The sequence below is a fragment of the Leptodactylus fuscus genome, chromosome 1 (assembly GCF_031893055.1).
Source record: "Leptodactylus fuscus isolate aLepFus1 chromosome 1, aLepFus1.hap2, whole genome shotgun sequence".
In the NCBI taxonomy this organism is placed as follows: Eukaryota; Metazoa; Chordata; class Amphibia; order Anura; family Leptodactylidae; genus Leptodactylus; species Leptodactylus fuscus.
Window position 1 is genome coordinate 187,456,569 of NC_134265.1, and position 72,089 is coordinate 187,528,657.

At 42.2% G+C, this 72,089-nt stretch overlaps 1 protein-coding gene across 2 annotated transcripts; it reads right to left on the reverse strand.

Annotated features, from left to right (window-relative positions):
- Positions 1-5,531: 5,531 nt before the first annotated feature.
- On the reverse strand, positions 5,532-45,354 carry GNE (glucosamine (UDP-N-acetyl)-2-epimerase/N-acetylmannosamine kinase). 2 transcript variants are annotated; one of them, XM_075280425.1, is made up of 12 exons: positions 45,270-45,354; positions 19,505-19,704; positions 17,592-18,043; positions 15,346-15,498; positions 14,981-15,193; positions 14,053-14,140; positions 13,182-13,392; positions 11,741-11,870; positions 11,426-11,647; positions 8,852-9,034; positions 8,478-8,594; positions 5,532-7,572 (listed from the first exon to the last, which is right to left on the reverse strand). In XM_075280425.1, the coding sequence occupies exons 1-12, from the start codon at positions 45,309-45,311 to the stop codon at positions 7,337-7,339; spliced, it is 2,247 nt and encodes a 748-aa protein (XP_075136526.1). In that variant the 5' UTR covers positions 45,312-45,354; the 3' UTR covers positions 5,532-7,336. The 2 variants fall into 2 exon arrangements, with proteins under 2 accessions (XP_075136526.1, XP_075136527.1); XM_075280426.1 differs by lacking the exon at positions 45,270-45,354 and adding an exon at positions 29,406-29,524.
- Between the last annotated feature and the right edge of the window lie 26,735 nt (positions 45,355-72,089).

Genomic DNA, 72,089 nt, shown 5'->3' on the forward strand with positions numbered 1-72,089 from the left:
TTAGTCTTATGACTTGAATGAAAAAGGGACATGACTTTGTTGGAAAGAAGAATGGTTTAGTAGACGTTGGTGTGCCACGATGGGGTGGAATTCATTAACATTGGTATTCTGTACTTGTTTGCATCATAATGGAAATCTATACCAGTCACAATTTCTGGTGTGATTTATTGTAAATTTGCAGGCCAAGGTATTCTCAGCCTGCTTTGGTCTTTGTCGCACTTTCGAAAAAAAAAGGGGGGGCTAGTGAGTCACAGAAAGAAGAAAGTAAGTATCACATCTTTGTCACAAAATGATCTGTCTACAAAGGTGTGCCACAACTACTCTGCATCTACACCAGGCATATTGCCTTATAGTGAATAGTAATCCGTGTTATGCAGTATACAGGTTTTTCTTTTTGCGGTGGCTCTCTGTATTGGAATGCGCAGGGTATTTCCCTAGTTGTATGCCTAATTAGTTAATGTGAAATACTTATCTTGGATCATTATCTTGTACTGACTTTAAACTTTTAGCTTCAGAGCTGCGATGTCTGTAGCCCCATAGATTTAGAGAGATCACTGGTTAAAGCAGAGGTGCATATACTCACACTTTTGGGTTACTCAGTGTGCAGGAGAACACGAACAGCTGAGAGTGCAGGGAGAAGGGAAAATGAGTTTATTAGTCTCCTGTCACTTAAAGGGGTTGTCCCATCACAAGGATCCTATCTATACTGCTTGTTAATGTGGATTTAAGAGTTTTCCTAAATACACTGCTTCAGTAAAACTGCTTTGTTTGTCCACTATCTTACTTTATTCAATTCATTGTTGACACAGCCCTGACTTATCTGCTCAAAAGTCAAGTGATGTATCTGCCTGAATCTCAGGGGGGAGGATGGAGGGGCTAAGTGCACGGGAGTGAGTCTGTGTTTCTAGCTATTCCAGTGTCTGCACCACATGTGACCTAGCTTGGGGGGGGGGGTATATATGCATATATATATATATATATATATATATATATATATATATATATATATATACGCATATATACCACCCCCCATACAGCGGTCAGCAACTAACGGGGAGATGAGACCCCACGGACTGTTATACTTTATATACATAACGTCTGAGATTTATATTTGGGAAGTATGTGAACGCTGGGGGACTGGTCTCACCATTCAAAGCGCTGTATGTCTGATGCCTAGCTGCATCGGGAGCGCGCACGCAGGGCCAGCGGCATAGAAGCGACGTCATCTCGCCGCTGGCATTGCATATGTAACCCCGCCCACCAATGACGCAAGAAACCAGGAAGAAAGAAGATTTTACAGCAGCGAAGACTGGTGAGTATGCAACGTGGGAATACCCCTTTAAGATAACCCCATGAGAAGGAATACCATGGATATTGGTTCATATAACCCCCCATCCCTTATCAATCAGAAGCATAGTTGCCATTTAACCCTTTTATGCTGAAAACATTGGAAAAATCCTATCACCCATGACAGAACTCAGAGAGGGAGACCTATGGTGCCTGCTTTGGGGCAGGTTTACCTTATGGTATTGAAGAGTTGGTCCTGGTAGGGGTTGCCTCTCTCCTTCCATAGGTAGCTGTCAGCTGGGGCCTAGTCTGGATCAGTGCCACCCCCCAGCTATGCGCCACTGGTGTTTTGAGCGCGCGGTTTCTGATATCCAAGCAGAAGGCGTTGCTTTAGGCCGCAAGAGTTCCAGGCCTGCATGGAAACACCTGGAGGTGCTGGCTTTATCAGAAGGTGTGCCTTCCAGTGGAAAGGCGTGGCTTAAACAACAGAATGCCCACTGAGTAGACTTCTCTACAGTATGGAAGACCAGCAGCCACAGCTGCCGGCAAGAGGAAGACCCCCAAGGAGGGAATGATGAAGGTCCACTGCCACGCTCCTTGGTATTCTAGGGGATGTAAATGACTGAATTACTTAAGAGTAAAAGTGGCCAGAAAGAGACAACCAGTTCCTCTACCAGCGGTAATGACAACTCTTCTGAGGGGGGAAGCCTTTAAGGGCGAAAGTGGAGAATTATCTGATGATGCTTCTTCTTCCATACCTGACTTTGAAGTAGGAGGACAGTCGTTCTTTCTGGAGAGGACACTGACAAATTGCTCAAAACTACTGTATCTGAGCAACGATAGGAATTGAGGACTCTAGACCTTCCCGTTCAATGAATGTTTGGAAGTTAGTCAAAAGGAGACATTTTCCCGTCCATAAAAAAAAATAAAAAATACTACATCGATAATTAAGAGAGAATGGAAAAAGCCAGACAAGAAGGGTTTTATCCCTATTGAAGTTAAGCGTAAGAAACTGTTTGAAGAGGGAACTTGCTCTTGTTGGGATAATGTACGAAAAATTGACTTTGCCATAGCCAGATCCTCCAGGAAGTACTGCTTTTTTGAGGACATGGGTACCCTGAGGGATCCTTTAGACAAGAAAGCAGAAAGCGTCTTAAGATGTTCCAGGGAGTCAGTAAGAGCTTCCCTCAAACCCAATATAGCAGATGCTTGTAATGCAAGATCCCTTATGATCCGGCTAGGGAAACTGGATAGTCAATTAAGGGATAAGGCTATCAGAGAGCAAATTGTGTCTGCTGTGCCGACTATTAGGAAAGCAGCAGATTTTTTGGCAGGTACTTCAGAAGATGCTGTAAGACTAGCAGATCACTCCCATGCCCTGAGCAACTCTGCCTGAAGGGTAATATGGCTGAAGAATTGGACAAGTGAGGTGGTGTCTAAGACCCGATTGTGCAAAAGAGAGGTTTTTCTGTGCCTTCCCTAGTCATACATGGAGGTCCTTTTGAAAGATACAGTAAACAGAGATTTGGCAAGTTCAGAGATAACAGATTGCCGGAAGCCAATAAGAAATCAAAGGGGTTCTTATTTAGCAACTCATTCAGTAATAAAGAGCCAGGTCCCAATAAGCGATTGTGCTACACCGCTTGTAGTGGGGAAGGCTAAGGAATTTCATCCTTGTCTGGAAGAAAATTTCATCAAGCCCTTTCTGGAAATGGTGGGAGTAGGCCTGAAGTTGGAGTTCTCTTCTCAGTCTTCAAATTACCAGAACTCAGACTTCTCTAACCTCTCAACCGGTTCTGGAATTGGCAGTGAAAAGCATGATCTTCAAAGAGGTGCCGTTTCCAGTACCCCAAAAAGAGGAGAGACAGGGGTTTTATTCCCATTTGTTCTTGGTAAGGAAATCCAATGGCTCCTACAGAACCATAATAAATTTAAGGAAGTTAAATCAGTATCTGTCTTACAAGGCATTTCAGATGGAGACAATGCAGTCAGTGAGATTGTTAACCCCCAACTGCTGGATGGCAGTGAGACACTTATTACCATTTTCCAATTTTTCCAGGACACCAGAAGTTCTTCCAAGTAGCAGTAGAGATCGGGGGGTGGGAGAGGACGGGGGGGGGGGGGGGGGGAGGGATGGTTCCACATTAGCAGTAACAGGCCCTACCCTTTGGGATCTCCATGGCTCCAAGAATCTTTACCAAAATCATGGGGGCAGCACATGTAAGAGAGAAAAATATCCTGTGGAAGAAACTGGTTCTCCTATGGAATCTATCAAATTCTATCAAAATCAAAGCGGCAACCTGGTCTTCACCTTGTAGCTTTTTTCAGCATTATAGGCTGGGAGTTGGGGCCTTTGCTGATCTTTCTTTTGGTAGGAAATTTTTACAAGCATTTGTCCCTCCCTATCTTTCTCTCTTTGGTGATGGTCGTTTATTTGACACTGGATGTAGCAAGCGAAGAAAAAAATAAAATAAAATTTGACCATAAAAGGTCATGTGTTACAAGTTAACGTGAGCCTTTATCTCTCTTGCTTCTTCTGAGGAGTAGTAGATGCTCCACCTTTTTATACCATAGATCTCCTTTTTGGAAGCAGTCATAGGTTTCCTTGTTAACCAACAGACACACACAATTTGTGTCAACACATCTGTAACAACCCCTAAAATAAAATGTTATTTATTCTACATTATCAACAGTAATATTTCAGAGGTCAGAATTTGTGTTTTCTGATAATCTTGCCTCTCAAAAACCAAAAAATAATAGAAACTGATCAAATACGGTCTTGTATTGCATTTAAATAAAATGTAAAAAGTATGAAAGCAGGAATGCAGAGAGGGATAAACGGTTAATGGGTTTAAGCCTAAAGTGTTAGGTCACTAAAGGGTTAAAATGCAAACAAGGGAATGAAGTTAAGTACCAGCTATATTTATTTGAGCTATAATTTCTAATATACTATTAATATAATACAAGGTTACCTAACTAAGGGATATGAATACAAGGAAGGATATAGGTAGAGGATAGGGAAGGAAGTGCCTAAATAAACTGTGTAAGTGCAGTCTTCTATACCAGATACACACACACACATATAGTACAAGTGGGAAGACACCAACAAAACTAAAAAAAAAAAGTGTGCTACATTAACAGCATTGACCGCTTTGTAAATAGTATATGACCTGTCCAGTGAGATTTGTAGATATAGGATTGCCATTTTTGGAAATAGCACACTGTCTCTTCAGGTCTGTATTATTCAGTACTCAATAGGCTGCTATATTGTGTCTTTATGGCGTAATGCCTACTGTAGTAGAATACCTCCATACAGGGGCATAACTAGCAAAGACTGGGCCCCATAGCAAACTTTGGACTTGGGGGAATTACAATAGCACCCCCTTTCCCAGCCCTCACACAGTATAACACCCCTTTTACACACCCCATGTCCCAAAGTGGCCTCCAGGCAGTATAATATCCCATAGCGGCCCCTCCACACAGTATAATATCCCATAGTGGCTCCTGCACACAGTATAATGTCTCATAGTGGCTCCTGCACACAGTATAATGTCTCATAGTGGCCCCTGCAAACAGTATAATGTTCTATAGAAGCCTCCATACAGTATAATGTCCCACAATGCGCCCACCCCCTACAGTATTATGTCCCCATGATGTTTGTTGCAAATCTTGCAAAAAGGTGAGGTTCAGCAGTACTCTAGATTTTTGGGGTACATCATCCACAAATTATTATTATACTCTGGGTTTCAGACCCAGGAGAGTTGACAAACAAAAAACAATGGTACTCACCTCTCTTGTGCTCCAGTTGGACCCCCATCATGATTTTAGTCCCTCTTCAAGCAAGCAGCAATTTTTTCTCTGCATGTTTCATGGCGAAACCACACAGTCCCCCATTATAGTCTATGGGGTGCGAGGGTTTCCTTAGGTAGCTGTTTTTTTTTTAATAGGTTTCCTGAACAGAAATCTGAACCTCACAGATTTAAGTATGGTATTAGAAGGGATTGTCCTTCTCTGGACAAATAGGCAAGGGTTTGTGGCTCACTATGATAACCCGAATTATACCCATATTCTGACAGGCGAGTATTGAACAATGATGGTGCATTTCTTAGTATCCCCGATTCAGCCATTTTCATGCAGTATGGTATATGATACAATACTATAACTTTATCAAAAGAATTCAAACACAGTAAACTATATGGTCTCCCAATGGTCTCTTTATTGTCATTTTGTACTATTAAATTATTATGGTTTTACAATTACATAATAAATAAATATGAAATACTAGTTATTGCCTGTGTGTAATGTGTTGTATGACATAAAAAGAAGGAATGAACAGGCTATAAACATTCCATAAAACAATAAAAATACTCAATTTTATCATTCCCAGTCATTACTACAATCGTGAGTTGGTAAAATGTGCTACATTCTGTAACAAATCTTGCATGAAGACACAAAACATAGCAGAAAAATCTAGACAGCAGCTGGAATGTTGAAAAATTAAAGCTATTGAGTGAACATTTGGTAATTACAAAACAGCAGTAAAGCATATCGTATGTATACAATACACGTGAAGCAGAAGTCTGCCGATCACAAGGTTTGACATTTGAAACAAGTTTTACTGCTCCTTTGCAAAACTTTTAATAAATGTACACCGATATGTATCTTGCCATAACCATTTACAGACTACAAACCCCCGTAGCCACACTCCCTTCTACAAGTCTCCTGCACAAATCTGCACAGGCCAAGTAGAAATTCATTTGTATAATATAGACACTTGCATAATTTTAGAGGCATAATATTGGTTGCAAATGTGTAGATATACACATTTATTTATACATATATAAACCTTAACAAACATTTGTACATAATATATTCCAAAACTTGGATATGCTATTAATAATTCCACTAAATTACAACATAAACATAAGAAATTGATTTTACAAACTTCACTTTTTGAATGTTATTCCAGTCTTTACATTCGAGGTAAAAATAGGCTTTTTCTTAAGAAAAACGACAATTCAGATTGTAATACAACTGCAAACCGCTTGTAGTTTTCTAGGCAAAGGCAGAGCTTCCTTATACCCATTTATATAATGAAAAATGGATGATGGAAAAGGTCAGGTTCACAGTCTAACTGGTACAGAATGGGTATGATATATAATGTACCGTTACACCTACAGCAGCGATGTGAAAGATAAGTAAAACCATTTACACCACATCTGTAGTACTCATAGCAATATGATGATTCAAGTGTTGTACCTGCAGATTTAGGAAACTGACAAATTTACAGATATTTACAGTATTATACAAACCCATTGTAATCCTGGTCAACACTTGTAAAATATTTTACTATATACAAATTTATATAGCAAAATTAAATAAATACAGACAAGGAAACTTAAAGGGGTATTCTTGTCTTAAATATTTGTGGTATGTCCTACAGATGCCATGGATGTCTGTTAGATGTGTCTTCCACCGTAGGGGTCCGCACTTATGTCCAGTGGTCTACCCTGGTTCCTGCCTCTTGCCTCTACCAATATGAATGGAGAGGTGATCACACATTTGTGGCCCTCTTCTTTCACTGCTATGGGAATACCATGCACACAAGTTCACTTACTCCTGACATGTGGGATCAGACACAAAACCCTGAACAATATGCACATGGTTTCTGTTTCAATTGAAAAAAAAATAAAAATAAAAACCACATATGCGCCATTTAACATTCATCTGTGCCCTGTTCTTGATCAAAAGTTTCAAAAGCTATTGAATCTTTATAACCCTAAAATGTATGGACCAAGTCGCATTAAGCCACTCTTAAGGATATCTGGTTGTCTTTGATTTCTTCTTTCTGTATAGGTTATGTTCCATTTCCCATTCGATATTAAGCAACCAAGGGCAATATTACATCTAAAATAATAAGGAAGACAACTACAGAAGAAAGTGGTGTACAGTAGAAAAGATAAGCTAGCTTCACTTAGGCACAAACACCTGGCCTTACAGTCTTGATGCTGACTGTGTAACAGGTAAAACCACACAGTCCATGTAAGGTCTAGTAAGTCCTACGGGTGGTATAGTCCAGCACCATGCTCGCTGCTCCCAGGAGCGCAGGATCAGATAAATTGGACACAACAACATTGACATTCTGTACTGAAGCTAAGCCTCTTTGGCGGATCACTTCTTTCACTGGATTTACATACTGGTTTGCCAGGACTCCAGAAAGTATCACCAATGATGGATTGATAGTGTGAAGGATGTTCACAATCCCGATACCAAGAGCTGTCCCAGCTGTTTAGTTAAGCATAAAAATAAATAAATACAGGTTACTATATATACCAGTATATTTAATACAGAAATACATGTTTTTAAATGGTCAATAACTTTTCTACAAATTTTGTATAAAAAAATGCTTCTTTCTCCACATATGACTCTTTTCGCTCGCCCCCTGCCATTTACTCTGTTTCTCCTGAATCAGTCTTGCTTGACTTACAGAGGGAACAGATTATATACGTATAGTGAGGAGAGAAGAGAGCAGGGAGCAACTATCAGTTATTGCTAAGGAACTTGTGGCAGAGAGATGAAGTCTTACTATAGATTCATCAACTTTGTATTTGATACATTTAAACTGGTTGTATGAATTTATACATCAGAGACCCAGCACTAATGCCGGCGATCAGTGCCTGTACTGTTCGCAGACATTAAACCCTTTTCCCAGGCACCTTGGTTAAAGCTGACCGAGGAGCCATTTTGCCAGAGATTGCGGGCATTCGGAGTGAGATACGGGGCCGGTGTCCAATTGGCATGACAGCTGGGAGCCTACTGAAGGCTCCCAGGCTTGTCTGCCATTCATTTGTATGGAAGGCTGCTTGACGCCGTCTACCAAACAAATGCAGATATTTTGTAATGCATTGCATTAGTGATCAGACCTCCTTGGGTTCAAGACCCCTAGAGGGTCTAATAAATGCAATAAACAAATTAAAAATTGAAAGTCACCCCCCCCCTTCCCTAGCACACATATAAAAGTACTTAAAACACTGCGAAACATACACATTAGTTATCCCTGTATCCACTGGGCTACAAAGAAAGCCCCCCTGAAAGTACTCTAGACTTGTACTGGGAGGTGGAGGAATACATGCAAATAAATAAATAAAAAAATAAATAAATCAACAAAATATTTTTAAAGCTAGTAATACCTGTCTTCAAAATATTGAAGGCTTTGGAATTTCCCAGTTTTGCTGCTTGGATAAGATGTACAGCTGTAACACATTCATCATTCTTCAATGACATATCCTCTACCAACAACAAATCCTCTGGACAGCAGGAAACAAGGTGTTGAATGTTAGAATAAAAATCTTATTCATTCGTAAAGACAATCATTAAAATTCTCTAAAAGTACAAATTATATGAGAGACAAACTGCTCTTGCCTAAATATATGTATATACTGTTGTAGGAACTGAAGCAGACTTAGAAAATAACTATGGGAAGGCCAGAGTATTACTGCCACCTAGTGACAAATGTGCATGCAGCAAGGGGACAAAAAAAATAAAAAAAATCATTTGAACTCACCATCATGCAGTTTCTTTGCCTCTCTTTGCAAGGCAATTCCTGAAGCAAATGCTTCTATGCAGCCGTGACTGCCACACATGCACTCTGGACCATCAAAAGACACCATGATATGCCCCAGCTCACCGGCACAAAATGAGCTGCCATGTACAAGTTCATTGTGATGGATAACTCCTCCTCCGATACCTGAAACATCAAATACACTGCTATGAAGGTGAAAAAATTATTATTATTTTTTTTCTTTCTTTTAACGTGAATTTTGTATTTGCATAGTTTTCATGTATACTACAAACAAAGTCCACAGACGAAAACTCCAAGAACTTTCTGTCTAAAGCGCTGCAGGAAGAACCGCAGTGCTTTTTTGCTGCAGGACGTCCCTTAGCCTTAACCCCTTAAGGACCAGGCCATTTTTTGGTTTCGCATTTTCGTTTTACCCTCCTCACATTTCAAGAGCCATAACTTTTTCATTTTTCAGTTCACAGAGTCACATGATGGCTTATTGTTTGCGGGACAAATTGTACTTTGTAATGGCACCATTCAATATGCTGTGCAATGTACTGGGAAGCTGGAAAAAAATTCAGAATGAGGTGCAATTGGAGAAAAAATGCATTTGCGCCATTTAATTTTTACAGCGTTCACTGTTTGGTACAAATGACATGTTACCTGTGTTCTACGTGTCAGTACGAACGCGGTGATACCAAATTTATATAGTATTTGAAATGTTTTGATACTTTTAAAAAAATGATAAACTTTGCAAAATAGAAAAAAAAAATTGTGTCATCATGTTCTAACACCTGTAACTTTTCCATATTTCCATGTATGGAGCTGGTTTTGGTGTCTTTTTATGCGGGACAAGATGACGTTTCTATTGATACCATTTGGGGAAAGATCTGATGGTTTGATCACTTTTTATTCAATTTTTTATAGGAGGCAAAGTGTTGAAAAAAATGCTTTTTGGCTGTTTTTATTTTTTTTGCCGCTACGCCGTTCGCAGTACGGGATAAATGTTTTAATATTCTAATAGTTCAGGCATTTTGGAGCGCGGGGATACCTAATATGTTTATGTTTAATGTTCTTTAATTACTTTTATAGCTAATCTAGGGAAAGGGGGGTGATTTGAACTTTTATATTTTTTTTATTTTTTTAATACTTTTAAAAACTTTTTTTTTTCTTCTGTTACATTTATGATCAGACCCCTTAGGTACCTTGAAACCTAGGGGGTCTGATCGCTCATACTATTCACTGCAATACTACAGTATTGCAGTGAATAGCAAAATCGCAGCACTTCGATTACACGATGCCTCTGGCATCGTCTAATAGATCTTGTGCAGAGACAAGCCTGGAAGCCTTCAATAGGCTTCCGGCTGTCATAGCAACCGATCACCGCCCTCATGTGACGTTCAGGAGGGCGGCGATCGGCAAAACATGGCGGCGCCTGTGCCGCCGTTTACACACTGCGGTCACGTTTGACCGCAGTATGTAAAGGGTTAACAGCAGCGATCGGCTCGGGCACCGACCGCTGCTGTTAGTGGCAGGTCCTGACTGTATTATACAGCCGGCATCTGCCGTGTATGGAGCGAGCTCAGCGTGTGAGCTCGCTCCATACATCCCCATGCGACCCATGATGTACAGTTACGTCAAGGGTCGCTAAGGGGTTAAAACTAAGGCCTCATGTAGGGTAAAGCAGCAAAGAAACACTGGGGGGAAAAAAAACCACGGTGGTGACGTACCACTATTTTTTCCCGCAGCATTTTTCATTGCGTTTTTGCAGTTTTCCTCTGTGGACTCACTGCCCTTATGCCTATATGGAAAATGCCACCATTTCCACAGGTTTAATTGACATTCTGAAATTTTCAAAAATGCAAACATTTTTGAAAATGCAGTTTTTCTGCTACAATTTTTTCCTGCAATGTGTGGATTGGATTAGCTAGAATCACATTCACTTTGCAGGTACTGTAAAATGCAGTGTTTTCGCAACATGGGGTTTCAGCCCCAAGGAACCTTTGGTGCTGTTTGTAAACAAAAAAAACAAACCCACAATGAACATGGAGTGTACCTAAGTTTTTAAACCCTTTCTTTTTCACTTGATATTAGAGATGAGCGAGTACTGTTCGGATCAGCCGATCCGAACAGCACGCTCGCATAGAAATCAATGGACGTAGCCGGCACGCGGGGGGTTAAGCGGCCAGCCGCCGTCAAAGCGGAAGTACCAGGTGCATCCATTCATTTCTATGGAGCGTGCCGTTCGGATCAGCTGATCCAAACAGTACTCGCTCATCTCTACTTGATATATCAATTGGGTGGGTGAAAATGGTAAATTTGTAATTTAGTTTATAAACCAAACATGCCCATTTCTTTTCACTTTTTCCTTCTCTGTGTTTGGACTTGATTTGGGACAGAAGTATTTTCAGCTTTAAGCAGCCGGTTAACAGTATTTTATGGATAGGGGAAAGAGGAGATAGAAACTGCAGAAAGCCTAGATGTCTCGGCACCATGCAGAGCAAAAAATAAAATTATATAAAAATATACTACATGTAGAACATCTACCTTATGTTTCTTAAACTCTATGATACATACCTGTGCCAGTAATAACCGTAACAAAATCTTGTACTCCTTTGCCTTGACCAAACTTCCTCTCAGCTAGGGCAGCGCAATTACCATCATTGTCCACCCATACTGGCAGATGAAGGGTGTCTGATAGAGGAGTTCGAAGGTCCACAGAGCTCCACTCTTGAATCAGCTTTGTAGAATGAAGAACCACACCTTCATGTGGGTTTACACGTCCACCAGTGGAAATACCTGTATGTGAAGAAGTAGTTATTGCGCAAGTTATTCACATTGAAAATTTTTATATACCTATCTAAGGAATTGCAAAAGAGAACAGGTACATACCTACACCAAGTATTCTACAGTTCAGACTGACTGCTTCTGATGCTGCTTCAACACACATCTTCAGAATCAACTCAATTCTATCCTCATATGTTTTAGGATTGGGTTGGGCATACTTCTTTATGATTTCCCCCTAAAAAGAAAGTTTCCATGAAACATATCTACTCAACTAAATCACAAATTGAATTCTTCCTTAAAATACATCGCACACTGTACACTAGATTGATCTTTCAAATGGAAATACTTATATAGGTACTGCCAATATAATTTTAGATCACCCTATTTTTTTCTTATTGGTGAAAGATCATAGTACCATAATGGTTTAGAGAAAAGATGTAAAAGTCTAAAGTCCACACAAATAATGTTAATCACATCATACTAGCATCTGCCCGCGACTTTGTCTGTGGGTTGTTGGAGTGGATGATCCGCCTATAGTCAGCAAATTGCTTCCATCGATGGTTTTCCTGCTCCAGCGTTTTGGCAGCTCTTAAGCTGTCCCGTCGCTGAATTCGTTCCTCGTGCTGTGCTCGCTATTTTTCCGGCATCTCAGCAGCTCGCTGGAAAGCCATATAATGAACGTGTTGTTGGCATTGATGATCCACATGCTCCGCCGTTTTGGCAACTCTCAAGCTGGCCTGCCGCTGAACTCGTTCCTCGCGCTGTGCCTGTGATTGTTGCGTCACCTCAGCAGCTCACTGCAATGCCATATAATGAGCGTGTTGTTGGCGTTGATGATCCGCCAGCTCTGAAGTTGGTCTGGTACTAAAGTTGTTCTTCGCACCGTGTCTGTAATTGTTGCGGCATCTCAGCAGCTCACTGCAACGCCATATAACTCATGTGTTGCTGGCGTACATAATCCCCCTCAGCTCTGCTTGAGGAGAACTCTGTGACTTCTGGCTACCTTCATAGCTCTCGTTGTTTGCGACAAATTAGATTTTCTTTTTCCGGCATGTTTAAAATTGACAAACTGCCAATTTGGATTAAAGGTGTTTGCCCATGTCAGTGTGTCTCCACTGCCTGGAGCAGATCAGATAATATGCAAATGTGTGTACACTCAGGGTTAGCGTGTGTTTACACAGAGAGATAACAGCCCTGGGACCTGAGATAAGCTGCTGCTGGAGCAGTGTAATATAGTATGTGAACATAAATTCATAACAGTCGTGAAGCCATGTCATATACCTGGATAAAAAGTAGCCTACGTTTTAATCGAGGTTACAAACTATCTATGTGCCGAATTTTATCCAAATCCGTACAGGAATTTTAGCGTGATTGAGGAACTGACATCTAAACACACAAACTTATATAATATAAGTATATCAGTGTTAGTATAGTATTAGTAGGATAATATATATTTATATACAGTATATATATATATATATATATATGGATATGTAATATATATATAAATTTCATGAGTGACAAGCTGTACTATGAAATAACCTACCTTCATGCTGACAAGTGCTATCCTAAGATTTGTTCCTCCTAGATCAACAGCCAAAGCACTCAGAGTTTCCAAAATGTGATCAATATCTTGAGAGATACTTTCTTTCACTGGGGGAAAGCAAAACTTCTTTTGAAGAGGTTCTGACAAACTGATTGATTTAAGAAACTTTACAATTCTTGGAACAGAATTGCCATCGCCATAGATTTTTGAGCTGTGAAAGAGAAAATAAATTGTGCTTAGTTGCAAAGTGTAAAGAAAAACCTGCTCCATGAAAAAATAATACTGGAGCATCTTTTTTTCATAATTCATAATGTCATTCCTCTATTATGCTTCCTAAACATTTACAAATAGATTGACAACTGGAGTGTTTCCCATACATAGACTGGCCCTGTCAGCACTGACTGGACACCGAAAGGTGACACATCCCAATCTAGTAACATCAAATTGTTGATGTATTCTTACATTTTAGAAGGAATAATAACAGGAACAGCACAATAAAGAGATACAACAAAAAAAGAAAAGAATGCAGAATTGTTATTTTATAAACAAACTTTTTTCCCCTCCACTAACACAGAGAAGTCTTTATATAAACACAGTGAAGCCATGTTCACATTTGCACCGGTGTCAGTCTAGCCCAAAATCCATCTAAAATCATAGGAGAGAGAAGAAAAAAAAAAAAAAAGTGTACTGCAAGTGGGACTTAAGCATAAAGGAGAAAAACAGATACCTGACAATCTCCATTATAGTCAATAGGGTCTCTCAGGAGCGGTTGTTGTCCATCATTAGACAGACCATCTTTACTGTAATCTGTACTTCTTCTGGTCATTCAATGCACCCTAAAACTTACTTATTCAGGTGGGAATACACTTACCAAGGATAACGTTTTCCAAATTGGAGCTGCAATGCGTGAATTATTTTATTCTCTGTGTCTGCATCACGTACATGAAGCACATTTTCACCTAAATAAAGGTAAAAGAAAAAATTTAAAAATTACATATACATGTGAGACTTACACATGGTTAAAATCTGATTAAAGACTGGCAGTAGGCCATTACTATAACCTATCATAGTGCCCCTCAAAACTCCCCCTCCATTGAGGCTCATTCTCCTCAGTATATAAGTGGCAACTGGTGGTTTAACAATATTTTATAATCATGCTTCCTTTACTATTAAAGACATCAGTTTTCCATTGTTCAATTCAGTTCTCTTACCAATGTATTTCACAAGACTAAAAATGTGCATTCTTTCTTTAGAGACAGACTACTGCACTAATACAATAAAGATGTGTGAGCCATATAAAATACATGTATATTAGAAAAGTGTACAATGTCCTTTTCTCTACACCAATAAATCAAGTCATGAAAATCAGACTGAGGGCTTGTTCACATCTGCGCCCGGTCTCTGTTCTGCAGGTTTCCATTTCCTGCACAAAACTGAGCAGGAGACAGAAACCTGCAGGACTCTTTCATACCCATTCATTTGAATGGGTTTGAAAGATGTCCAGCCGTGAGCGCCGGTGAGTGTTTTATGCTCTCCGCCGCGAAACCGTTTTTTTTTTTTTTTTAAATCGGACATTCAGTACTCTGTGTCCAATTTAAAAAAAACTTTTTCGTGGTGGAGCGCATAAAACGCTCACCGGTGCTCACAGCATGCAGAAGACGGAAAGCTGAGAATGGACTCCGGGCGCTAGTGTGAAACCAACGTCAGTTCTAAAACCATATCAGAAAATAAATGAAGTCCATATGTGTATTAGAGTGTGTGTGTGTGTGTGTGTGTAAATTTCGTTAATCCATCCTCACCTGTTTCTCTTCCAGTTTGTCGTGTTCCCAAATTGATAACGGGTGTTCCAAAAGCTCCTGCCTCGCGCACACCACAGCTGCTGTTACCGATCATACATCCTGCATGTGCAACCAACTGGATGAACTGTTCAAATGGTACATGCTTGACTGCTCTGAAGTTGGGATGGTGCTCCACACCTTTCTTCCTCATCACTCGCACCATTTCTTTACTTCCTGTAACAAGCAAAAATTCATTATTTACCCAGGGAGAAACTTCACGTAGCAAAACTAGACAACACTCAAACTCAGCGACCATGAAAAGGACCACATCAAAAATATGCAAGTGGAAACCAAAAAGGTTCATATGCTTTTCTACAGCATCTCACCTGCATCAATGTTTGGAAACAGCACCAATGTTTTCTTGTTGAATGAAAGGAGAGCATCTAGGGTGAATTCAAACATTTTGACTGAATGTTTAATATCGGTGGTAACTGGGTGCTGCAGAGCTACAATATATTCCCCAGGCTTCACATCATCACCTATGAGGAAAAAAAAAAAAGATAAAACCAAAAGCTCAGTTGCTGTTGTAAAAGACAGACATATGTAAAAAAAAAAAAAAAATTTCTGCTCATCTCACTCCTTTCAAATGGCTGTAGTCACAGAAAATGCTTCTATACACTTTGTAGTGATGGGAGTATTACAACATGATTAGCTAAGGGCAAGGTTTCAATATGGAAAGAACTGTGCAAGGAAAACAGAATTTTTTTTTTTCATTTTAATTAAGTTTCCAGACGGCATCATTTTGTGAGATGACATCAGGGTCCTGCCCAGCTATTAAAATACATTTTACATTTACACAGTTCCTAAACTTTGCTTCATTTTATGGCTGGATTCACATAGGTGCAGCTTTTAGAGAAATAGAGGAGTGGATGTAAAAAGAGAAGAAGTTTTGATACTTTTAGATCCAGTTCTAGGTTTGACTCAAAAACTTCATGCGTGAATCCTGCCTTAGGCATACTTTCTCCTCCACAAACTGATATTTTCAGCAATATACCATAAAAAGGGAACGTCATTTCAGAGTTCAGTCCTGTTTAACCATTGAACCTTTTCCTGTGGTCTGGATGCATAGTAGGCACATGGTCATCCAGTTACTAACCCAAAGTGACAGTATAATGCTATAAGTTTGGGTCAGCAGACCTATGATTAGGCTGGGAAACATGTCCATAATGCAAGTGCAGAAGGCATAATACACTCCTAGGGAGCCTTCACACAGAGTTTACGCTCCGCTCATTCAGACACATAAACACGTGTCAAAAGTGACCACTGTAAAACACAATCCCATATACTTGTGCCAGTCTTACGCGCGCTACACATTGAGATCAATGGGAGGCTTTTAAACCCATTGATTTCAATGTGTAGCGTGCGTAAGGCTGGCACACATTGAAGTCTATGGAATTGTGTTTTACAGCGATCACTTTGACACGTGTCTGAATGAGCGGACCGTAAACTCCGTGTGAAGGCTCCCTTAAGGGCTAGTTCAAACAGGGCTTGTGACCACGTATTTTGTTCCCGATTTTGATGTGGGAAGGCGCGTCAGAATAGGACCAAAATGCGCTTGCTGCTCCGGAGTAGGCCCAAATAAATGGGCCTAGTCTGGAGGGTGCTGTCGCGAGGCGGACGCAGGGGCTGAATCAGCCGTGGAATCCGCCTGAAGAAAGGGCAGCACGCTTCTTTTTTCCGTGAGAGGGAACATAGCGCTCACGGAAAAAAGGAAGCTAGAGGTCTACATAGACCTCTATTGTGAGGGGGCAGATTCTAAGGTGGCGTAAAAATTCACCCCCTCTTACCCCGTGTGAACGGACCCTAATACTAGCCTAAGAAAAAACTGTCATCAGTTTTAGGCTAAGGCCCCACATTGCGGAAAGGCAGCGTTTTTTTGTTGTTGCAGATTTTGCTGCATTTTTTTTGAGCCGAATTCAGAAGTGGATTTAACAGAAGAGAAACATCTAAGATCTTCCTTTATATCTTCCATTCCTTTTCAAGTCACTTGTAACTTAAGCTAAAAAAAACTGCAGCAAAATCTGCACCAAAAATTGCTGTTTCCAGAACGCGGGGCCTTAGCCTTTGAGAAGTATCAAGCTTGGAAAGAGCCAAACAGCGAAAGTCGAACCAATCAATTCAGAGGTACTGCTTCACAATTAAAATACCATGTTGTCTTTGAAGCAGAGTAAAACGTTATAGTTTATTGAACTCCGGCTTCGGGTTTCTAAAGATGGCCATACACAGATTTTCTTGCAATCAGCCATACAGATGCCGCAAATGGTTGTTTGAGTTTGGCTGACAGTAAAGCAGGCTTGGCATGATCAGCAGCGTTTGATCAGTTACCTTGTGAAGTATCTCTGTGCATTTTTTTTTTAACTGTTTTACGACAGTACAATTTAGTTGTCAGTGCTGTTGATGGGATCAATCAGGCAATATAAATCTGATGCATTTCCCTTTAAAGTGATTTTTCGGTAGAGAAAGTCTCAGAGGCTACTCTATAAACAAGGTTACTGTGTTACAGAAATCATATTAAAGAAACTAAACACACAGCAAAGTAAGTGCATGTATTATGCATTACTGTTATACATACCAAGCCATGCTTTGATAACCCCCATGTAGTCCTTGTTTTTCAGATTCAGAAGCTTGTCATAAGAAGGACAACCAGCCAGAAGGATGCGGTCATGGTCTTCACACATAGCAATTAGATGTTGTTCTGCACTTCGGGTACAGCAAACATGGTAATGAGACAGTTTAGTAATGGCATGTCTGATTGAGTCATCAATTGTTCCACTGACTTCACCTCCTTCTATGTGAAGGATTCTTATGTTCATAAGTGCAGCACTTGTAGCCAATGCTAAGGCATCAAATCTATCTCCATGAACAATAATGATGTCTGGCTTTAACCGGTTTAGAACATCTGGCAATTTTACTAAAGCAAGTCCCACAGACTCCACCATAGCTGCTTCATCTTCTCCTCTTACAATTGTATGTAATCTTGCTTGGATGTCAAAGTCATCTTGTTCAATCATGCGATAGGTATTGCTATACATCAAAACAAAAAGGAGAAATCAGGACAAAGCCAGTTAACATCATAAAAATACTTACCTGTGGTATAATTTGACAAGCACACAACAGGATTGAACCATAATATCCAAAAGTCAATTTTGAGTATCAGCAGCGAATGAACATATTGTCCATGATAAAAAATAATAAAATGGCTTAAATTCACACTCTTGCTAATTGCTGCCATCCTAAAAATAACACTCTAAACACTTTATGGCATGTTCACATCTAAAGCCGAGCTTTAGCTTTCTGCCATGAGTTTGCATGAGTGACTAGCCTCAATCAAGTGTGAAGCCTCGCACCATGGTTTCTGCGCAAATCCTTTGATGGTGGCAACACCAAGCAGGACACTTTTTCACTGCGGTTGAAAACAATGGCGGGCAGACTGGAGAAGATTTTTGGCAGAATACCGCTTCAAATACCTCTCCAAGTTCCACTGTGTGAACATATACTTATAGGGACATTGTCTCCTGTATACAGTAAATGTCCTTAAAAAATATAAATAAATAGAAAAAAAAAAGTCACAATTTAAAGATGCCACGTTTTATGGCCTCTAATACTTTATTTGGAGAGGTTGCCCAGGTTTTGATAGCCCAATCAGGTTCACAGAAAATGTATATAGCAGAGACAAGACATGAGAAAATGAGCCAGACTCTTTTCCTTTCCCATACCGTGGTTAAACTTGATGTACATATGCCTTTTTTCAACCGTACTACCATTTGTGGACACATTATATTCAATGCGGCCTCTTACACCACAGGATATTTTAGCCGTGGTGTGCCTGGCCGCAACCGAGGTCCGCACTTTACAGAACATGTCCGTAATTCACGGCACTGCACGGACTCGCCCAGTGCGGCAGGACACGGACGTCTGTGGAGTCTATGTTGCCGATCAGCAACTAGTGTTGCTGATCAGCAACTTGCGGACCGTACATTCAATACGGTTGTTTAAGTCTAGCCTAACTATGTAGCAACACAGGAGGAAGGTGATGCTACAAGGGTTACCCCATTGGTTAAAGACTTGCACAAACATAATTAAAATGCTTAAGATTGGAATCTATTATCTTCTTTACTGGTAGTCTTTACTAGGTCAAGTGGTTAACTTCTCTATATAGCGGCATCTTATAGATGACCTATCATATGGTGATGGGTGCACACAGTGTTGCATTTAAAAAGAGAACAAGGAAACACTCACTGGTAGGAAAAAGGATTGCAGTGGTGTCCAAGTCTGAATCGTCTGTTGAACTCTACAAAACTGGTCAATCTCTCAACTTACAACATTTTTTGAGGCCTAATTATGTAAAAACTGGAGTCAATCTACACTATAGCTTAAAGTTTTACACTCATAGTGTACAGGATCAACACAAAAGATGGGAAATGTCCAAAGAAGTCTAAAAGAAGAAAAGAAAAAAATAAAATAAAAGGAAAATGCACATCTTACCCATAGTCATCAATCAGATGTGATCCAATAACCACTACACTAAGTTCTAAGTTCTCAGATTCGGTCTTGATGCCAAACATAATAGGAGCCAGCTTGGAGTAATCTGCTCTGTTGCACGTTGCCACACATACTCGCAGTTTTCTTTGGTTTATGCTCTTCTCCATGATTTTCCGCCTTGATAAGTTTTCAAAATATTGTGCCTAGAAAACACAGGAAAAAAAAGAGCCTACAATGAATGTATGTACCACATATTTCAACTTGGGCTATAATTGGTATTTTATTAGTTTTTTTTTTTATTAGCTTTTGACAAAGTTATGTTATAGAATTAAATGCAGCAGCACAAGTCATAAGTATAAAATAAAACCGTCAGACGTTAGTTCACAGTTCCCCAATAAAATCATCACTTGTGACTAGATTCTGCCCTCTATCTTTCATGCATTTGGCATGAAGGCTATAAAATGAGCCCAGTCCAGAGAGAATGAATCTTGGTCACAATGCAAATAGTTACTGGTAGAAGTATCAAGACATAGATGTTTCTAAATAAACGTAGAATGTACTATGTGCCTTGTAACTGTTCTCATACCAAAACCAATCAAATAGGTTTAGGCCTGTTCACACATTGGATAGAAGAGGAATTTGTTGCTGACACCCGCCTCAGATTCCTCTTCATTTTTTGGTCCTTGGCTCCTTGCAGCAGAATGGGCCTAATCAGTAGGGAGTTTTAAGATATGGAATCTGCAGCAGAATCAAGGCAGAAACTACCTCAAAATCAGCTGTAAATTCCAATTCCAAGGCCTTGCTAAGCAAAATATGTTAAATTTCTGGAATAATTTATGTTTATAAAAACAAAGACAGTCCAATATGATTTGCCACAAATTTATAAAGTGTTTTTAACACTTTTTGGACACACTTAATACCACAAAAAAGGGGTGAAGCTGTTCAAAACATGGCTATGGTCTAATTTGCAACACTATTTACAGAAAAAAAAATATGTAACGAGATTTTAGCCCATATTTGTTGTAATCTATGCCAAGTCTAAAAGTATGCCAAAATTTATCAAACAGCATTAGACACATTGATAGATATGGCATTGAGAAATCTATCTGCCTTGGCAGTGTGTGTACTTACCTTATTTCCTCATAAGACCTTTTCAGTTTATATTGCAGTAGTGACTCACACCATTAAAACCAGTAACAGTCAAGAATGAAAGTTTGTACTTCACAATCCACACCCAAGATTAAATGTTTATACAAGGTTTTGCAATGGAACCACAAAAGCCATATTCTCAGTGTTGCTTACCATTTTAATACGATAATAATGAAGTAGTAAGTATTTAATGCATGAGACAGACATGACATTACAACCCAGACAAAAGGATAAGAGAATACAACCGGTTGTGACTTCCTATAGTTCATTGGTAGGCATGTCTGCTGGTGCTGCCACACAATGCAAGTTCACCTGCACACTGGAACATTTATTACTTACTGAGAAACAGCATGGCCGATAAGAACTTTGCTGCCATTATTTTACGGTGTTTGGAACACACATTACTTCTGTCATTTTTTAATTCATATATTATAAAATGCCAAACCCAGAGGATACTGCAGCTTGAAGAAAACTCACTAAGATGCTTTGAATATAGACTTTCCAATTATATGCTAAAAGTAATATCTTCACTTACATGCTGAGCATACCCATAGTATGGAGGATGGAGCAGCTCTGTTAAGGCAGCTAGACAAAAATGCCCCCCAAAAGGTACAGTAGTCTACACTTTTATCTACATCTGTATCCAGTAAAGAAAAAAAACAACAACCTTAGAGCCTATGGGTTAGCAGTGCCACTGTATGGATCTATAACACGCTGCCAACAATATACATCAAGCTTTACGAACAAGGCTTGAAAGTTTCAAGCTATCACAGCAGATATAACTAGATCATATACAGGCACAAGCTAGTTTCCCCTGTCTGAAGGACCAACCGCTGTGTTTACCAGACCTTTTCTGCTAAATAGTTAATGTAACAAATGGAGCATTCACTCCCCACATCAAAGGCTGGCTAACTGACCAAACATACAGGGCCAATACAAACAGCAAGGTTTCTAGATGGAAAATTGATACGTTTATAGCTGGTGTACATTTCCCACATCATTTATGCCAGATTTCTGCTGGTGGGGCCAGTGGCCCTGCCCCCCAAATGCCTTCACCCCCTTTTTTGGCAAAGTGGTGAGGGCAGCGCAGCAATGCTTTTACAATAGAAATGTATTACAATTACTTCTCTCACTTGGGTGGTGCTAACCGGCGTTTCCGTAGATATAATTGACATGCTACAATGTCCAAAACCATGCAGATTTTGGAAATCACAGCATGTCTGCGCTACATTTTTTTTTACCAAATAGGGGGCATGGGATTCGTAAGCGGCTTTTCCGGCTTGTAAAAGTATTTTAGTAGCACCCAATAAAACCAAAAGTGAAAAATGAAAAATAAACATGTTTTCCCTCCTATTTTTTTTTTTTTATATTTTCCTGTATATTAAAAAATAAAATAAAACTATGCAAAGATAAAAACAACATAACTAAAGCCCTATATGTTACCGAAAAAAAGATGCAAAAAATTTGTGGAATAACCCAAATGATAAAAAGTGTTATAGCATTCAAAACCACACATACAACCCTCCCCCCAAAAAACAAAAACAAACAAAAAAACGTGTCTGATTCTGAAAAAGTGCAATTGACCCTGAAGTGGTTAAGTAGACGAGTAATTTTACAAACCATTGCATATTTCAGAGAATTTATTCTGCGTATCTGCAGCATGAAATGTCATACTTGAAAAGTTTTGTTCTATGGACAGTTTCCCTCTGCTTCTCCCTGCTTTGACTCCTATGATAGTCATCTCTCTTCTCATCTAACACAGTGAGCGCTCACAAAGCAATGAAGGAATGTTTTTCCTCCAAAAATACAAAGCTGGACCCTGACTGATTGCTATAGGAAATGTTTTCTTGCATTTTTAACTAAGGCTGAGAAGTCTACTTCTGCCACAGAGATTAGTCAGACCCTATACATACAGCAGAGGATGCACATAGAGGCAATCCTATCCTATTAATATTATCCTACTAATATTATAAATGTGAAAGTTTGTGGGTTTGGATGTTTGTGGGTTTGGATGTTTGTGGGTTTGGATGTTTGTTCCTCAATCATGCCAAAACAACTGAACCGATTTGCATGAAATTTCACACATATCTGCAATGGCACCCAGATTAGAACATAGGCTGGTTAGAATCACCGTCAAGGACTGGGTATCCCCACCGTGAGCGCTGAAATTATGTTGGTTGTACGATAGAGGACCCAAGATGACGTCATCTCAGGTCCTCAAACAGTTGTCCGATAGGACCGCGGACTGCAGTGGGCCGCGCTACACAGGAAGAAGCCGGGTGCCGAGAGAAGTGAATTAACATGGCACTCAGCTGCGGCCCAGACAGAAGCAGGCATGGCACCTTGGGAAGTAGGAAGGTGGGCCATGGACGCACAGGGAGCCCAGGGGCACGCGATGAAGAAGGGGGCCTGTAGGCGCAGGTGGGGGAAAGGGCCATGCGGGAATGGGCACGGGAGGCCGGGGGCGCACAGGGGGTTGGGGGAAAGGGGCCTAGGCGAAAGAGGGCTGGGGTGCGGGCGGAAGGCGAGGGGGAGAAGGGGGCCTGTGGGCAAGAGGTAGGTGGCGTTGTGCAGGTGGACGGTGCGGGGGCGCACGGCGCCGATCACACACAGCAGCACTTGGCTCACTATGTGCGGTTCAGCACCAACGCCAACCCGCAGACAAAATTGCGGGCAGGTGCTAGTAAGCAATACATCTAGGGGAAATTATCGGAATTGACAAGGCATCCACCGAAACTTTGCTTCTTAAACTGTGAGGAGGGCACTTTCCCCAGTTGTAGGTGAGCCAGAAAGGGAGGCAGTTTTTTTATAGACACAATAAGCTTTGTAATAGAATAGAAATGTCAGCTTTTACACTTATATTGTAATGTATTGTGTTCAGAAGACAAATGGAATTTTTTTTTATTTTTTCATACTCAACTATGGGTTTTAAAGTCCAAATTTCACAAATATTTTTGTTAGTAAGTCATCAAAAGACTATAAAAAAAACCCACACACAAATACAAACCTGAGAAGCCCTGCATTGCTCTATGAAGAATTTGTGTGTTAAATGGAGACATAGAAATCTACAGTAGAGATCCTAAAAGGGGCCCACTATGACCAAATGGAATTGTTTCTGCCATATGCTTGAGGCCCAATAAGAACAAGGTGCCTAGAATTTGCCATCTACGTCTCTCGAAATTCCCCACATGGGAACTTCCCTCCTGAGTCTAAGAGAAATTTGTTCAAATACTCAGACACTAGGTAGTACTGATCTAAACTTTTTTCCCACAAGGTCTGTCAATAATGACAGAAACCCTGTGACTTGAAAAAGTGGGCAAACAAGGACTTGTGAAAAAAATAACTTAAAAATGACCCCACCATGGAAATACACAGCTATCATCAGGCCTTTTACTAGCAGTTACATGAAACAGAGTAGGATTACATAGGGTCAAGGAAAATAACAGGGATGTCAACAACCACACAAGCCTTACACTATCAAAAGAAAGCCAACAAGTGAGGAAGCATGCTTAGCAGTTTTCAGAACTCCCACAGAAGTGAATGGAGTGTAGCAAGCATGTGTGATCAGCCTACTATTCACAGCAGTCACAACACCAGGAAGGACAGGCGAAGAAAGTGGAAAACAGAGGGTCTTTTTCTAGGGAAAGGTGTTGGTTTCACCTACGGAGCCATAAATGGCTGAAAAGGGCTATAGAGGCAGAGACGGTGGCATGAGAGGACATGTCCCTTTATAGCCAATTTGATAAATGTAAACAACTGATTTTCATAAAAATGGAGCTGCAATGTAGAGTAAGAAATTATATCTTAAAGGGATTCTATCATTACAATCGCATTTTTTAAGACTAACACGTAGGAATGGCCTTAAGAAAGGTTATTCTCCACGCCACCGTTCCGTAGATATTCCATTTTTCTTTGGTATGCAAATGAGTTTTCTCGGAGCACTGGGGGCGTCTCCAGTGGTGAGACAAAACTCTCCAGCGACGGCCTCTGTCTTCTTCTGGCACGCCTCTCCGTGATGTCTTCTTCCGATGGTTTCTTCTGGATTTAAATGTCACGCATGTGCAGTCGGCTCTGCCATGGAGCACAGCCGACTGTGCATGTCTGCAGCCATTTTCTTGTGGCCGCTTACATGAGCATACTGTGTATGAGTGTTCGATGAATGGATGTCATGTGACCTCCGCAGAGTTGTACAGAGCTGTCAACGGTCTACTGTGGGTCAAATCACCGCCAATTTGAATGTGGAACGGCAGAACCCCGTTTCCACCAGGACTGTACGCCGAGACCTGCACCGCATAGGATTCAACAGTCAACACCTGACCAGTGTCCCTTTGCTGATGCTGCAACTAAGCGCTCAAAGACTGGCATGGCCCCGCAACCATCGTCATTGGACCATGGAACAGTGGCAGCATGTGTTATGGTCTGATGAAACATGGTTCCAGTTGTAACAGAGCTGATGGGCGTGTAAGAGTGTGGCCTATGTCCCATGAAGCCATGGATCCTGCATGCCAATAGGGACGTGTCCAGGCGGGAGGTGGCTCCGTCATGGTCTGGGCTGTGTTCACATGGTCGCAATTGGGCCCCATTGTCTGGGTGCAGGAATCAATGATCGGTGCGCGATATGGGCAACTTATGGCAGACCATCTGCACCCCTTTCTGGTGTTGGGAGTTCCCTAATGGGGATGCTGTGTACCAACAGAACAATGCAACATGTCATCGCTTGTTGGTGGCACAGGATTGACTTAATGAACACACCAGTGACCTCATGACCCTCGACTGGCCTGCCCACTCACCCAACCTCAACCCCATAGAGCATATATGGGATGCTGTGGATACCAGCGTCTGCTCCATGGACCCAGGGCCAAACCCACTGGGCCTAATTGTGGGCTGCAGTGCAGACTGCGTGGATCAATATCCCTCCAGAACTCTTCTAACGCCTCGTGGTGTCCATGCCTCGTCTTCTTGCTGAAGTTATAAGGGCTTGTCTAGGGGCGACCCACTATTAACAGCGCATCTGGTACTTTCCCATGACTTTTGGCCACTCATTGTATTTCCCTTCTGTTAAGTCCACTTCTGGCTAATGAGTTCAGAAAGAGGTATTTTTCTCTGATAAGAAATTGTATAAGTTTTTAAAATTTGCCTGTACTATTTATTTGCGCAAATTCTGTTGAAAAGTTATGCCTAGTAACAGATGCTATTTAGGATAATGACTGTACCTCAGTCACCATTAGGTTACATTCACCTGCAGCAAACCTGTGCAATTGAAAATCTGTTCCATTCTTCTATAACGTGGAGTTCTACAACAGCAAATCAAATGATTAGGAAAGTCAAAGAAATTACTGCAACAAGTGGTAGAATTCAGTCACATACAACAGGCATATGGCCAATTCTTTTTGGACAGTGTAAAGGGTCAAGGTCTAAGTGGGTTGCTCATCATTTAAAAATATTTCCATTCTTGTGAAAGATACATATTGACAAGTAAAATGTCAATAGCCATCATAAGGTCACTAAATCATTTGATACGTTTTACGTTCTAGCACAAATGAGAACATTTCTGTGTACTATTGATCTCTGTACCCAGTCTTTCTACAGTGTATTTTCAATAGTTTGCTCTGTTTCATTACTTTTACCCTTCAACACTAACCATGAAAATCTGACTTTAATCAGGATCACATATAAGTTATACTACCATGTGCACAACTGGGGCCATTGACTGGCTGCAGCAGTAATGCATTGTCGAGGTGATAGCCCCAATGCAGTAAAGTAAACTAACATTTGCAGCAGAGACCAGAGTGGCATTACATTTATCTTATGGCATCCATTCCCTGGCCACTGATGCTGTCAGTGCTCTATAATTGAAAGCACTGACTAATTTAAGCTGAATTTAATTACTGGCAGTGCAGTTTTGCTGTTACCGGATAAGTATGAATTAGAAGGCTTGGGACTGGAGACGACTATTGGTGCATCCGGGTACACCTCTAGTCAGCACACTTATGGTAGACATCTGATCTTGGCATCAAAACTGTGACGTTTAAACCCCTTCTGACATCTGTCCTAATAGTACAGCAGATGTCAAAACTTTAAAAAGGACCTTCACAATCTCCACCAACTCCAGTTCTTAGCATCTGTTAATATCTCCACTCCACTGTTTCCAGCACAGTTGGAATTTTTTTCTCTAGCCCCCAATGTTCCCGAACAATCTATGCAGTTAGTTTTGGTACCTAATATGCTGCTTAGGTTCTGTACTGTCAGGTGGGCAATGTCAGGCAGCAGCAGGCAAAGTGGCATGATTCAATGCTCCAAGGGGACAGTTTGAGACCTCACAACTACACTTCCTTACCTGCTACTGCCTTACATGGAACAATGCTGCAACGTCTATACTCGCTGCTATAGTTTGTATGCCAAGTGAGCAGTGCGGCTTGCAGCATGTAAACATTGCTGAGAACTGGTACAGATGATCTGTGGGAATCCTGGAAGTCAATATTAGAAACTGGATAGCGTGTTTAAAACTGCCGTCTCATACGACAGACTTAAAGAGGACCTTTCACCACTTTTGGGCACATGCAGTGTTATATACTGCTGGAAAGCTGACAGTGCGCTGAGTTCAGCGCACTGTCGGCTTTCCCGATCTGTGCCCGGTGTAAAGAGCTTACGATGCCGGTACCGTAGTGCTCTATGGTCAGAAGGGCGTTTCTGACCATTAGCCAGAGACGTCCTTCTGCCTCGTGGCGCCTATCGCGCTGTGCTGTGGAGCGAGGACGAACTCCCCACTCCCGCTCCTGATAATGCTTGACTATGGACGAGCGGTGTGAGCAGAGGGAGGGGGCGTTCCTCCCCGCTCCACAGTACAGCGCGATAGGCGCCGCGAGGCAGAAGGACGTCTCTGGCTAATGGTCAGAAACGCCCTTCTGACCATAGAGCACTACGGTACCGGCACCGTAAGCTCTTTACACCGGGCACAGATCGGGAAAGCCGACAGTGCGCTGAACTCAGCGCACTGTCGGCTTTCTGGCAGTATATAACACTGCATGTGCCCAAAAGTGGTGAAAGGTCCTCTTTAATAAAGGGCCTGATGGGCACAAGGTATGCAGATTTATCAAGAGCTGGCTTAGATTTCCTCTATAAGGGTGCATTCAGACTACGTAACGCCGGGCGTGTATGAGAGCCGTACACGCCGGCATTACGGCAGACTGCCGAACACTTCCCATTCACTTCAATGGGAGCGCTCGTAAACGCCGCTGTTACGAGCGCTCCCATTGAAGTGAATGGGAAGTGTTCGGCAGTCTGCCGTAATGCCGGCGTGTACGGCTCTCATACACGCCCGGCGTTACGTAGTCTGAATGCACCCTTACTCAGATAACTTGTGAGCAAGGTACAGAATGGAGGATGTGTCACATCTCTGGTGCATGACAGGGCCTTACACAAAGATGCGCGTCGATGAATTCCACGTGCCATTTTACCACGGAAGTCAAAATCTCTCCCAGTGTAGAGAGGAAAGAATTAATCAAAACTGTTGCACCACAAAATTGACGATTGTGACTATTTAACATCATGTGCGATTAAAATAGTCACAAGTGGCATTTCTTGACCGACCTCATCCAAAAGATGGTGTGGTCGGGGAGAGGCATGGCCAACATCCACAACATATTCATTATTAGTTATGACACAAAGCTGGAGCTGCTGTATATTTGTGCCTAGGAACAAGGGAGTCTGGAAGATCCTTCCAATTCATGATGAGGTTCAGCATCATCATAAATTAAGTACTCCCAGCGCTGGCATGAGGGACGTCAATACTGGCGTAAATTACACAGATATTGATGAAGTGTTTACCTGTTTATAGATGCATAGTCCACAATAAAAGAAGTTATTGACTACTGAGGAAAGTGACATCAGACTAGCCTGAAAAATGGTTTTAAAGGAGAAGACATCACTGTGAGAAGGTTACAGAGAAGTGGTTTTGCTAGTGGAACTAGTTTTCTCCTGTAGATAACCTTTATGCCACACAAAGGTACCTTGTCGGTGACCTGTAACAGTGGCGCAGGACCCTGGGAGGAGATTTTTTTCTTTCAGATAAGGACAGGGGTTATGTTCCCACGTAACCTCAGACCTCATAGATCTACCCCACAAAACATATCCATGTAATAAATGTTTGTGCAGTAGGGTCACGACTAGAGACAATCGCAAAGTCATATCCATGATCCTAATTCACTGCAGTGGTGAGTAGTGTGGACTGAAAGCCACGTGTGGGCAGAAAATGTCTAATGGGCATGCTGGGCACAAACTGCGCTCAGTCCCATACACTGATGTACGGTACTGTAGAGAAAGCTGCCATTATACCTGACAGAAGGAATGCCAGTCTTTATATTGGCCTAACCTCCCTCTGCCACCCAACAAGAATGACTAGACTACCACATAGCAGATGGCACACCCTGCTATACAAGTCCTAAAGACATGGCACTTTTTAACCTACGCTCTTGTATTACCTGAGGGAAAAGGAGAATGAGGTTTTGTTAGGTTTCTATTCCGAGCCATTATGTTAGGTTTTTATTCATAGCCACTCTCTGAATTTACTACAATGAGTCGAGCTGTAAACACATTACAAAGAAGACAATGTAAAACATCAATGCAGGGCATAAGCAGTACAGTGCGGGGAGGGCTGACCGTAAATAAACAGAAGTATACCGGCAGACGACTCCCCCCTCCCCAGTGGTTCTGCCACACGTACACATCACAGCCGGGTCTCCTCACTGTTAGTTACCTGGGGGTGTTAAGCAGCCGGTCAACACACACCACACTGATAAAGCGCGGTCACGAAGCAGGCTGCGTCAAAGAAACGGGATCGAGACTCTGCGGAACGACGCGAACTGGGGGGGGGGGGGAATGCAAGGGGAAGTGGGCGGAGTATCCACTCACAACGCTAGATGACTCCATCAACGTAAAGGGCGGAGCCATGAGCTTCTCCGGGAAGGCGTGGTTACTAGAGGCCTAGTCTGGTGAAGAGAGCGCGCCCGTGGGCGTGGTTACAACGTGTCAGGATGGCAGGAATGTGCCGCGTGTTCTGTGCTTCGCCTCAGATACCAGGCTGCCCTGCGCTCATATGTACGCCTGCATTACCTCTGCTCTACAGTCACCTTGGGTGGCATCAGCTTTAACCCTTTCATTGTTGCGATGTATTCCCTTATGAAATCCCCCAGACTGGCAGATGAGAACAAGGTCATCCGTGGGATCTCTCATCTGCAAGATGGCAGCCTGAAGTGTCAGACAATAAATATCTTCTGTCTGTGCAGGCTTCCCCAACAAATCATGCTGGGGAAAGGAAGGCTTGTGCATGGTGAACTGTATCACATCGGATCTTTTGTTCTCCTCTGCTGATGTTATATGGGGACCTTAAAGGGATCCTATCACTCACACACAACTTTTCCTAGGTACCACGTCGGAATAAGAAAGGCTATTCGTCTCCTACCTTTGGTTGTCTTCTCTGCGCCACCGTTCGCCTACTATCCCGGATTTTCTCGTTATGAAAATTAGCTTTTTTACAGCAGTGGGGGCGGGACCCAGTGCTCAAACAGCACTGGGGGCGTCCGCAATGCTGTGAGAGAACTCTCCAGCGCCACTTCCATCTTCGTCAGCAGCGTCATCTTCAGCCTCTTTTTCTGGCGGTGGCTTGTAACTTCTAGGCCTTGGACAGAGCAGACTGAGCATGCCCACAGGCCACGAGAAAATGGCCGCTTACAATACTGTACAAGCGCTCTGAGCACCCCCGCATCATACATGTCCACTGCCCCTTTCATGCTTGTGCACCGTCCACCCTTGTATGCTCAGTTCTCCAGAGAACTATACAAGTGTACTGCACAGGTGCTGTACACTCATATAGAAGAAAATGGCCGCTCAGGCATGCGCAGTCGGCTCTGCCTGAAATCGCAGTGGCAGAGCCGATTGCGCCTGCCCAAGATTTTAAATAGGTACTGTGCGGCGTCAGAGGCCTGTGCAAGCCACAAGTTCCGGAGGAGGGGACAAAGTACAAGCATGAAAGGGGCGGTGGACATTTATGATGCGTGGAGTGCTCGAAGCGCTGGCGGAATGCTCTCCGTGCTCTGTAATCCTCATTAGAAACCGAATTTTGAAGAAAAGGTGGGGAGAATCAAAGAAGTAAAGGTAGGAGTAGAATAGCCTTTTTAAAGGGATTCTACCATTAAAAAACTTTTTTTTCTAGGTAACATGTCGGAATAGCCTTCAGAAAGGCTATTCGTCTCCTACCTTTGGAAGTGATCTCCACCGCGCCGTTCGTTCAAAATACCAGTTTGTAACGGTATGCTAATTAGTTCTCTCGCAGCGATGGGGGCGTCCCCCAGCGCAGGAGATGCTATGGGGGAGTCCCCATTGCTGCTCGAAAACCGACTCCAGCACCGAACGTACTGTGCATGCGCGAAATTGCGGTGTCGGCACTATGTCCACGGGCATGCGCAGTACGTTCGGCGAAGTTCGCCGAACAGAGCGTACTGCGCAGGTGTCCGACGTCAAGCCGAAGAAGGAAGGGGCGGATGCAGAAGAAGACAGAGGCGGCGCTGGAGTCTGTTTTCGAGCAGCAATGGGGACGCCCCCATCGCATCTCCTGCGCTGGGGGACGCCCCCATCGCATCTCCTGCGCTGGGGGACGCCCCCATCGCTGCGAGAGAACTAATTAGCATACCGGTACAAACCGGTATTTTGAACAAATGGCGCGGCGGACATCACTTCCAAAGGTAGGAGACGAATAGCCTTACTAAAGGCTATTCCAACGTGTTACCTAGAAAAAAAAGTTTTTTGTAATGGTAGAATCCCTTTAAAGGGTATTCTAACGTGCCTTCAGTTGAAAATGAGTTCTTCAAGTGATAGACTCACCACCTCCACTAATTCCAGTTCTTTGCATCAGTTAATAGGGGCTACTCCACTGGTTCTAGTACAGTTGTAATTTCTCCCTAGCCCCCCACCATTCCCAGCAACAAGCACATTTAGTTTTGGTGCCTGATGTGTTATTAAAAGCATAACTAAACTTTCAGACAACTTTTGATTTATACCAACATTTTGTCATAAATTTTGCAATATAACATTAAAGGGATTCTACCACTAAAACACTTTTTTTTCTAGTTACCACGTCGGAATAGCCTTTAAAAAGGCTATTTGTCTCTTACCTGTGGAAGTGCTCTCCGCCGCGCCGTTCGTTCAAAATACCGGTTTGTACCGGTATGCTAATTAGTTCTCTCGCAGCGATGGGGGCGTCCCCATCGCAGGAGCAGCGATGGGGGCGTCCCCATTGCAGCTCGAAAACCGACCGCAGCGCCGCCTCTCTGGTCTTCGGTGTCCTCCCCTTGCTTCTTCAGCGTACTGTCGGATGCCTGCGCAGTACGCTCTGTTCGGCGAAGATTGCCGAACGTACTGCGCATGCGCAAAATTGCGGTCCCAGCCATAGTGCGGGCACCGCACTTTCGCGCATGCGCAGTACGTTCGGCAAGCTTCGCCGAACAGAGAGCATACTGCGCAGGCGTCCGACAGACGCTGAAGAGGCAAGGGGAGGATACAGAAGACCATAGAGGCGGCGCTGCGGTCGGTTTTCGAGCTGCAATGGGGACGCCCCCATCGCTGCTCCTGCGATGGGGACGCCCCCATCGCTGCGAGAGAACTAATTAGCATACCGGTACAAACCAGTATTTTGAACGAACGGCGCGGCGGAGAGCACTTCCACAGGTAAGAGACGAATAGCCTTTTTAAAGGCTATTCCGACGTGGTAACTAGAAAAAAAAGTGTTTTAGTGGTAGAATCCCTTTAACACATTTTGGATCCTTTCTGTGAAATCCTGCATTTTACACTCTTCTACCTAGCTTCTGTATTGAGAGCTGTTTCTGCCTCTCACTCAGTGTTACTTTGTTGGAGGACTTGTTCCGCAACCTGGCCATGCTTTTTGGCTGCAGCCCGCTACATGGGGCCTTAGCCTAAGGCTGAAGCCAAACATTGCGGAAACACAGTTTTTTTTTGTGGCAGATTATGTTGTGGTTTTTTTGAGCCATAGTAAGGAGTAGATTGAGCAGAAAGAGAAGTATAACAACTTCCTAGATATTTCCCATTCCTTTTGTAGACATTTTTGGCTCAAAAAAAAAAAAAACACAGAAAAATCTGCAACAAAAAAAGCTGCGTTTCCACAACATGGGCCCGAGCCTAAAACAAGCGGGAATAAAACACAAATAAACAAAAGAAATTGTAAAAAGGCAATCAAAACACTAAGCAACACTGACACCAGTCTATCTAAAATCTATATTTCAGTCATAATTTACACCAGAATACTGAGATAGATTGTAAACTCTTGCGAGCAGGGCCCTCAGTCCCATTGTGTGAAATGACGTTCTTTGTTATGTGTCTGTCTGTATTTGAACCCTACAAATTGTACAGCGCTGCGGAATATGTTGGGCTATATAAATAAAATTTATTATTATTACTGAGATAAATGATGATACATCTCATGGGGCCGCTGAGGCGCTAGGGTTTCTGCTCGATAGGGTCTGCTTGGGGACCCTCTGAACGGAAACCTAATCTGCATAAAAAAGCAGTTACCTTAGGAAACCTGTAGACTATAATGGGGTCCGTGTGATTTCCGCCGGAAAAGGGCAAAAAATGCGGAGAGGGGAATGCAATCTCCGTACGGAGTACAAGCGCAGATGTGAACCGAGCCTAAGGCCTCATGTAGTGCTGCAGAAAAGACAGGGCGGAAACGCATCATGTTTTTTATCTGCAGGGCTTATCACAGAAAGTCTGATGAGTTTTTCTCTGCAGATTATCTATCCCTATTATACATGAACAGAAAACAACATGCTACGATTTACAAAAATGCAAAGTGTTTTGAAATCGCAGCATTTCTGCTACAGATATTTGTTATGTATGGATGGGATTAGCTAAAATCAGGGGGGGACATGATACTGGGGGCAGAGATGGTGGGGGAGGGGACATGAAACTGAGGGCAGAGATGGAGGGGGGGAACATGAAACGGGCAGAGATAGAGGGGGCATCAAACTGTGGGCAGAGAGGGAGGGAGGGACATGAAACTCGGGCAGAGATGGAGGGAGGGCATCAAACTGAGGGCAGAGATGGAGGGGGGACATGAAACTGGGGGAAAATGGAAGGGGGACTTGAAACTATGGGCAGAGATGGGGGGGACATAAAACTGGGGGTAGAGATGTAGGGGGCATGAAACTGGGGGTAGAGATGGAGGGGGGGACATGAAACTGGGCAGAGATGGAGGGGGGCATGAAACTGGGGGTAGAGATGGAGGGGGTACATGAAACTGTGGGCAGAGATGGAGGGGGGCATGAAACTGGGGGTAGAGATGGAGGAGGTACATGAAACTGTGGGCAGAGATGGAGGGGGGCATGAAACTGGGGGTAGAGATGGAGGAGGTACATGAAACTGGGCAGAGATGGAGGGGGACATGAAACTGGAGCAGATGGAGGGAGGATATGAAACTGGGGGAGAGATGGAGGGGGGATATATAATTTACGAGTGACTGTAGGAGGATTAAACTGTGTGGGGGCACATGAAACACGAATGAGACTGGGAGGAGTCAACATAAAAGTGTGCGGAGCTAAATTTGCCACGGCGTGCTCCGCGTGCTGCACATTTTGTCCGTCTTTCTGTTCTTTGTGTAGGTCGCACCCTTTTTTTTGACGTGGGCAAGCCAATGTGCTGGGCATGCCACTTTTTTATAACATCACTAGCACATAAAGTGCCCACATCATGTATAAAATGACAGGAAGCTTATTGGTCACCTCCTAGAACCTTCCATGATTCCAGGAAGTGACTTCTTTATTCGGGATCCTCCAGACTAGTTGATAAGTATGTACAAAGGTTATTCTGATATTGACAGAATTTCAGTGTCAACTCTTGGTGAACCCCTACACAGTTTGTCTTTTTGTAGGTTTCACTCTTGCCTTTGGCTTACAGATACTTATGCTAAATAATGACTAGCTTATGTTTGGAAACATACATGCAGTATTTTTGTGTAATCTTCAAGAAAAATGTATTCAAAATGAAGGAAAAGTCATCCGTATGAAACCACTTCTGTCTTTGGCTCAAAAAACTCACAAAATTACTACATTTACAAAAACCATTGAGGGATATATATGAAGACTGGCATATACTATTGATATGGTCTTTATGTAAAGTATGATGATAAGGCATACACCTCGTCATGCGTTTGTCACATGTTCCTCTGGCAGAACCTGTGCCTAGACTAATCTATAGCAGCGTGAATCATTTATGACTGAATACTGTTGTAAATGATGAAAATCTGGTAGGGCTACTGACCTACTGACCCCACCCACAGCACGCCCTCGCTATGCTTCCTTTTCTGAAAGTGACAAGGGTGACATCTGAGCACTATTCTAATAGAAGCTAAGCTGCGTTTTCTTTCCTATCAGATTTGAAAATAAGCAGGACACATTACATGAATGCAATTATACTACTTAGTGCCATAATTACACTTAATTAAAATAGTTCTTTATCCAACACCTTCTTAATTGATCATAATATACATATTACTTTAAAGAATGCTACATAATTCATGAGTAAGGAAATACTGTATGAGTATGTGAATAGGTTACAGGGCAATACTATACTTACATAGCTCTTTACTATTAATCTGTTCCTGACTCGGCCAACTTTATTTTTTTTTCTCTTTTGTTTAATCAACCATGACCATATGAAAGTTTATTTTTTGTGGTACGAGTTGTATTTATAATGCCACCATGTAATGATTCATATAATGTATTTAATTAATTAATCTTACTTTATTCTGTACTGTTTTAAACCGGAGCCCCACCTAACATTAATGTTGAGGCAAAAACTAAGGCGTTTTACAGTTACTGCAAAGTGGATGTGATTCTGGTTAATCCCATCCACACACTGCAGAAAACAATCTGCAGCCTTGCAGCACTGGGGTCTTGGTGTTCAAATTCCGCCAAGGGCAAAAAACCATCTGCAAGGAGTTTGTATGTTCTCCCCGTGTTTGCGTGGATTTCCATCCCATATTCCAAAGACATACTGATAGGGAGAAAAGCACATTGTGAACTCTATGTGGGGCTCACAATCTACAATAAAAGAAAAAGAAATGCTGTGATTTCTAAAACCGTAGCATTTTTGGAAATTGCAGCATGCTAATGATGCCTACGGAAACGTTAGCCGTTTCCCTAAAGGAGAAAGTTGGAATCTCTGCAGACTTTCTGTGAAAAGCACTACAGTACGGTAAAAACCATGATGTATTTCAGCCACTGTTTTTCCCACAGTGCTTTTTGGCTGCGGCCTGGTACGTGGGACTTTAGACTCCTGTGGGGCCCTGGCCTAAAAAAAACTATTCTTCTCCTGCCTTTGTTATTTTGATCTGCGCTGCTATTTCTGAGAAATTTCTTATTTCTTTCTTTTGTAAATGAGTCTTCAGAAAGCACAGGGGGTGTTCCACCTGTGCTAAAAAAGCACAGGGGTGTCGCTTGTGCCCCCCCGAAGACTCTCCAGCGACACCTCTGTCTTGTTCCACTGCCGTGTCATCATATGCGTCATCAGCTGGCAGAGCCGACTGCACATGTCAGTTTGGCCATTTTCCTGTAACTGAACCAACGCTCATGTAAGAGGCCACGGTAAAATGGCCGAACGGACATGCGCAGTCGGCTCTGCCAGTTGATGACTTGTGTGAGGACGCGACGGAGAGGCATCGGCGGAACAATTCAAGAGGCGTTACTGGAGAGTCTTCAGGGAGCACAGGGCTGTGATTTCTGAAGACTCATTGCATAAAGAGAAAATAAGAAATTTCTCAGGAACGGCGGCGCGGATCAGAATAACAAAGGTAGGAGAAGAATAGCCTTTATAAAGGCTACTCCAATGTGGTCTTTGTAAAAAAAAAAAAAAAAAAGGATTCTAATGATAGAATCCCTTTAAAGAGGACCTTTCATGTCTTTGGTCACATGTGGTTTCATATACTGTTAGAAAGCGGTTTCTGACAGTCTGTGAGGAACGCCCCTCCTGACAGTAGAGTCCATAGCACTGTACTGTTAGAAGGGGTGTTCCTTACTGCCCAGCGATGAGCGTTGAGCAGTGAGGAATGCTCCTTCCCCCTCCTGACAGTATTCGTTCATAGACTAGTACTGGGGGGGGGGGGGGGGAGGGACATGAAAGGTCCTCTTTAAACAAATTAGATTTTTTTGTTGTCATATTCTAACATCAATAACCTTTTTAGATTTCCATCTACAGAACTGTGTTTTAAGTTATTTTTTGATGGTGAGTTGTTTTTATTGGTACAATTTTGCTGTACATAGAACTTTTTATAAATTTTTTGGGAAGGCAAAAAAAAACAACAGTTCTGACATTGTTCCCTCCCCATTGGACAGTGTTCACGTTTTCAGATACTGTAAAATCAATTAAGTTTACCATTTTTAACATGTTAACCTGGAAAAGGGGTTGATTTAAAGTTGTTTAATGTTTTTGTCTTTTCTTCGTATATGTGAAAACTTTCACTTTTATTTTTAGGACCTTGAGGACTAGAACATGTGATCACTTCTGTACAGTCTAAATATTAAACTCTGTCTGTGGCAGAGTGCAATAGGTGTATCATGATGGAAGCCTGGGGGTCTCACAACTGCTCAGCACCCCATGATTGCATTGCAGAGGGTGGGGGATAGGGGGACAGAGGGAGGGCCCCCATTTTTTGTAACTGTTCAGCCAATTCTGATGCAAGAAGCTGTTAGTGGGTATCAGTTCCTGAGCCTGCTCTGTACGCCTCTCCCAACATTATGATGTACAGTTGCGTCAATGTAATTATGGTAAATTACCCATTTTGTTTGTGTGTGTATAGTACAAAAAACTCCTGGGGTTTTAAATAGAGTCATGTAATTCTGACAGCTATACACCTAGTAGTGCCGATGAGCGCACCTCTAAGGCTCTTCATCCAGCACTTGCATCTTTTTTAATAAATCCAGGGATTAAACTAGTGCAAACATTTAATCTCCACTTTCTCTTACAATAAGAGCCCAACCTTAAAGCCCCTGCCAAAAACTGGAATTATCTCCCTAACAGGATGTTCAGCTACATTTTCATTTCATAGCAAATACACAAATCACGTCACACTATTTGGTTAACAGCTAAACATTCTGGCTTTGTGAAACACATTTCACAATAATAAAAGTATATTACCGTATATACTCGAGTATAAGCCGACCTGAATATCAGCCGACCCCTATAATTTTACCACAAAAACTGGGAAAACTTATTGACTCGAGTAGAAAGCCCGGGGGGGGGGGGGGGGGGGTATGGGGAATGCAGCAGCTACTGGAAAATTTCAAAAATTCAAATGGTTTTTGGGTGCAGTAGTTGCTGGGGAAGGGGAGGGGGTGTTTTGGTTGTCTGTCTGCCCCTTCCCCGAGCTTGAGGACTGGGTTTTTTTTTCTCCCCCATTTGGAATTCAGCCTGGCTGAATATAGGGTATCTGCAGTGCTCCTATTAACCCCTTCCCAACGGAACAGGAGCACTGCAGATACCCTATATTCAGTAGACCGGGCACTTTCACACACAGGGTCACCTAATGTGTATGTGTTTCACAGTAATGAGTGATTTAGACGTTTTATTTATTTTATTTTTTATTATATTTTTTTTAAAGCTTCTTTTTTTCCCCACTAATTTATGGGAGATTCTATACAGTACTATTGCGGCTGGTCATAGACCACCCCATCGAGTGTAAGCCGAGGGGGGGCTTTTTCAGCACAAATACTGTGCTTAAAATTCAACTTATACTCAAGTATATACGTTATATGTTACTTAATTTTTCCAGATCAAGTAGAGGGAACAAAATTAAAAAATTACACAATGTTGTGGAAAATTTATGGAATCCTCAACATAAAAATCCCATTTAGTACTTGGCCTGAATTCTTTGAGACATGGCGTAATAATAAACAATATTCTATGTCAAACTATTTCCAATTTTGTTCAAGATGGGTTTACAGATCAGTTTTGCAGGATGGAGCCTTGTCATGGATCAAAATTTGACATTTTCTCACCATAAATTTTCAATCTGATAGAGATCCAGTTTCATGTCCATATCTTTGAGTTGATATGCGTTCCCTGAAAAAGTGTTAACTGATGCCGTGTAAAGCTAGTTTCACACCATAGTCTATGGGGTCCACGGATGCTTTTTTTAAGCGGACCCCCGAACGGAAACCTGGGCCAACTCATAGAATCTCATGGCTTTCAGTACCACTGTTATGCCGATGACACCCAAATCTACATCTCTGGACCAGACATTACCTCCCTGCTGGCCAGAATTCCAGATTGTTTAGCGTCCGTAGCCTCCTTCCTCTCCTCCCGCTTTCTCAAACTCAACATGGAGAAAACAGAGTTTATCATCTTCAGGCCATAATGTATGGCCCCTCCACCTGACCCATCTATCAAAGTTAATGGAACCACAATTACCCCTGTCCCACAGGCCTAATGCCTTGGTGTAACCCTGGACTCTGACCTATCCTTCAAGCCACATATTCAAGCCCTCAACACCTCCTGCCGCCTCCAGCTCAAGAACATCCACCGAATTCGCCCCTTCCTCACCCAGGAAACTACCAAGATGCTCATCCAGGCCCTCATAATCTCCCGCCTAGACTACTGCAACACCCTTCTTAATGGCCTCCCAGCCAACACCCTCGCCCCCCTCCAGTCCACCTTAAACTGCGTTGCTCGCTTAATCCACCTCACCCCCTGATCCTCATCGGCTGCTCCCCTCTGCCAGTCCCTCCACTGGCTACCTATAGCCCAGCGAATTGAGTTCAAGCTACTAACGCTAACATACAAAGCCATCCACAATCTGTCCCCTCCATATATCTCTGAACTAATCTCCCGCTACCTGCCCACACGTAACCTCAGATCCTCCAATGACCTCCTACTCCGCTCTGCTCTCATCCGCTCCTCACACAACCGTCTCCAAGATTTCTTTCGTGCATCCCCCATACTCTGGAACTCCTTACCACGACACGTAAGACTGACCCCCACAATCACAGGCTTCAAGAAGGCCCTGAAGACTCACCTATTCATGAAGGCCTACAACCTCTGATAACACTATCACCACACCACCATCTGTACAGTCTCCCCCTCTCCTTCTGTCTCTACCCCCCTCCCCTCATAGATTGTAAGCCCTCGTGGGCAGAGCCCTCTACCCCACTGAGCCAGTCGGTCATTGTTAGTATTATATCTACCTGTATATTCTGTGTATTGTATGTAACCCCCAAATTGTATGTAACCCCCAAATGTAAAGCACCATGGAATTAATGGTGCTATATAAATAAATAATAATAATAAAAACCTGAATGCAGGTGTGAAGCTAGCGTATGAAACAGCACAAATACAAAATGATGCCATAGATTGTAAGTCCACTGCATCCGAAACCACTGATTCTTTGTAAATATGGGTCTTTCAAATGAGTATAAGGCAAAATGTACTGTTAAAATAGCTCCACAGACCTACATTTATACTATGCATATTAAAGTGACAGATTCACTTTTAAAGGGGTTGTACAAGACAAAGATTGGAATCTGCAGGAAACTACTAACCAATATAGTTATATTAAAAATTCTGCTAGAAACCTGAGGGCCCTTTCTGACAAATCTTAATGCAGACAACATAACATCATGTCATGAGTTTCCTGAATGTTGCCAAGGCACGACAAGCTATAATCCTGACTATCAGATGAGAACCTAGTTTTCTGCATCTTCATGTGACCATCACATGAGACAAGGCAAAGCAATCATGGATCTTCTGTTGCATCTAGTTTTTACAGCAACTGTCTTTAAAAAGTAGGTCACTCTATGCCAGAGACTCATGGCTGCTTAAATTAACACTTTTCTTTTAAGGAAATACTTTTGAAATCTGAACAATTTTTTGTCCACGTGAATTTTCTGTTGTAAGTGTAGTGCTAAAATAATAATTGTTTAATAAAAGTAGATCACACAGAGCAGGAAGTCTGTAAGGGAGCGTTCACACTACCGTCGGTGTCCGACATGTAGTGTCCGCTCCTAGTGTCCGCTCAAAATCTGTCACGGACACTAGGAGCGGACACTAGATGTGTCCGTGACACCTGTCATTCACTTGAATGGGCATCGGGTGCGTTCTTTTGCACTCCGTGCCCGTCCTTCTCTGTCCGCAAGAGAAGATGTCCGACTTCTCAAGCGGACAGAGGAACCCTGCATGCAGGGTTCCTCTGTCCGCTTGAGAAGTCGGACATCTTCTCTTGCGGACAGAGAAGGACGGGCACGGAGTGCAAAAGAACGCACCCGATGCCCATTCAAGTGAATGACAGGTGTCACGGACACATCTAGTGTCCGCTCCTAGTGTCCGTGACAGATTTTGAGCGGACACTAGGAGCGGACACTACATGTCGGACACCGACGGTAGTGTGAACGCCCCCTTACAGTCTGGATCTGCTTGAGAAACAATGCTAAGAATTAGACTGATTCCCGTTTTCAATGCAACAGACTTAAAGGGGTTCTCCAGGGTGAAAAATAAACCATGTCAGTATAACTAAATTCATAAATACCTTTATTTCCCAACTATACCTTTTTTCTCAGAGACCACCTTTAAAGCACACCTAAATTTTAAAACAGCTTTTAATTTTCTGACAGCATTTGTGTCATTAACAGATTTTGGCTCCTTTCCATGAAATCGTTTGATGAAATCCACTTTCTGTCACCTCTGTATTATTTCCCATGTTAGTGGAAGCAGACATCCTCATTGCTGGTGACTGAGTATGAAGGAATAAAGGTGTAATACATAGAAACTGAGATTGGAGGAGAGGATAATGTGAGGGACATGATGGGGTTAACTACTATTACTATGAGGCACATGGAGTTACTAAGCTGTAATACACATGACCAGACTTTTTATCTGCAATGGTGGATAAAATTATGGACTATTATATTTCAGTGGGCATGTTCACAAAGATGCCTTTGCTTTTGCGGCCGTGTGTCTGGGCCAAATTGAAGATCTGTAACTTATGACTAGGCTTATACTCAAGTCAATAAGTTTTCCCAGTTTTTTTGTGGTAAAATTAGGGGCCTCGGCTTATATATATTCGGGTCGGCTTATACTCGAGTACATACGGTAATAAAGCTAGAACTGCAACCTCAGTGTCATATGAAAGATGAGTATTCTAAGTTTTGAAATTGCCATGGTAAAAGTGTTTAAAATACACCTCCCTGCCCAGCCTCAGCTTCCCTGCATTATACATAGTCCAGTGAGCAGTGAAAAACAGAAAGTGGATTTCAGTGCAAAAATTCACAGAAAGAAGCCAAATCCATTAATCAAGTATGTTACAATATTATTAATGACACAAATGTTGGCAGAAAATTAATCATTGTTTGAATGTTTAGGTAGACCAAGCTCCACGTGCAATTAAAATAGCCATTAGACAAATGTTCACTTGGCTGACAGCTACTCCTCCTGACTCCTCTGTACACATGAACACTCAGCTTGATGAAGCATGCTAGCATGGGCACCGTGGAGGTCTATTTATGTTTCAGTGCACGTATTCCGAATGTGTTTATAGACTCTTAGAGGTTTGACAGATGCTAATGTTTGAAAAAACTTATGCCAAGATTTTTGCACTAAAAAATAGACACGTCTTGTATGCCAGAAAACTGGCTTAGGCTGGGGCCCCACGTGGCTTGAATGGCGCAATTTGCCCGCAGCCGAAATGTCACAGGAAAAACTGCAGCGCTGTACAGTCTGGGCAAAGTGGATGAGATTCTAGCAAATCCCATGCCCACTTTGCCACGGACACGCCATGATTTATAAAACCACGGTTTTGGAAATCACAGCATGTGAATTTGTCATGTCAATAATCCATAGGTGTAATTGAAACAGAAAGTCCACAGAGAAAACCTCAGCAAACTTTCGGTCTAAAGGACAGTGGAAGAACCGCAATGCGTTGCAGCTGCGTTTTTTTCCAGCAGCACTTAATTGTTACGGGATGCCACATAGGACCTTAGCCTAACAAGGCATAATAAATTTGGACCATTTTCTCCGTTAGTATTTTTCTTTTTCACATTGTTGTTATTTTACAAGACAATACACATTTTCTGGGGACTACCAAATACAAACAGACAATGTGACACCAAGGTGACCAGCATCTCTGTTATTCTACTAATATTATAAGTGTGAAAGTTTGTGTGTTTAGATGTTTGTTGCTCAATCACGCAAAAACGGCTGCACGGATAACAACACCAACAACACGCTCATTACATAGCTTCCTAGTGAGCTGCTGAGATGCCAGAACAATCACAGGCATGGCGTGAGGAACAAGTTCAGCAGCAGGACAGCTTAAGCGCTGTTGAAACGCCGGAGCAGGCAAATCATCGACGGCAGCAATTTGCTCAATATAGGCAGATCATCAACGTCAACAACATGAAGACGAAGTCGCGGGCAGAGGCTAGTGTTTTATATAATATGATACTAGATACCTTGCTGCAGCAGATGTAGTAACTAAGTCTCCGGACTCCAATGCAAATTCTGTAATAGGGTCCCCAAATCCAATGTAAGGTTTATAATAATGGTGTCTTATATGACAGCAGAGGTATTTAGGGTTTCTCAAGCACCAGGTGAGGTGCAAATGCTGCCTCAGCACCCTCTATAGCTGTGCCCCAGGCTGTCAAAGTTGCATATCTTGTTGTTTACAACTCTGCTTTTCTGTAAGAAAGTTAAGACATCAACTGGGACAGAAAATAGAAAGAAATCAATGGGGCCACACGGTGGCTCAGTGGTTAGCATTGCAGCCTTGCAGCGCTGGAGTCCTGGTGTTCAAATCCCGCCAAGGGCAAAAAACCATCTGCAAGGAGTTTGTATGTTCTCCCCGTGTTTGCGTGGATTTCCATCCCATATTCCAAAGACATACTGATAGGGAAAAATGTAGATTGTGAGCTCTATGTGGGGCTCACAATCTACATTTAAAAAAAAAAAAGAAAATAGAAAGAAATCCAGAGACGTATCCATATAATGGGGAACATTAACAATAGCCCATTAACTATAATGGGGTACTTCAGGTTTCTGTTACTGCCTGCCATTTTTCCAGACATTTTATTTATTTATTTTAAATCTCCTATGGAATCTTCAAAAGTTTGGCCCACGTTTTAATGTAACCCCCTATCCAAGATAGCAGGGTGACGAACTGATGGGACCCCCACTGATCATGAGAGTGGAGTCTGTCTCCCCATCTGAACGAAGTGTAAGGACGAGTCTTTTTATGCACCGTCTATAGATCTAGCAGAGATAACCAAGTCCAGTGCTTAGTTATTTCCAGCAGGGTCATCATACAGGAATCTCTATTAAAATTATAGCCTGGAAAATAGATAAATAGATATCACTACAAAAATATGGTGAGAAAAACCTGAGCGGATTACATCATAAAAGCAACGTTTCAGCTTGTATACGAAAGCCTTTCTCAAGTATACGTGCTGAAATGTTGCTGTTATTAGGTAATAAAGTGTAGATTTAAAATAGGAAAGGATGAATAATACTGAAACTGCATGGTAAAATATCAAAAACCATAATAACTAACTAAAACAAAAAACCCCTTGGGTGGAGAGCTGACACAGCGTTATACTAGGACCTCCTTTACTGGGAGGCACGCTGTATAAATACTCAATAAATATGATAGTCTTTATAGATAAGACTGCACATGTGCAAACGTCACCTGTCTATTGTATCAGATCTGTCACTGAGAACCTAACTATACTAAGATGTAGTGATGAGTGAACTTTGCTCCTAAAACTGCCATATACATGTCCTTAGGCTAGTCCTCGGCACTCATAAACCATGATGATCATACAGTAAAGCACGTAAAGAGATCTGCGGTTATAATATACAAATTCATATCTACATTTATATGCAACAGCACAGACCTAGGGAGACTTGGTTGCAATTCACACCTGGTCAGCCACAGTTTGTGCGAAGCACTGCAAACACATCACACATAGCGATTTCCTTTTACTTATAAAGCAGGCAACATCTGGACCCCATTACATGAGACTTCTAAGAATGGAGAAGTCTGTCTGACCGTACATGTCAAAGGGACACGTTCCTTCCAAAAACACGCCAGGTGTATAAAGAACATATGACTTTACACGGTACCATTCACACTGGACCCACAATCTCTTATAGTACAACCTGTGGAAGACAAACCCAGGTCAGGAGTCCCACTAGATCCACCGTTCTGATATATACTAGAGTCTATATATACATACGCACAGGTATATAGGACAATAGACTGTAACATATATATATATATATATATATATATATATATATATATATATTTGTATATTTCCTATATTTTGGGATGGTCATTGGATTTCACATGGCAGCACTAGAAGGAAATGGCTAGCACGGAGACAAAAGATGGATCAGCCCCGTTCCTGGCAGCGCTGTCAGCCAGCTGAGCATTGCCTGTGTCCTCAGCACAGCAGGGACGTGGCTGTATTACTACTACACCCCTAGATCCATCCCCATGTCCAGCACACACAACAGGCCTGTGCAGCAGGGTGTCTAGTGACAATAGAGGCCAGAACATTGAACTTACATGAGGACCCCGCATACGGGGTGAATGACCGTTACTCTCCATCCCGATGAGCTGATGTGTGCAGTGCTGTGAGCTGCTGATTCTCCGGATCTGCCTTACTGGCTGTACAGTACTAGTCCATTGATTGGCGTCTGCGCTCCATTCTTAGCGGAGGGGAAGCCACGCCCATTATGGAAATGAGCCCGTGACTTCACAGCGCTCGTCCGGTGAGGAGAAGGTTTCCACATCCTCCGCACACATAGTGCTCTGCGTGTCCGGACGTTACGGCTCGTCTGAAGAATCTTCTCCCCACATCTTGTTTCTGTTAGCACCATACGTTAGCCACCATGATGTTGCTTTACGGAGGTTCCGTATATGTGTGTGCCTTTTCTTTGCCAGTTACAGTGCCGTGTTAACCCTTACGTAAGGCAGACGTATCATTTTTGTGTTTCCCTGCATTCCTAAAGCCAGAACTCTCATTTATCCATTTACGTAGTCATATATGGAATAGGCCAAATGAATGGGCCTATTCCAGAGGGATTGTCTTGACACGGACGCCATGGTGGTTTCCGCCATGGAATCCGCGTCAAGATAGTGCAGGTCTCTTCTTTTTTCCGCGAGGAAGTGACTGGCTTCAATTGAAGGAAATGACCAGCTCCCATTGAATTCAATTGGAGGCGGTTTTTTTACGCGGATTCCGCTTAATGTTCTCGTCACAAGTTTTACTGCAAAATGGTACCATTTATTATACTGTATAATGTACTGGAAAGCAAGAAACAAAATCAGAATGAGGTGGAATTGCAAACACTACTGCCATGTTCTTACAGGTTTTGTTTTTACGGCTTCCACTGTGTGGTAAGAATGTCAGCTTTATTCTCTGGGTTCGTACAATCACGGTAACACCAAATTTAGGGTGCATTCACACTACGTTATCGCCTGCTTATTCTGAACGTAAAACACGTTCAGAATAAGCGGCGTATAAAGCAGTTCCATTAATTTCTATGGGAGCCGGCATACGAGCGCTCCCCATAGAAATGAATGGGCTGCTTTTTTCACTACGAGCACTCCCATTGAAGTGAATGGGAAGTGCCGGCGTATACGACTCGGCATGAGCAGAGCTTACCGTACACACCAGCACATCCCATTCACTTCAATGGGACTGCTTGTAGTGAAAAAAGCAGCCCATTCATTTCTATGGGGAGCGCTCGTATGCCGGCTCCCATAGAAATTAATGGGAACTGCTTTATACACCGCTTATTCTGAACGTGTTTTACATTCAGAATAAGCTGGCGATTACGTAGTGTGAATATGCACCCTTATATAGGATTTTTCATGTTTTAAAACTTTATAAAATTTTGAAGAATAAAAACATTCCTTTGAATCACCATATTCTGACACCGGTAACGCTAGGTTCACATTAGCATTTGGGAACTCTATCCCAGATTCTCTTCGGTGAAGACAAAAGTATTGCAAGCAGGACTCAAAGGGGTTGTCAGGATAACGTGGAATTCCTACACTAATTTAATCACTCTCCCCCCAGTCTACTTTCTAAATTACATAATTTAGCAAAAATGTATATTTACCCATATCACTGTGGCAGTCATGTTGATAAGGTCAGAGTCACGTTTATGACTAACTAGCTGGTACCCGCGACTTCGTCTGCGGTGATTGTAGCAGTGGGTATATACAGGTGCGGGTAAGGTTTTCGTACTGTGTATAAGGTATGGGATATGAAATGTAACTTTGTATCTTGTTTTTGCTGTAATTCAGAGAATACGTGAGACTTTTGTGTTGAAGTTAATTTGTATTTGAGCTGCTATATGGTGTTGTGAGAAACTGTACATAGTGACTTTGGGACAGAAGTATTTGAAGTTAACCCTTTCCCGCCGATAGCATTTTATGATTTTCGTTTTTGACTCCCCTCCTTCAAAACCCCATAACTTTTTTATTTCTCCGCTCCCAGAGCCATATGAGGTCTTAATTTTTCCTGGGACAAATTTTTCTTCATGATGCCACCATTATTTATTCTATATAATGTACTGGGAAGTTGGAAAAAATTCAGAATGGGGTGGATTTGAAGAAAAAATGCATTTCTGCGACTTTCTTACGGGCTTTGGTTTTACGGCGTTCACTGTGCAACCAAAATGACATGTCACCTGTACTCTGTGTTTCCTTACAATTCTGGGGATACCAAATTTATATGGTTTTATTTACATTTTGACCCCTTAAAAAAATCCAAAACTGTGTTTAAAAATTTTTTTTTTTTGAAAAGTCGCCATATTCCGACAGCCGTAACTTTTTTATACGTGCGTTTACGGGGATGTATAGGGCGTCTTTTTTTGCGGGACCGGGTGTACTTTGTAGTTCTACCATTTTTGGGAAATGTTATTGCTTTGATCACTTTTTATTCAAATTTTTATCCGAATCAAAACAGTGAAAAAACAGCGGTTTGGCACTTTTGACCATTTTTCCCGCTACAGCGTTTACCAAACAGGAAAAATATTTGTATAGCTTTGTAGAGAGGGCAATTTCGGACGTGGGGATACCTAATATGTATGTGTTTCACAGTTTTTAAGTACTTTTATATGTGTTCTAGGGAAAAGGGGGTGATTTGAATTTTTAATCCTTTTTATTTATTTTTTTATATTTTTTTTACTTTTTTTATTTTTTTTTTCTTTGCATTTATTAGACCGCCTAGGGGTATTGACATGGGTGGGGGGTGTCGCGGATTGTCAGAGCGGTGGGGGTCGGCAAACATGGCTGCTCCGGAGCGTTAAAGAGAGCCTCCTGGAGTATCGTTAAGGTGAGGGGCAAAGTGGTAAAGTATATGTATATGTGATTGTGTGGGGTTAGGGGTGAGGCTGTAGAGGGCAATATGAATTTTGTGGCTTGCTATGGTCCAAAGTGTGTGAGATTGCAGAGATGGTGGTGTGAGTTTGGGGTTTGTGGGGGTCCTGGCACAAACGTATGTGCGCTATTGTGACGAAAAGTAGCCTATTGTTTAATCGAGTATATTAACTATGTTTGTGGAAAATTTCAGCCGAATCGGTCGAGCGGTTTTTCCGTGATTGAGGAACAAACATCCGAACATGCAAACATCCAAACACACAGACCCACAAACTCACAAACTTTCACATTTATAATATTAATAGGATTGACCAATAATCCCGGGTAACTGTCGTCCTGATTAATTAGGCTGATTGCCAGGCGGTAAAGAAGTCACACCACTCTGTGTTGATATTCGTTCTTTTCTCAGCTAAAGAATGTGTGCTGACGCACTTTTTTTTAAAATTAAAGCACGGGGGTTAAATAGTAACAGAGAAAGGAAGTGATATAACAACAACGTAAGTTTTCATATTCATTCCTGATTGGTATGGTACATCTTAATCAAACAGAAAAAGTTTAAGCAGTGCCATATATAGCCAGCTACTCCCGGTCCTGTGTGGTACCCTTGGGGAGCTGTCTTCTGGCAGCAAGACAAGCATTTGTTTTTCTTGCACCCATCCTGGATACAGACGCCATCTTAAACCAGTTTTAAGCTTAGGTAACTATATCTAGCATCCAACTTTTAAGGATAACAATTTTTTTCATACATTACATGATTATAAACTTCACAATGTGACCACCCCAGACACATTTTCCAGTTATTTCCCAATTTCTTGAAACAGAACGTCACTATTACTCTACCCACCTTCACCCCATTGTACTTGCCTGTCTTACTTCCTAACTTCTTTTTGCAGGATGGGCTACTCCTCTTCCGTGTCGTCTGCCGACACCTGCACAGGCCAGAGGAGCCTCCCACGCCTGCGCAGTAGAGGTGGATTGCCAGCTGCACTGCAGTGCCATTGATATGGTGCATGTTCTGGCAGAGTCAAAGAAGAGGAGGAGCCGTCCCACAGAAGGAAGTCTGGAAGGAAGACAGGTAAGTATGATTGGGTACAGGGTCGGACTGGGGTGTCTAGGGCCCACCAGTGGAATTGTTTCTAGGGGCCCACCGCCAGGACCCTGCTGATCAGCGGTACCAAGACACGACGGCTAAAGGTAATAACATGTCGGGAGCCATGCTGCTCACCCACTATACCATATGCACTACCTAAATGTATTGCTACACCTTGTATGGCAAGTGAACTGCGCGGCTCCTAGAAATGCTACTATTCCCTGTAGCTGCTTGGTCCTGGAAAAGGCTGATCTGCAGAGGTCCTGGCTGTTGTTTCATCGCAGATGTAATATTGATGCCTTATCCTAAGGACAGACCATCAATATTAGAAAGATGAATAAATCCTTTAGGGCTAGTTCACACGGAGATACATGAACTCTGCGTGTGATCATTCTGTCGCAGATGCCAGGCATCCCGTCGTGGCATTCCGCTCCGGATTAGGCACAAATGAATGGGCCGGAGCCTCGCGCTGCAGATGCTGAGACTGATTCAGCCGCAGAATCTGCGGCAAGATAGGGCAGCTCGCTTCGTTTTTCCGCTACTAGCTAGCGAGCAGCTCCCATTGAAGTCATTGGAAGCCATTTTTGGCAGCAAATTTTGAGGCGGATTCCTTGGAGCAACTCATGTCCCGGGTGGGAAGTGTAAAATGAAAACCAAATAAATAAAAAAGCATACTCTCCTGTCCCCGGCGCTCCATTGTGCGCTGCCAGTGTCCATTCGGTCTCGTGTTGGCATCTACTTGCTGGGAGTGCTGCACCTCATGTGATCGCTGAGACTAGTTAGGTAAAGAATTTCCAGAAATGAGACCGAACAGACAAAGGCGGGGGACAACGGGGTGCTGGAGACAGGTGAGTATACTTTTTTTGTTTTTTTATTTTTACACCTCCCTGGCCGCCACCACAGTGATCACTCCAGTTTATAGACAACCTCTTTTAAGGGGATGTCTGGGCCAAATTTTTTATGGCCACTTCACTGGTCTCCCCCAATACAGTGGTCTCTTCACTGGTCCCCCATAATGTATGGGGTACAGTGATGGGGCCATTATATTGTGTGGGAGCAGTGATGGGGTAACATCCTGTGCAGAACGGGGATGTTAAAATGTGTGGGGCATATTAAAGGGATTGTGCAGGGTTAATTTTTTTATGGCCTATGCTCAGTATAGGCCATAAATACCCCAAACCTCACATTGCAGAAACGCGTCTTTTGCTACTATAGAAAAAAAAATTATGCGTTTTACAAAACCAGCAAAGTGAATGAAATGTAGTCAGATTTACCTCATCTGCACACTGCAGGAAAAAGATGTGGAACAGCCACAACCTCTAAAATGCGTGCGCTTTTAAAAACATGGCCGGTTACTCTCAGCTGCGCAATCGGGAGAAAGTATCGTGAAAATGCATCAAAAGCGCAATAAAAACGCTGTGGAAAAAATACATTGAGATTCGCCGCTATTTATTCCACAGGGTTTTTGAGCTGCGTCTCGTTGTTGGACCTCATCCTGATCATCTCAATATACTGTGTACTAGGGGCAACGTGGTGGCTCAGTGGTTAGCACTGTATCCTTGCAGTGCTGGAGTCCTGGGTTCGAATCCTGCCAGGAACAACATCTGTAAGGAGTTTGTATGTTTTCCCCGTGTTTGCGTGGATTTCCTCCCATATTCCAAAAAGACATACTGATAGGGGGAAAAATGTACATTGTGAGCCCTATGTGGGGCTCACAATCTATGTTAAAAAAAAATATATATATACTGTGCACTACACTATAAGGCTAAGGCCCCATGTAGCATCCCGCAGAAACAAGTGCTGTGGAAAAACCCCGGTGGCAACGCATCAGTTTTTCCCACAGCACTTATTGCAGAAACTCCGCAGAGGTTTTCTCTGAGGACTTTCTGCTTCCATTATACCTATAGGGAAACCGCCGGTGTTTCTGTAGGTATAAGTGACATGCTGCAATTTCCAAAACCACAACAGTTTTGGAAATTGCAGTGTGTCTACTGTGTGTATTTTTCTGCAATGTGTGGATAGGATTGCACTCACTATATACCTACACACTCATGCCTGGTTCACATCTGCGTTCAGTAATCCATTTGGGGAGTCCGCATGGTGACCCCCCGAACAGACTACTGAACGCATTAGCAAGCCGTGTGCAGTGAAAGCACATTGACCCCATAGATTATAATGGAGTCCGTGTGCTTTCCGTGCAGTGTCCACACGGAACATGCGGACAGAAAATTACTTCATGATCTACTTTCCTGTCCACATGTTCCGTACAGAGACTGCGCAGAAAGCACACGGACTCCATTATAATCTATGGGGTCCATGTGCTTTCACTGCACACCGCTTGCTAATGCTTTCGTAGTACATTTGGGGCGGGCCCCCATGCGGACTCCCCGAACGGATTATCAAACGCAGATGTGAACCAGGCCTTATACATATACCATACTAGCATCTGCATGTGACTTCATCTGCGGGTTGGTGTTGGCGCTGATATTTAGCCAATTGCTGTTGTGGATGATCCACCTGCTCCCACGTCTCGGCTCTGCTACATCGCTGCATATGCGCAGCATACTCAGTTGTATGTACATCTCTGTATATGGAGAGCGTACTCAGCTGTGCTACAGATCAGCCTGCTCCTGCGTTTCCGCTCTGCTACATTGCTGCATATGCATAGGATACCCAGCTGTATGTACATGTTTGCATATGGAGAGCCTACAGAGGTGTGCTACAGTGCTGCCTAAACTCTGCTGCATTGAGCAATTGTGATTACTGGGGTTTGGTTCTGTAACTGTCTGAGCAGCTTCTGTGTTACAAAGGGCTGAACGGATGTTGCTGAAATGTGCCAAAGTTCTCCCCCATCAGAGGCAGAACAACACATTCCCTGTAGTACTCACTGAAACTCTACACCCGATATACTCCTCTTGCTCACACACAGCCTGCATGTTCTGTAGTCTCCTGATCTTCCCTGAGACTCCATTTTCTTCAGCTTTCACACTGTCCAGCTTCATCCTATATAGCTCCGCCCACAAAATAGTGTGTAGCTCTGCCCACTGCCTAGCATGATCCTATCCTAGAATGGCTCAAGGACCTGTGATGATGTCATCACAAGTCCTTTAGTGTTGTGTGAACCTAAATTCCTTCACTGAGGTTGTGTAGTGACGTCATTTACCGGGATAAAAAGTAGCCTATGTTTCAATCGGGGTTCCTATCTATGTATGTGGCAAATTTCATGCAAATCCATTCAGCCGTTTTTGCGTGATTGAGGAACAAACATCCATTCATATACCATATATGTCATATATATACTTATATGAATGTATGAATACTATATATACTCACATATATATATATAGGACACTCACTCCTACACATTATTATAGTATACATACCTGTATACAGTATACATACCTGTATACATACCTGTATACAAACATACAGTACTCACACAATATACAAGACACATACAGTAAACAAATGTACAGATATATACATATTAAATAGACAGATTTTACCAAAATGATATACTTACATCTTCCAGAAGAGCATAGCATTGCAGCAGACGGCTCCTGTCTTCCCCACACGCTCCGATGTGAGAGACAACTCACTGTGAGGGGGAGGGAGGAAGGAAGTCCGGGCAGCACAGCAGGTCCTCACAGGAAAGCAGCAGGTCAGTGAGAGGATTAGGAGCGGCCATTATAGCTGATGCTGAAGCTGCACATACTGTCCTCCAATATATACTTTCCCTACATACCGGGAATACAGCATGTAGAGCTTCAGCATCAGTTAATGGAGGCCCGTGTGTGCTGAGGCAAATGCAGATGCATTGGTCAGGTGCTCCATTGGGGGCCCCAACCAGTGTATCTGCATTAGTAAAATGAGGATTTAACAGTCGGGGCTCGGGGCCTCCCGGGGGGTTCCCCGGCGGGCCAGCCCGGCCCTGATTGGGTGGGTTGGTGGCCTGAGTTAGTTGGGAATGGATTTTGGTGGGCAGGATAGCTAGGGAGACGGAGGGGGAGGAAGTAAGTGGGAGGTAGTGTAAGTGAGCCTACTACTACAATTACCATGATGCATTTCATGAGTCAAGACATCAGGAATCTGCACCACGTAAACAAATGCAGAAGATTCCAGGAACTCCCAAAGAAACCCAGAAATTACTCAATATACTGTTAAAGGAATTTGGATGCATTTAATAGCACTAACTGACTTTTTTTTAAAAAAAGATTTTTTTCTTCTCCCTGTTGTTTCTGATAAAATCCCTTTCTTCTGTTATGCAAATTACGATCACAGAGAACAGAGAGCATTCCCCCTGTGCTACGACACCCCCCCCCCCCCGCATCATAAACTTCCACCACCCCCTTAGCTGATTGTGTTCACTCTCCTCTTTCTCTTTTCTGTATCTTCTACCTTTCACAGGCATCGGTATGCTCAGTATGCACAGTTCTTCAGAGAACTACACAAGTGCAGTGCGCAGATGCAGTACGCTCGAGTAGCAGACCACCACAAAATGGAGGCCCGGGCATGCGCTGTTGGCACTGCTAGAAACCCGAAGTGGCAGATGCACTTGCGCATGCGTGAGATGTTATATCCATACAGCACTGCGTCTGATGCCTGTGTCTGTGCCAGACTTTATATTGGCAATAGAAAATCTGGTCCATTTAACAAATAATCAAATGCTCTTTGGTGGTTTAGAAGTCATCTATTTTTGTGGAGGCTTAAAGGGGTTGTCCGGGATAACTGGAAATACCTACACTAATGTAAACACCCTCCCACTCCTACTATCTAAATTACATAATTAATCAAAAATATACAGTATATTTACCCATAACCCTGGGGCCGTCATGTGACTGCCCCGGGGACATTTTTTGATTATCCGGTGACGATCCGTTTCCCCATTTCCAGAAATAGATTGCCACTACTACTTCCCCATCCACCCCATTATAATTACACCTTTTTTTATGTAGATTGTGAGCCCCACATTTTTCCCTATCAGTGTGTCTTTGGAATATGGGATGGAAATCCACGCAAACACGGGGAGAACATGCAAACTCCTTGCAGATGGTTTTTTGCCCTTGGCAGGATTTGAATCCAGGACAGTATTAACCACTGAGCCACCGTGTAGCCCCTCCCATTATAATTACCCTCTGACGCTTCTGCAGACAATCTTCTGGTGCCCAATGTAAATGTCTCCCGTTTTAGCCTGATAAATATATTTTTATTATTAAATTGACTATGTTGATCCAAAACAGCAGCTAACTTCTTCTTAAGTGCATATAAGAAAATTTAAATTGGCACAGGAATATTTAATAAAACTTCAATACTTTATTGCGATCCTTTAGAAACATATATATAGTGATTACACACGTGAAAAAGGTAACTCCTCCTGATAATTAGCCTCAGTTTAAACTGAATGTCAGTCTGAGAGTGGAGGAATTAATGTAACAAACTATATCCCATGTGACTTATTATAGCCACACAGAATCTTGATATAGAAACACTCAATTATAAGCATTAAAATGTTGAGCATCCGTTAGCAACCCATATTCGAGCTACAATCAGCCCACTCATATTGAGACTGTGGTATCAATAATGTAGGAGGGACCCAAGCTTGAGGTTACAAAATATAGAGCCGGGTTAACCCACACTCCCACACCCTTTCAAACCCAGCTCAATACTCAGATTAAAAGGTTGCTTTATAGGTAGATACAATCAATCCTAATAGAGTACATGAACATAGTATCTATGATAACTACCTAAATCACTCATATTGATGCTCCAAAGGTCATAACAACACCACAACTAACAACCGTGGCTTTCTGTTATGGCCCACTAATTATAACGTATGATCAGGGGTCAGGTAGACACACAATCTTTCATTCTACGTCTCTATCCTTCTACTTCAAACTAACCGGGTGTGCCCTGCTATGATACGCTTGCATTAGTCAGATAAACTGCAGCCCGATAAAGCTAGCACATCACCCGTTGATTTGTTCCTATATTCTTTCTCTCTACGCATTTCTTCTAGCATACCCTACATGCTAGAGTCATCAGGAGAGTATTTGATATAGTAGGTAATTAATTTCAGACCCCAAGATTAGAGGATGCGATTAAAACCGCAGTTCTCGGCGCCCTGATGGGAAGTGTTCGGCAGTCTGCCGTAACGCCGGCGTGTACGACTGTGATACACGCCCGGCGTTACTCCGTGTGAATGCCCCCTAAATCAGTGGTCCCCAACCTTTTTTGCACCAGGGACCATCTTCAAGCATGACCATTTTTACATGGCCCGGCAGGGGGTGGGACAGGGGCAGGCTTTGGTCATATTGAAGCAGGGTTATTGAGGGGGTTGGATTTTAGTGCATACTTATTTAATTATGACATTAATATTGTGAATGTGACTCAACTCACTACAGGTTCAGAATGAGTAGGAGCTCTGGACTTGTTTCCCTGGATCAGTAGGAGCACTGGGCTTGTTTTCCTGCAACAAGACAGTCCCATCTAGGGGTGATGGTAGACAGTGACATCTGAAGTTTGTTACTTTTGCCCAGTCTATTCCGTAATCTTGTTTTTGCTGTTGCCATCGCAGAAAACCGAGTTTCACAAAGATAAGATGTTGGAAATGGAAGCAGAGTTTTCAGTGCTTTTGTGGTAATCTCAGAATATTCTGTCTTGACTTTAATCAAGAACATTGGAAGATCTGAAGTCTCAAACATACTTTTAAGACATCCATAATTTGCAGTCTCAAGAAGTTGGTCTTCAAGGTTGATTCACCTGGCTTGTTCACAAATGGATTGTGAATCCATTCCTACCTACTTTGTGGGTCTTTTATGGATGGAAAGTAATGCTCAAACTCTACAGAAAGCTGAGATGGGTGATCACGCACCAGCTGGGAGAATGAAGGCTCAGGGTCGATCTCTTCCAGAATCCCTGCTAATGTTTGAAACATGCCAAACATCCCTGTTCTCACTCGCCCTCCCCACACTTCCAGTTTGGCTTTGAATTCAGCAATTTTATCTGCCAACTTGAAAGCATTTGTCTTTCTCCCCTGAAGTGACAGATTAAGTTGGTTCAATAAGTTGAATGTATATGTATGAATAAGTAAGCAAGTTTTGTGACCCATTCCATACTACTGAAATGTGCTGCAAGTTGCGATTCTTTTTCTAAAAGAAATCTCTGAAGCGGTTCTCATAACTCAAAAACTCTGGCCAGTGCTCTCTCTTTAGAAAGCCATCTGACTTCTGTGTGTAAGGGTCAGTTCACACGTGAAAACCACCTAGCTTATTTGTGCGAGGTAAAAAACCTCGAGGAGTTTTTTTGACGCTGTTTTTTGCATTCCACGCGGTTTTTGACGAGGTTTTTGACGCGGTTTTCGCTAGCGGTTTTCGCTAGGGTTTTTTTTCCTATATGTGCTATAGAAACTGCAGGCGAAAACCGCGCGGTTTTTTACCGCGCGGTTTTCGCCTCCCGTTCACTTCTATGCAATTCTTCAGGCGTTTTCCGCCTGAAGAAAGGTCATGTCGCTTCTTCAGGCGGAAAACGCTAGGAGGAAAAAAAAAGCTAGTGGTCTACATAGACCACCATGTTAAAGGAGAGGTTTTTGAAGCGAATTCCGCTGTCAAAAACCTCCCCTTTGCCCACGTGTGAACTAGCCCTAAGAGAACACGTTCGTGCTCCGCATCGATCTCCTCACAGAGCTGCTGGAACAGACATGAGTTAAGGGCGTGTGCTTTGATGTGATTAATAACATTAATCACATCTTTCAAAATCCTGTTAAATTCAGATTAAATTTTTCGGCTTGTATTTCTCTATGGATGATGACACAGTGCGTAAACTCTCATTCAGACGCAACCTCTTTGACTCAAAGTAGCTAAACCAGAAAGCTGTCCAGTCATGGCAGCTTTTCCGTTCGTGCATATGCCAACAGAAAATGAACAGTTTAATTTTCATGCACATCATCCTGAAGACTATATCTCACATACTGTAAACAAGCATCATTGCCCTGTTCTCAACATCAATTGACTCGTCAACTTGGATACCATGGCGACGCATTAATTCTTTCTAACAATTGTACATCAATGTCTTCTAATTTGTCTAGTGCTTTCTGAAAGAGGAACCTGTGCCACCTTTTTAACTGCAACCTCTCCTAAAAGTTCATGGCAAATGTCCTTAGTTGCAAGCAAGATCAATTCTTTACCAATAGTGAAGGGCTTCTTAGCCTTGGCAATACAGTTAGCAACTAAGAATGATGATCTCAGTGCAGAAGACACATTTGTTGATGTGGTGGCCTTTAGTAATGGCTTCTGTCCTTCGTGTTAACACCAAAGGCTTTTCTTTTGATGCAGGGTGATTGGTCTATAAGTGGCAAACCAGTTTTGAAGGCTTCATGGCCTCATTGGATTACCAGTTGCCACATATGAGACAGAGTGGACTTGGGGCCTGTGACTCGCCTGTTGCAATGAACCCATAATTTTAAGTAGGACTCATTGTGTATTCTTTTAAATGCAGCTTCATTTTTTTAGCCATCATGGATTCTTCATCTATCTCATCATTGGGTCTTTATCCCTTTTCAAAGAAGCTCTCCAGCAATATTTGTTTTTTTATTTGTTTTACAAGGGTTTAAGGCAGAGGCGCTGAAAGATGGCTACTGCTACTGACAATGGGCACTGCTGAAGATGATGACTGCTAATACTGCTACTGGACATGGCCACTGCTGCTATTAAGGATGGCTGCTGTGATTTTTAACTGTTTTTTTTTCTACTTATTTAACCAGCAAATTAACTGCTGGGCTGCAACACAGCTACAGGTGTCACACGGGTGGGAGAACTGACGTTATATCTAGCTGCCCATGAGCACTCAGAGCTCCTTCTCCTCTAACTCATAGAACATATATCTAACAGGAGAGGAAAGAGGGCTGGACACATACAAATACAAATTCTGCAAGTAGAGTAGCAGCACTGTACGTTGACCCTCAGTGTACAGCACTACTACCTAGCAGCGCTAAGCACCAAACAACGCTATAGACTGAAGCGGGGGTTGGGGGGGGGTGCTGATGGGACCTTGTCAAACATCACATCAATAATAGGAAGGCTGCACGTCCTTCCTCGTTGTCTCCCTCTAATATCCTCAGTTATCCTCTTCTTTCCTCCATTGACACATCTTCCTGCAACACTGCCAACTGCAGAGAGGACTGCTAGCAAGTTCTGTGATCATGTCTGGCCTGACAATTCCATGCCCCTGCTGACTCAGAGAATGGGGACGTTTCTTCAGTGTTCTTTTGTTCTAAATAGCGCTAATTAAATGACAAGGGAAATTGATAAGTAAATTACAGTCATCATGTCTGAATCCTTACCATAAGAGAAAACTAAGTGAAAAAAGAGTGACATGTGAGACTAAAAAGGAAAAAGTGGAAAAATAGAGAATGAGGAAAAGATAACAATGATTGCTGAGAAAATTACATTATAAAGAAACAAACATGGATCATATTAACCGCTTAACGCTGCATTGTACTATTATGTCACGCTAAGTGTAATAGTATGGCGCTGTAATGCCCTCATAAAGAATAAGCTGTCACAAAGCTAATACGTAGAAAAAGAGGATGAGGATGGCACTGCTAACTCTCTATAGAGTCCATCAAAGCATTCCTCCTGCTATTCAGCAGGTACATTGGTCAACAGAAAACGACCATGGTTTTAGAGAAAGGGTGGTGCTCAACATCGTAATGATTAAGCCTTTGAAGAATATAAGAAAAAAGTAGGAAGGGCACTCACCACTAGTAGAGTTCTTCTAAAACATCATCCTTTATACATTGGATACAATCACCAAGGCTTGAGGAAGCGTTCAGGGGAACGCGAAACGGCTGTTGCCTTTTTCTACACGCCTGTAATGCTGTACCTCCCTCCCTAAGGTTGTTATTAGTGTACCTTAATAAAGGATGATGTTTTAGAACAGGGATAGGGAACGTACGGATCTCCAGCTGTTGCAAAACTACAACTCCCAGCATGCATACTTGCTCTGCTGTTCTTGGAACTCCCATGGAAGTGAATGGAGCATGCTGGGAGTTGTAGTTTCACAGCAGCTGGAGAGCTGAAGGTTCCCTACTGTGGTTTTAGAATAACTCTACTAGTGGTGAGTGCCCTTCCTACTTTTTCTTATATGTCACAAAGCTATGTCGACAAAAAAATATGAAAAAAGTCGCCAAGCATTAATGTACAAACTACCTTGTGTCTTTAAAGGGTTAATGGAGGGACTTCTAAATTTTTGACCTGGTAAGCAAGTCATTCGAGACTAATCAGGTTCTCCATAATTTGTTCAATATCAATATAAATATGGTTGGATGGCAGTCAACAAAGATAGGATTCTACTTCATTAATTCCCATGAGCCACAAATCATTAACTCCAATAGCAGTTTTCTGATATAATATAATGTAAACTTTATTGGTATACTTTATTAATGTAATCCACAAAAAATATGGGGACGTTTCAGTCCTAATGCTAAGGCCCCACATTCTGCATACGCAAAGGGGAAAAAATCTGCATATTATACAGTACAGCAAAGTTTGGTTAATCTCATCTACATATTGCTGAGGCCCCACATTACAGAAATGCAGCTTTTTTTGTTGTTGCATATTCCTCTTCAGTGACTTATATTTATCACAAGCAAGTGCATTTTTAGCTGTGGAATTACAAGCTTTTTTTCCATATAGCTTCAATAAGGGAAGGAAAATAAAGAAAAACACAATAAAAACTCAGTGAAAAATGTTGGGGAAAAAAATCTATTTAACAAATGGTTGACCTTTATCAAACCATTGGAATTGTCTTAGTGAGTGGAGGCAGTATGCCGCTCATTGCTGCTATTTAACCTTCATACTGGCTTGCTCAACACACTAAGGTAATTCTCAAGGTTTGATATAGGTCCAGAGGTCCTCTTTTAGCACTGAGGTTTCATTCGCATCTGTGTCGGAGTCTCTGTACGACACTCTGTTGCGGATTCTGCCGAAAATTGGCGGAGAGAAACATCTTGCAAAGAGGTTTTATACTGAAACACGCCACACACCTGGCAGACATCATTATAGTCTATGGGGTCTGCAGGTAACCGACGTTTTGGTGGGCGGGCTGCAAGTATGAAGCTAGCCTGAAATACCATCTTTTTTTTTACAGTGGCTTGGATACCATTAAAAATATATATTGGTTTGGAAACAACTATTGAAGTACCAGATTTTCCTTTGTCATTGTCTCCTGCAACCATTTTTTCTATCGTCATGTGGTTTCAGATTTCCATTTGTTAAAGGGGCTCTATCAGCAAAATTATGCTGATAGAGCCCCACATATGCGTAAATAGCCTTTAAAAAGGCTATTCAGGCACCGTTAAAGTTATATTAAACTACCCCCCAGTTTTAAAATAAAACCCTAAGGGTGCATGCACACTACGTAACGCCGGGCGTGTATGAGAGCCGTACACGCCGGCATTACGGCAGACTGCCGAACACTTCCCATTCACTTCAATGGGAGCGCTCGTAACAGCGGCGTTTACGAGCGCTCCCATTGAAGTGAATGGGAAGTGTTCGGCAGCCCCGCTGTAACGCCGGCGTGTACGGCTCTCATACACGCCCGGCGTTACGTAGTGTGCATGCACCCTAAAACAGAATATGATCAACTTACCCATCATGCACGGTGGGCGGGCATTCAGGGTCCGCCGTCTTCTTCAGCCATGCCTCCTCTTCCAGCGATGTCCTCGGGTCCCGTCTAACTAGCTAACTGACATTGTTAAAAAATGGCGCGGGTGCATGCGCAGTAGCATGCTGCTTCTACTACGGCTACTGCGCATGCGGTCATGCCATTTTTTATCAATGTCAGTTCGCGAGTTAGACAGGACCCGAGGACATCGCTGGAAGAGGAGGCCTGGATGAAGAAGACAGCGGACCGTGAATGCCCACCCACCGTGCACGATGGGTAAGTTGATCATATTCTGTTTTAGGGTTTTATTTTAAAACTGGGGGGTAGTTTAATATAACTTTAGCGGTGCCTGAATAGCCTTTTTAAAGGCTATTCACGCATATGTGGGGCTCTATCAGCATGATTTTGCTGATAGAGCCCCTTTAACAGAGGTGAAGCTTGTTGATTTGCAAACTCTATCCCTAATCTGAGTCAAAACATGACATAGAAAACCTCCATTGGTGACAAATTTGGTCCAGGAAGAGCAAAGAGGAGAGTTAATTGAGACTGCATCCCAGTAAGCCTATGTAGCATGTGCATTTCTACCAAATGCGAAGGACAGATCCATTAGCAACTTCATAGCCAATATGGTCCTGATTCAGAAGAAAACATTTTTTGCAGCACAAGAGGTACTATTTAGACAAGGTTTTATAGTTTTTTTCTCTTGTACTTTGGCATTTTGTCAGTGGAATTATCTTATTTGCATGAAAGTAGAATTCATTATGTCCATCTCCTGTTTCCAAGATCTGATAAAATATGGAAGTTTTTGTAAGGAGTGTGGAGCATGTGTAAAGTGAATGGAAACTGACTTTGATTTGTAATAAAATATTTCAAGTGGGGAAGATAGAACCAAAGATTCCTTGAGGCTAAAGCCCCACATAGCGAGCTGCAGCAGAAAAACACTGTGGGAAAAACGTGGCAGAGACACATCACAGTTTTTCCCACAGGGCTTTTCACAGTTTTCCTCTGTAGACTTTCTGCTTCAATTATACCAGTGGTTCTTAACCGGGGTTCGATCAAACCCTAGGCCCTATGCACTGTTCATTTTGTGTACCAGTAAAAAAACATATACCTATGTCTTGAATTTGGAAAAAATCATATTTTTTGACCCTAAAGAAGGGTTCGGTAAATGTTCATATGAAACTGGTGGATTCGGTACCTCAAACCATTGGCGTTGTCTGCTGTTGGTCTCCTTTCCACTGGGGTTGCAGTGCAGGGTGCTGTGAGGCTCACGTGATCTCTGAGACCAATCAGTGGCCTTAGCAGTTTCTGGTAAAGAGCTGATAAACTGTTAGTGACATCATCAGTCCATCTTTTAATCAAACTAAAATATTTATTTTCACTATTACTCTTAGAATTCTCCCAGACCACTAAAACTAGGAAAGAACTATCTATGCCTTACTCCTTTTTACCCACTTATCTGACTTCTTATCCAGACCTCATTGTAAACTTTTAGTCTGACCCTTCATTCACATCTGTGTTTGGTAATCCATTCGGGGAGTCCAAACGCATTTGCAAGCGGTGTGCAGTGAAAATACATGGACCCCAAAGACTATAATGGGGTCCGTGTACTTGCCACGAGATCTCCGCACGGAACATGCGGACATGAAAGTAGATTGAGAAGTACTTTCCTGTCCACATGTTCCGTGCGGAGATCTTGGTACTAATCTGAAAAATCTGCTTCTTAGGCTAAGGCCCCACGGGCCGTATCCACAGCACTAAAGCGCTGCGGGAAGAACTGCTACGTGAACGCATTGCGGTTCTTTTCGCAGCGCTTTTAAGAGAAAGTTTGCAGAGTTTTCCTTTGCAGACTTTCTCTTAACATTATATCTACGGGAAAGCCGCCGGTGTTTCCATAGATATAATTGGCATGCTGCGATTTGCAAAGCTGCAACGCCTTTGCAAATTGCAGTGTGTCCGCGCTGCAATCTTTTCCGCAAAGTGGGGATGGGATTCGCATGAATCCCATCCACTTTGCCTGCACTGTACAACGCCGCGATTTTTCCCGCAGCGTCTCCACTGCGGGCAAATTGCAGCGTTTCCGGTCCATGGGGCCCCCGCCTTAAGGGTTTTTTTTTTTTGCTCACCCAATAAACAGTGTGGCACGTATGAAATATCTCTGTATGTAAAGAGTTCTTGTCTGTTACTTAATAAACATACAAACTGTCAATATTATAACAGCAAAAAAAGCAAGTTGACTGATGCAGTTCTTGATTTATACCAGCTTACCAGGTCACCTTTTTAGTGCCATGCTATTTTTTCTTGAAATATTTTTTATTTTTTTTGGCAAAAAAACAAAATGAAAGTCATATACAATTACACACAGTGTTAAAAGTGTTGCAGAATGGTTGAGGAGGTCCACTTCTGGTTTAGGTGGCATTGTTGTACTAAGAATTATCATCTCTTTTGGCTTGGTCTGTGACATTATTACATGCTGTCACCACTTCCATCACTCAGCTAGATATATCCTGCAGTCTGTTCCATCATATTAATCCATACAACACCATCTGTTGGTGCCACAATTCTTCATCAGTTTTCAACTAGGCACACATGCATATATTTGTAACCCATGTAACAAGCATGTAGAAGTTACAAGTCATCAAAATAGGCTATTTTTTCAGCTTTTTTCAATATGACCTCCATATGTGTCTAGAGAAACACCTTTCCCCCCAAAAAAGGGTAATTTTTGGAGTGTTTTAAATGTTAAAATGCGTAAAAGCTAGTGGCAGCACAGTGTATGGTTACACTCAGAGTTTGTATCCACTGCTGTTTTTCCATAGACATACATGTCACTTTCACATAACTTCAGCTGTTTGCCTTCTGCTAGCTTCACACTAGCGTTTAATAAAATTCACAATTATCATCATCATTAAACACATGGTAATATGTATATATTGGTTTCAGCACTTTATGTTCTTGGCAGTAGTTACCAAGTATAATTATATTTGTAAACACACACATACATTCTATTGGTCAAGTATTTCCATCTGATTCATGTGTTTTTTCCACTTCTTATATGCTAAGAATATTTCCATCACACAGATAGTATTAATATTTACTGGTACTTAATATGGGAAGTTACAAATGATTCATGGTTATTATTTATATTGGTTTTTTTTTCACTACGTATAATTTAACTAATGTATGAAATATTGAGTTAGTTACCTATCATAATGTACCTCTTTCTATCAGGGGCGCTCCTTCCATGAAGTGACCTGAGGCCATTGCCTATAAAAATAAATAAAGTAAAGCACACACACTTTAGATACCCCTGCCTGAGAATGCTACAAACTTCTAAAAATATTTTTCCCATACGATAAACACAGTAGTGGGGAAAACAATTAAAAGTGCCATTTTTTCTGGCGCTTTGCCTCCCATAGAGATTTGAATAAAAACATTAAACATTTCCCCAAAATTGTTTAACTAAAAACTACTTCTAACCCTGCATAAAAAATGCAGCCCTGTAAGTTATGGGTTTCGGAATATGGGCACTCAATAGAAATCTTGTTTTTTTTTCAAGGGGTTAAAACGTACCACATACCTTATAGATATGGTATAGCTGGATTCCTGAGTTGAGCCGAGTTGAGAATACAGGAAATGTCATTTTGGCTGCACAGTGAAGGCCGTAAAAACAAAGCCCATAAGAAAGTTGCACAGTTTTTCTCTAATTTCAATCCATTTTGATTTTTTTTTCCAATTTCCCAGTATACTGTATGTAATATTAAATGGTCCTATTACAAAGTACAATTTATCCAACAAAAAAAAGTTATTTTGCAAGGTGGGGAGTAAAAAACGAAAATTAAAAAATGTCTGCAGCAGGAAGGGGTTATTAAATTTCCCCATTGTATATACCAATAGTTCTCCAAGTAGAGGCCACTATATGTGCAACTTCACTAAGGATCAGAATTTGGAGTTTGTTAAAAACTTGTGAGGTATAAAACAATTAAGAGTCCCAGTATGGCTGGTTATTTGATACTTTATTGATTTTTCTGTGTTTCATATTGTGTGACTGACTTGCCGATAGACAATTTCAGATATATCTTGATAAATTTTCATTAGGATATTTTAAATATTTCAGCAAGTTTAGCAATGACCGAATTATCTATCGGGCAAACTCTGACGAAGAGCTACACTTGTAAAGTTTGTAGAATGAATTCATATGGAAATTTCTCTCGCTATGTACACATGTTCATAAAGCATGCTTCAGAAGGATTAAGCATGAGTTCTCTTGTGTTGACATTGCAGGTTTGTATTGTGACACAGCAAATTTGTCATGTATTGATGACAGCAATATTTTCCTTTACTTTGTGTATTATATGTCCCTGTCTAGGTAATAATGTAGTATTTCGCATTAAATATATTGTCCAATCAATATTTAACTTTTTATATTGATGTTGGCAGAGGTCCGTGGAGCCTCGCAGTTTCACTATGTAACTTATTTTCAGCACATTTTTACTGATAAATATACGCTTATGTAGGCAATCATTGGTTTAGTTTAGGCATCCGGTTAAAGGTTTAATTTAGGGGCTGTGTAGGGATCTGTGCATGCCTAAAGACTTGACGATGAGCTCGATGTAGAGTGCATGCTTGTGCATCAAGCTTGGGCTCGGGCTTTTGGACTCAGGCATCATGAGTGTGTTTCCCCTGAGGGCTTTGTTTGACTCATACTGGATGGGGAAATTTCATTATTCTAAAAACAAGAAAAACAAGATGCCAAGCAGCACAAAGCGTAAAATTGTTTAGGTAAAAGATCAGGAAGCAGAGTGGTTCAATAGATCCAAGAATGTGAGAATGCACTCACATATATGATTAAGTTGTCAAGATGTACTCTCACCTTATCGGGTTGTGATGAGTCGCAAACACTGTAGAGATATATAGATATTGATTGTCTCACAGGAAGCAGAAAGACTTCTACACAACTAGGTGATCAGAATCCAGATGGAACAGCAATTCAGCAACTGAATGAGAAACGTTCTCCAAAAAGTAAATGGACGTCTGCGCTTGCCAATTCAAAAGACATTATTAATTGCACAAACGCACAACGCAACACACAAAACAGAACCACTACAAACCATCAGCTGCAATTGAAGACGCCTGTCCTCATTACAGACATCTCCTGCTGCTTTCTTTTAAGTGCCAGTAATTAATAAAGTGCATTGCTCTTGAGCATGCGCAGTCATCTTCCTCTGAGACTGAACAGTGCAGCAATGGCAGTTCCATAGCTGGTGCATGCGCAGTCATATTGTGGTTAATCAAGTTGAAGATGAAATTATCTTTAAGAGGTATAATGTGAAAGTTTAAAGGGGCTCTATCACCAGATTTATGGGTTATGAGTAAAAGATATGCCTGAATAGCCTTTAAAAAGGCTATTCATGTGCTACTATTAGTTTGTAAAAAGCCCCCCCCCCCGGTTTTCGTTAATTATCTTGGTAATCAATATGTAAATCAGCTTGATCGTGCATGGTGGGTGTGTGGTGCACCCCTTAGCGTGATAGCTTCTGCACGCCCACCGCTACCTCCAAGCCTTCCTCCTCCTGCTTATTCATGGCGGTTTCTATTGAAAGCACGTGTGCAGTAGCGCGCCCTCTGGCATGCTAGTGCGCATGCTCCAGCTTGCAATGTTCTCTATGGGAAAATGGCTCTAAAAAATTTTTATAATGAAAAAGGGAAAGGAGTACCTTACAAAAGTTTGGGAACCCTTGTAGATTTGTGTGCTCAGATAACTTTAACCCATGTCTCAGACCTTCATTAGCTAGTCAGGGTTATGGCTTGTTCACTAACCTTATGCAATACAACAACAGCCATGAGTTCTACTAAGCAGCTGCCTAGCACTCTGAAAATGACAATGGTGGTGGCCCACAAAGCAGGAGAAGGCTATAAGAAGATAGCAAACCATTTTCATGTTGCCCTTTCCTCAGTTCAATATGTAATTAAAAAATGGCAGTTAACCGGAATAGTGAAGGTCAAGATAAGGTCTGGAAGACTAAGAAAAATTTCAGAGACAGCTGCTCGTAGGATTACCAGAGTGGAAAATCAGAACCCTCGCTTGACTGCAAAAGACTTGCAAGAAGATTTAGCAGAGTTGTGGTATATTGTTCTTCTGTTCAGGAATACCTGCACAAATATGGCCTTCATGGAAGAAGGCTTTTTCTGCATCCTCATTATAAAATTCAGCATCAGAAAGAACATCTAAACAAACCTGATGCATTTTGGAATCAAGTCCTGTGGACCGATGAGGATAAAATAGAACTCTTTGGCCACAATCATCAAAGGTATGTTTGGAGAAAAAATGGGCACAAAATTTAAAGGAAAACCAGCAACACGGTGGCTCAGTGATTAGCACTGCAGCCTTGGAGTCCTGGGTTTGAATCCCGCCAGTAACAACATCTGCAAGGCGTTTGTATGTTCTCCCCATGTTTACATGGATTTCCTCACATTCTACAAAGACATACTGATAGGAAAAAAAAAACTACATTATGATCTCTATATGGGGTGCACAATCTACATTACAAAAAAAATAAAAAATAAAGGGAAGAATATGCAAATCTGTCTTCCATGATGTAATTCACTGAAATTCTGTCTTCCTAACTACATCAGGGAAGACAGGCTTGCACATTCCAGTGAGCACCCTCTATTGGTTTGCAACACTGAGGCAGCAGCTGACTTCCTAATTACATCATGGAAGACAGATTTGCATATTCTTCCCATGGTCCCTTGCGAAGTGGAGTGCTAAAGGCTTAATAAGTCTCCACACACCTATATGGTGGTCTCTCCCCAAGGAGTGACAATATCCCCTTAACCCTGTCTAAGCCTCTCACCTCTACCAGGTTATAGTCCTCTCTACATCGAGCTGACGAGATGCAAATACATCGAAATGGCCGTCCTTGATTGAGAGACTATACCTGGTAATAATCCCAGCGTCATTGCAAAACAAAGGCCTCTTGGAAGGTCGAGCATGATGCGAAAGGGAGCAAACCTTTATTGGGTTATTTCACTGAAATTCTGTCTTCCTAACTACATCAGGGAAGACAAGCTTGCACATTCCAGTGAGCGCCCTCAATTGGTTTGCAACACTGAGGCAGCACCTGACTTCCTAATTACATCATGGAAGACAGATTTGCATATTATTCCCATGGTCCCTTGCGAAGTGGAGTGCTAAAGGCTTAATAAGTCTCCACACACCTATATGGTGGTCTCTCCCCAAGGAGTGACAATATCCCCTTAAAAAAAAAAAAAATTAAGGAAAATTTAAGAAGAACATCTCTCCAACCATTAAGCTTGGGGGAGGATCAAACATGCTACTGGGTTGTGTTGCAGCTAATGGTACGAGGAACATTTCAAGGGTAGAAGGAAAAATGTATTCAATGAAATTTCAGCAAATTCTGGAAGCAATCATAGCACCATTTGTAAAAAAGCTGAAACTGAAACGAGGATGTCTTCTACAAATGGATAATGATCCTAAACACATGTCAAAATCCACAACAAAGCCCCCACCCCACAATTCACTCTGAACGGCTCCACACTGGAGAAAACCAACAGCTACACCTACCTGGGGCTGGAGCTCAACCAATCAGGAAGCTTCAAAGCAGCAATAGAAACCCTGAAAGGAAAAGCCTGCAAAACCTTCTACGCCATCGGAAGACAGCTGTACCACGTCAAACCACCGGTGAGGGTCTGGCTGAAGATATTCGACACAGTGATCGCTCCGATCCTTCTCTATGGCAGCAAGGTTTGGGGCCCAGCCACCTATCCAGACCAGTTAAAGTGGGATTCCAGCCCAACAGAGACCTTCCACCTGGAGTTCTGCAAGTACCTCCTCCATGTCCATCGCAGCACCTCTAACATGGGATGCTGGGCAGAGCTAGGCAGGCTTCCCCTATGGCTCACCATGCAGAAGAGGGCGCTATCATTCTGGACATACAGGGCAGCAGCCCTGGCTCTTACCACTACCAAGCCTGGCTGAGCCACAGAGCCCTGAGCAAACCCGACACCCCCCAACCAAGCATCAGCCATCTGCCAAGCCAAAACCCCCAACATGCCCTGAACAAGGCTCAAATAAAAGGAGCCATTGAGAGAGACAAAGAGCGGTACATCGAGGAATGGAGAAGCGCAATAAATAACTCCAAGAAACTCACCGTGTACCAGTCATTGCAAAGGGACTACACCATGGCCACCTACCTGTAGAGAATACCCCACCCCAAACACAGACAGACCCTGAGCCAGTACAGACTGAGCGCCCACAGCCTGGAGATGGAGACAGGGCGACACTGGCAGACATACAAGCCACAGGAGAACAGAATGTGCCAGCACTGTGACCAGGGTGCCCTAGAAGACGAGGCCTATTTCCTGCTATACTGTACCAAATACTCAGCCGTGAGGGCTGTCTAGTTCCAAAGACTCTCTGTCCACATCCCAGAATTCACATCTGCAGATGAGAAGAGGAAACTCTACAGCCTACTGGGAGAAGAGGAGACCACTGTGGAGATCGCTGCTCTATACGTGTTCAGCTGTCACCAACTAAGAGGAAGATGAGACCCCACGGACTGTTATACCCCAAATCACCCACCCCCCATACCCACCACTCTCCCCCCCAAACCCCAACTCCCCCCCCCCCCCCCACTTTGCTAGCTTTGGCAATCCAAATATCTATTCGGACGTGCCAATAAAGCTTGTTTGATTCTTTTAATCCATTATAGACTACCTAATATGGCGCAAGCTGAAGGTTTTACCATGGCCTGACATTCCACTGATCTGAAAATCATTGAATGACCACCCAGGAATCTCACAGAACTGGAAGACTTTTCCAAGGAAGAATGGATGAAAATCCCTCAAACAAGAACTGAAAGACTCTTGACTGGCTACAAAATGTGTTTCCAAGATGTGATACTTGCCAAACTGGGTGCTACTAGGTACTAACCTTGTATGGTACCCAAACTTTTTCATTGGACCATTTTAATTTTTTGTTATTTTGAAAATGTAAAATATGAAAATTATAATTTTTTTCCCCAAAATTACATTGGGAATGTGTCATCTTTAATGTTATGCCTTTTGAAGATCATTTTATCTTCATCTTGCTTAACTGTTTACAATAACAGTCATTTTGACCAGGGGTATCCAAACTTTTGTATGCCACTGCATATTTGTACACTTGATAAAGGGGTTTAAACCCTGAAACTTGTTTTGTGAACTGGTAAGCGAGCACATACATCTCCCTTTTAGGAATCGTTTCTCCTTCCTTTGCTGAATTGCTGGGAATTTGATGGCATTCTTGGCCATGTGTAGCTTCCCAAACCAGGTAATGTGGGCACACCTGTTTACACAACTGCTTGTATTATTTAATTAAGGTTAATAATAGACTGTTCTCCAGCACACTTCATACCCTTGAGGAAGCTGCCAGTTAAGGTGGTGATATGCATAGGGCATGAACTGATTTTCCCCAGCTTTACTCCTAGCTATCTCTCTTGATCAATTATTCATGGATGCATTTCTTATGTTTGTGTTTGCAACTGTTTAAATTGTCTTGTGTCTGCAAATACCCTTTAAAGTAAATGAGAGGCCAATAATGCTTAATAAATGTGGGATATACAATAGAAGATTAGAGATGAGCGAGTACTGTTCGGATCAGCCGATCCGAACAGCACGCACGCATAGAAATGAATGGATGTAGCCGGCACGCAGGGGGTTAAGCGGCCGGCCGCTGTCAAAGCCGAAGTACCAGGTGCATCCATTCATTTCTATGGAGCGTGCTGTTCGGATCGGCTGATCCGAACAGTACTCGCTCATCTCTATAGAAGATGAATAGAACAACCACACTTAACAATAAAACTAATAACCTTTATTAGTATCCGGAATAAAAACATGGATACAGTCAGGTACAAACATGAACACACATAATAAAGCGGGAAGACAATGAAGTCATACTACCAGTAAACCACAATGGTGAGTGGTAAGCCTAAAAATATACTGAACATCACAGTTAGGTAGTCAATGAATGATGAAATAAAGATCCTATAATAAGTACATTGCTTGGTAAATACCATAGTTGCCTATAAGTCAAGGATCCAATGTTAACAATATAGAGGAAAAAAAACCTAATGATAATCAGATATTTAAAATGCCATTAAGTATCACATACCACCACACCAACAAAGTTATCCACTAATTTGCCCAGATTATATTTAGTTATTTTTATTATTCTTTCAGATGGTGCCCATCCTTCTATTTTGGCAGAATAATAATATACTGTCAGTAAACGCTGTAAATTATAGCATTATTCTGCATAGTATGTAGTCCATTTATCATTGTGTTGTTTACTCATCTGTTAACTATAAATGTATTAGTGGAGGGATTCTTATTCAGGGACACTGGCAGCAGTGTTGGAGGTGGTGGACCTGCGCCAAACAAAAAAGTTAGGAAATTAAGATTGCCCTCAAATAAACTGGACTGGACACCCTACATATGAAAAATAAGACATCAATAGTACAAACCCCCCAGTCATATGATTTTACACGCGTAAAATGGAACCCATTGAAGTCAATGGGAGTCTTTTTTTCAGCGCTGATTTTTACACGAGTTATTGTGCCAGAATCAGCGCTGCGTTACTCCATGTGAATGCACCCTTAAGGTTAAACCATAGTATAATGAAATAAAAGCAAGTCATATTTCATTACCATTGACAGCAAGCTTGTTAAATATATTTACACTATTCTTGCAGCTGAAAAAGGATATGCTGTTTCATGGTAGATTCCTGGAACAAACCTGACACAGTAAAAAAGTCTGTCTTTGTTGCTGCAAACAAGCAAACAATGTATTTCATGGATAGCAAAAATCACGTACACATGGCTATCTATTTATAGGTGTATTTATAGGTGCTACCGTAGATAACAATAAGACCTTATTTACATTACTATTAAGAAATACCGCCAGTGACAGCTAGAAATATATTATGTAGCCTAACCAAAATAACAAATATAGGAGTTACATCCACTGTCTATCAGTTATCAAATCCAACCATTATTGGGATTCATGAAAAACTGATCTGATATCCGGAGGGTTTTTTATTTTTTTCTTTAAAGCGATCCTATCACTCAGACAGATTTTTTTCTAGGTACCACGTCGGAATAGCCTTAAGAAAGGCTATTCTTCTCTTACCTTTCGTCGTCTTCTCCACGCCGCTGTTCGCCTACAATCCCGTTTTCTCTCGG

Coding starts and splice junctions, on each gene's coding strand:
- GNE (XM_075280425.1), bottom strand. CDS start 45,311: ATGGAGAGTAACGGTCATTCACCCCGTATGCGGGGTCCTCAT. Junction 11,648..11,740: donor CTGTAGAATACTTGGTGTAG/GTATGTACCTGT, acceptor CTTCACATACAG/GTATTTCCACTGGTGGACGT. Junction 7,573..8,477: donor CTTCAATATTTTGAAGACAG/GTATTACTAGCT, acceptor TTAACTAAACAG/CTGGGACAGCTCTTGGTATC.